Below are 72,089 nucleotides of genomic sequence, written 5' to 3' on the forward strand. Positions count from 1 at the left end.
GAAAGGTAAGTTTAGATTTTTTTTAATATGATGTTTTATCTGTTGGAGTGGGTTAAATTGCAGTACTCTTTGAGTACATTCTGTTTTCCTGCTCCTTTAAGAAATCATCTGTGGCTCTGCTTCTTGGGTAATGTAGCCTACTTTATTGAAAAAAAAGAGTGACTCTCAGTTTTGTTGCTTATACATGGGCTTCTGGACTGCTTATGTGTTTGTGTATCACACACTCAATTCAAGGGCTCCCTTTGACTTTCTGCACTGGGCAGAGCAATTTCATTCAAATTTTCATTCAAAATTCAGTGTCATCATCAGCCACCCAAATGCAAGGATGTGATTTAGGTATGAGTGATGTCAGTTATGAAGATTTCAAAGTCTCTTTAAAATTTTCAAGAATGCTTTGCATTCCAGTCATACACACTCTAGTCTAAGAAGTCCTGGCCATTCCTGTCATGTCATCTGGTGGATTTTAAATAATAAAATCCCTTATGTTTCTGCCCAAGGATCTGACCCATTTAGGAGCTTCCAGACTATTTTCATCTAGTCCCTTGGCTCATCAGTTCATTCAGTAAATACATATTGAGTACTTGCAATATCCAAGGCACTGTTCTAGGATCTGGGGACACAATGTCCAAGACTGACGAGACGCCATGAAACTGGCAATTTAGTGGGAGTTGCCAGGAGAAGAAGCTCTCCAAAGCCCATGCAAGTGAAAGGTATTGTATTGAAAAGTGATAGGAAGCCATCATTGAAAATGGTAATTCCTCATGGTATTTGGGGCCAGAAACTGCTATTCTGTTAGGTATAAACCCACTCTTTAGTCTTCTCTAAGGCCATGTTGTTTTTGGACTTCTCCTTTTAATGTGTGTCTGCTGCAGTATTTTTCTTCTTTCTGAAGATCAGCATTTTTTTGATTCTTCTATCAAGTGTATACTTGGCAGAAAATATCCCCTCCAGCCTTGACTTGATGTGACCGTGTAGTTCTTGAGCTCAGTGCCATCTGACTCTTAGACGACATTCTTGAGAGAGAATCAGATGGGTTGCTGTTGAGTCAGTGGACCCCTCCCTCCTGTGCTAGCTGTTTGTTATTGGTGCCACGTGCTGCATCTGTGAAGTCGAATCACACACCACAGACATGGCTGCCAGAGACCAAGGCGGGAGGATGTTTGCAGGGAAGGCGGCCTGAGAAACACTCCCAAGTGCACCTACAACTGGAGGACTGTTCATCTGCAGCTCCAAATGCATTGTACAGGCACAGGCTCACTCTTCCCCTTTTTGTCACTGTTGTTTAGATTGTGGTATATTGTGGAAAACAGATATGCTGAGCTTCTGGCCCTGTGGTTTCCAGGATTGAGGAGACATAAGGAGGGAAGTTGGCCTTTCCTTCTCTCTTGTATTTTATTATATTTCATTTTAAGGGGGCATTTCTAAAAAATATTAACTTTCTCATATTACAAAAGTAATATGTATTCATTGTGGGAAACCTGGGAAACAGAAAAAATAATGAAGAAGAAAAGAATACTCTCTCACATTCTCACTTCTCACAGATAACTGCTATTAATATTGTATGCCCAGGCCGGGCACTGTGGCTCATGCCTGTAATCCCAGCACTTCGGGAGGCCGAGGCAGGTGGATCATGAGATCACGAGTTCAAGATCAGCTTGGCCAATGTGGTGAAACCCCATTTCTACTAAAAAAAAATACAAAAAATAAACAATTTGCTGAGCGTGGTGGCACACACTTCTAGTCCCAGCTGTTTGGGAGGCTGAGGCAGGAGAATCACTTGAATCCGGGAGGCGGAGGTTGCAGTGAGCCAAGATCATGTCACTGCACCCCAGCCTGGGCGACAGAGTGAGCCTCTGTCTTGGAAAATAAAATAATGTATGCCCACACTTGTTTGCACAACAAAAATGGAACCTTACTCAATATTCTCAAAATAAAAGTATCTTCACTTTAATACCTATATGCTCTGTGCCCATTATGTGAGTTCACCCAATAAAGAAATGTAAGAAGCAGAAAATGAAAATTTTCTCAGAAATTTCCCCTCTTCAGAGAGAGTCATTGATTACAGTTTGGCATAAATCCTTCCAGATTTTTAAGATAGGTGTGTGTGAGTATATACTTTTCCATACAAATATCAGTACTCTTTCATGTCTTTTACAGCTTCAGCATAGTATTGTATTGAATGAATGTATTGTAATGCAATTAAAATTCTCTTTCAGTGGACATTCAGGGAGTTTCCAGTTTTTTCTTTATAATTATAAATCAATTTTGCATAGCTGTCCAAATATTTCCTTAAGATATACTGCTATGTGTGGGCCAAAAGTTGCCATTTCTAGCCAAGTAGGAGGGAGACCATATTGAGTAATTAAGTATCCAAGATATATATAAAAATAAAACAAAACAACCAACAAAAATCAAGACCCTCAATATCTGGAAGTTCTGAGGGAGAATTAGAATAAAAAATGGGCACAGTAGTAGCTCATGCCTGTAATCCCAGCACTTTGGGAGGCTGAGGTGGGAGGATCACTTGCAGCCAGTTCAAGACCAGTCTGGGCAACACAGTGAGATCCTGTCTCTACAAAATATTTAAAGATCTCTACAGAACGTTTAACAAATTAGCTGGGTGTGGTGGTGTGCACCTATGGCCTCAGCTTCCTGGGAGGCTAAGGCAGGAGGATCATTTGAGCCCAGGAGTTTGGGGCTGCAGTGAGCTACAAACATGTCACTGTACTGCAGCCTGGGTGACACAGTGAGATCCTGTCTTGGATAAAAAAAATGTAAGAGTGCCAGAAAATGATAAAAAGAAAATTAAAAAAATGTAACCCCAAACTTTTTTTTTTAAAGGAGGATCTGAAAATGTGGAGGTGAGACGCTAATGGCAGAGTGGCCTCGGCTTTCACCAGGTTTTGAAAACATCTGTGAAGGAGGCACCAAATTCACTGTCCTGCAGCTTTGACTTCCCAATCCTCGTTGCCGTGCTGCCAGCCTGTATGCTGGTAGAAGTGTGTTCCTGGGAACATCCTGGCATCTTGTGTTAGGACTACACTGGTGCATGGGACAGATCACGCTCAAGAAGGTCGATGTACTTTGAAAAACAGATGGGCTCTGCTTTGTGAAAACTCCAAGCATATAAAGTCTAACTTGAATAAAAGGTACATGTTTGGAAGGAAAGTGTTTGTTATAAAAGGATTGTTCACCGTTGGGGTGTATAAATGGAAGTGTTCTTTTAGCCAGGCAGATCCTTAACCTGTCTAAAAGAGTATTTGATTTTAAAGTCCCTTGAACTAGGTCTGTTGCATATATTTTCAAATATACCACTTTGGCTGGGAGTAATATTTAGCCACAAATATTCTCTCAGCAAGAAAAATGGAGGATAAAATGTTATATATGTTGGTGTCTTTTTCCTATCTAGTTTCTATTTCTTACTTGAATCATCTTAAAACAACTAAGAAAGTTATAATCAGAACTAGGTCCAAATTTGTTGTCCTAGTTTGTTTTTGTGACTTGTCTAAAAGCTGAGCAAAATCTGCTCAACAAGGGTCTTGGAAACATTGTTACTTGTGTTTTCCATCCATCACTTCTGTTCATCTGCATATACCTGAACAGAATTATTCCTAGTGCATTGAATCTATATACCCTCTCTTAGTCTCTGTTCATTATAGTAAGCTCCAGAAAAAAAAATATAAAAGAAATATTAAAGAAAGAAAAGAAGGGCAAAGAAAAAAGTTCTGCTGATTAAGAAATCCCTTTTAGCCAGCAGGGCGCCAGAAGAATCCAGGGACATCAGTAGTTCCTGAACTGCTAAAGTATTTCCTAGTCTTGTGAATTCTAAACATCTCTGAAGTCCAATATAGATCCCAAATATACTGATAGGATTAGAAATAGCATTTCCAATAAAAAATGCATAACACAGTAGGACATGAAATGAGGTATTTCTCTTTGAAACCGTGAAAGTGCACCATATTTGTCTGGAAATGTGTATGTGAAATTTAAACAACCCTTGAAGACATCCATCTAATTTTTTTTGAGTTTGCTCCTCAATTGAAGTTCCACTCTCTGGAAGTTTGTGCTGTGGGCTCCCAACTTCACTCTCTGCCTCTCCTTTGTTTCCCTCCATTTCCTTCCCTTTATGACCCTTTTCAGTTGCGCCCCCTTGATTTATGGTCATTTGTGTGATTGCACTGCTTTGCTTTATGGCAGTTTATGTCATCCTGGTCTTGTCATAAATGACTACCATAAAGTGAGGTAAAATATCATAAAGCATTAGTGAGTCCCTGCTACTCAAGGTTCTTCAGAATAAACCCTGACAGGAACCAGCTATAGAAAAATAGATCTGGCCATTTGAAAGGTGCAGCATTTGTAATAATAATCATAATAATGATAGTTAAAAATAAGTTACTAAAGTTTGCTGAACTCTTTCTATGTGCCAGTCACTGGGTTAAGTTTATTTCATACATTATGACATAGAATCCTTGTTACTGCCCTCAATGGCAAAAACTAGGATTATCACCATTGTATAGATGAGGAAACCGAGGCAGGGAGAAGTTCAGCATGGCCAGTACTCAGTACAGTCCACAGTCTTACTGTGTCTTAAGAGCTCATGCTTTTAACTATTGTTGGTCTAGATGCTGCAGCTTGTGCTGCGTGCACATAAGGGGTTGAGTGGATTGAAATGTGGGTTTAGCATTTGGCAGACAGTTTTCATGACTGAGGAGCTCTTGTCACCTTCAGGCCTTTTGTGCTCTCCTCCCCCTCCCAGTTCACAGACCCTTCTGACATACCCTGCTACCCTGGCAGCACTGCCTGCCTTTGTTACCTCACCATGCCCTCTAGACCGCAAGTTATCTGCAAAGTTGTCTTTCCTGATTCACCCAGCTCACTTCTGACCTTGTCCTTTGGAATCTCAGCTGTGCTAGCACATTTTTGAGCCAGAAGCCTGAGAGTCACCTTTGATTCCTTCTCTTTCTAACTAGCAAGTCCTGCCTATGCCACCTCTAAGAGGCATCTTACACCCATCTGCATTTCATTTTACCTTCCAGAAGGTGGGTACTGTAAGCCACTGCCATCTCTCTCCTGCACTGCTAGAGATCAGGCTCTGCAAATGCTCCCAGCCACCTGTCCTCTGGGCTCTATGCAGGAGCAGAAGCACTTATAAGCATGAGCTGGGACTGTCATTGACAGCCCTCATTTATCCCTATGGTTTGCTTCCTTTTGTGCTTTCTCTGACTCCTGCCTCCCTCATGACATTTTGTCATGCTGTTGTCTCCAGCTCACTGGCCTCCCCCGAACCAGGTGAATTATTTTCTAACTTAGAAACTTCACACCATAAACTTTGCTCTCTGCCTGGAACTCCCAGCCCTTAACTTTCCTGTACCCATTCTTGTCTTTACACAGTCAATTTGCTTATCATTGTTCCTGCCTCAAGCTTTCCCCCTCTTTCTTCAATTCTCTACTACTGCAACTCTTTCCTTCCTAGATCTGCCCATATATACTGAGGAGTGATTTGTTTATGTATTGATGATCTGTTTCCCTGTCTAGATTGTAAGCTCCATGGGGACAGGAACACACCTATCACGTCCATAGCCACATTCCTAGCATTCGTCACAGGGCTCAGCACAACAGCATGGGACATATTTGTCGAGTGGGTTTAGATGGGATTGCAGGTTATATCTCCACGTCTAAACTGGATTGTGAGGGCTGAAAGGACAGCCATGCATCATCTGTTTCTGTAAAATATGTTATACCAACAGCATTCACATTGTAGGAACAAAGTGGATGTTAATGTGATACATAGCTGTTGACTGAATTACAGTAGCCCTCACAAAACCTTGGCTCCTAGGATTAAGACAGTGCATTGCATTGGGTTGGGCATTGGAGACTGGCCATGGGGTGTATAAAAAGGGGAAATGGATCTTAAGACAAGTTAGGACAACAGTTTCTATGATCCAATAAATTCATTGAAAGAAATATGTGAGCATATTGGTTAAAAAAGAAAAAGAGAAGAAAAAAAGGAACCAGGAGGAAAAATGGAATCAGTGTATTTCTCTCTCTTTTTTTTTTTTTTTTTTGCCCCCTCATCTCCTGTCTTTTCCAGAAATCTTTCTAGGTTTCCTCTGTCACATCCGTATGAAGTGTAAATTATAGTTTCCAATATAAATGGCCATTTTCAGCAAATTTTAGCAAGGAACAAAATTTCATTTGAGACTGAAATTTGGCATCCCTTTGCCTCTTCATGCTGGGAACTATTTTTTGTCTTTACAAAATGCAATGAGAAATAAATCTTTTTGCTTTTATTTCTAAATGGTACTACACCAAGCCGAAAATGCACTGGGAAAATAGGAATGCCTCCAAGCTCGGGCCAGCCTTTGCAATCCTAATTTATAGTGTGTGCTGTTATACAAGGGAGAAATCAGATCAGGGTCCTATAAAAATGTGAGGCTATTTTTAATTGTATGTACTCACTTCCAATCCCATTCCTCTCCCTGCAAATTTCGTTTTACCCTGGCACTCCTAACTAACTACATTGCCACCCACAAAGAAGCCTGGTACACTCAACAGCTAACACTTGATTTGACACCATTTAGGAGGCTGGCAACTCCAAAAGCATATGGAAGATTCCAGATGGATTCCCAGGGACATTTGGCTCCAGGTTTCTTATGTTGGGGAACACGGTTGGCACATGGAGCAGGCCAGTTCTTTATTGCATCCTGTCTGAGGCAAGATGTTGGTTGTCCCTAGACCCCTGACATTACATGCCAGTTGATGCCTCCCAGTCACTGTGACAAGTAAAATACACCTCCCCCAGTTCTGAATGTTACCTTTGGGGGACCCGATTCACTTTGGCTGAGAACCACCAGGAGGATTTAAAACTTTTTGCACAAAAATTAACAGGGCATGGTTGGGCATGCCTGTAATCCCAGCTACTCGGGAGGCTGAGGCAGGATAATTGCTTGAACCTGGGAGGCAGAGGTTGCAGTGAGCCAAGATCGTGCCACTGCATTCCAGCCTGGGTGACAGAGCAAGAGTCTGTCTTCAATAAATGAGTGGGGTTCCAAGATGGCCGAATAGGAACAGCTCTAGTCTACAGCTCCCAGCGTGAGTGACGTGGAAGATGGGTGATTTCTGCATTTCCAACTATGGTACCGGGTTCATCTCACTGAGGCTTGCCAGACAGTGACTGCAGGACAGTGTGTGCAGCCCACAGAGTGTGAGCCAAACAAAGCAGGGCGAGGCATTGCCTTACCTGGGAAGCACAAGGGGTTGGGGAATTCCCTTTCCTAGCCAAGGGAAACCATGACAGACCTGGAAAATCAGGTCACTCCCACCCTTATACTGCACTTTTCCAACAGTCGTAGCAAATGGCATACCAGGAGATTATATCCTGCGCCTGGCTTGGAGGGTCCTATGCCCATGGAGCCTCACTCACTGCTAGCATGGCAGTCTGAGATCTAACTGCAAGGCGGCAGCAAGGCTGGGGGAGGGGTACCCGCCATTGCTGAGGCTTGAGTAGGTAAACAAAGCAGCAGGGAAGCTCGAGCTGGGTGGAGCCCACGGCAGCTCAAGGAGGCCTGCCTGCCTCTGTAGACTCCACCCCTGGGGGCAGGGCATAGCTGAACAAAAGGCAGCAGAAACTTCTGCAGACTTAAACGTCCCTGTCTGACAGCTTTGAAGAGAGTAGTGGTTCTCCCAGCATGGAGTTTGAGATCTGAGAATGGACAGACTGCCTCCTCAAGTGGGTCCCTGACCCCCGAGTAGCCTAACTGGGAGACACCTCCCAGTAGGGGCTGACTAACACCTCATACGGCCGGGTGCCCCTCTGAGACCAAGCTTCCGGAGGAATGATCAGGCAGCAGCATTTGCTGTTCTGCAATATTTGCTGTTCTGCAGCCTCTGCTGATGATATCCAGGCAAACAGTGTCTGAGTGGATCTCCAGCAAACTCCAACAGACCTGCAGCTGAGAGACCTGACTGTTAGAAGGAAAACTAACAAACAGAAAGGACATCCACACCAAAACCCCATCTGTACGTCACCATCATCAAAGACCAAAGGTAGATAAAACCACAAAGATGGGGAGAGACCGAGCAGAAAAGCTGAAAATTCTAAAAATCAGAGCGCCTCTTCTCCTCCAAAGGAATGCAGCTCCTCGCCAGCAATGGAACAAAGCTGGACAGAGAATGACTTTGACGAGTTGAGAGAAGAAGGCTTCAGATGATCGGTAATAACAAACTTCTCTGAGCTAAAGGAGGATGTTCGAACACATTGCAAAGAAGCTAAAAACCTTGAAAAAAGATTACATGAATGGCTAACTAGAATAAACAGCTTAGAGAGGACCTTAAATGACCTGATGGAGCTGAAAACCATGGCATGAGAACTATGTGATGTATGCAAAAGCTTCAGTAGCCAATTTGATCAACTGGAAGAAAGGGTATCAGTGGTTGAAGATCAAATGAATGAAATGAAGTGAGAAGAGAAGTTTAGAGAAAAAAGAGTAAAAAGAAACCAACAAAGCCTCCAAGAAATATGGGACTGTGTGAAAAGACCAAATCTGTGTCTGATTGGTGTACCAGAAAGTGACGGGGAGAATGGAACCAAGTTGGAAAACACTCTGCCGGATATTATCCAAGAGAACTTCCCCAACCTAGCAAGGCAGGCCAACATTCAAATTCAGGAAATACAGAGAACGCCACAAAGATACTGCTCGAGAAGAGACACATAATTGTCAGATTCACCAAAGTTGAAATGAAGGAAAAAATGTTAAGGGCAGCCAGAGAGAAAGGTCGGGTTACCCACAAAGGGAATCCCATCAGACTAACAGCGGATCTCTCCGCAGAAACTCTACAAGCCAGAAGAGAGTGGGGGCCAATATTCAACATTCTTTTTTTTTTTTTTTTTTTTTTGAGACGGAATCTTGCTCTGTCGCCTAGGCTGGAGTGCAGTGGCACGATCTTGGCTCACCGCAAGCTCTGCCTCGCACGTTCATGCCATTCTCCTGCCTCAGCCTCCTGAGTAGCTGGGACTATAGGCGCCTGCCCCCACACCCAGCTAATTTTTTGTATTTTTAGTAGAGATGGGATTTCACCATGCTAGCCAGGATGGTCTCGATCTCCTGACCTCATGATCTGCCCACCTTGGCCTTCCAAAGTGCTGAGATTACAGGCATGAGCCACCACGCCTGGCCTCAACATTCTTAAAGAGAAGAATTTTCAACCCAGAATTTCATACCCAACCGAACTAAGCTTCATAAGTGGAGGAGAAATAAAATCCTTTACAGACAAGCAAATGCTGAGAGATTTTGTCACCACCAGGCCTGCCTTACAAGGGCTCCTGAAGGAAGCACTAAACATGGAAAGGAACAACTGGTACCAGCCACTGCAAAAACATGCCAAATTGTAAAGACCATTGATGCTAGGAATAAACTGCATCAACTAATGAGCAAAATAACCAGCTAACATCATAATGACAGGATCAGATTCACACATGAAAGTATTAACCTTAAATGTAAATGGGCTAAATGCTCCCATTAAAAGACATAGACTGGCAAATTGGATAAAGAGTCAAGACCGATCAATGTGCTATATTCAGGAGACCTATCTCACATGCAGAGACACACATAGGCTCAAAATAAAGGGATGGAGGAAGATCTACCAAGCAAATGGAAAACAGAAAAAAGCAGGGGTTGCAATCCTGGTCTTTGATAAAACAGACTTTAAACCAACAAAGATCAGAAGAGACAAAGAAAGCCATTACGTAATGGTAAAAGGATCAATACAACAAGAAGAGCTAACTGTCCTAAATATATATGCACCCAATACAGGAGCACCCAGATTCATAAAGCAAGTCCTTAGAGACCTACAAAGAGACTTAGACTCCCACACAATAATAATGGGAGACTTTAACACACCACTGTCAACATTAGACAGATCAACGAGACAGAAAGTTAACAAGGATATCCAGGAATTGAACTCAGCTCTGCACCAAGTGGACTTAATAGACATCTACAGAACTGTCCACCCCAAATCAACAGAATACACATTCTTCTCAGTACCACATCACACTTATTCCAAAATTGACCACATAGTTGGAAGTAAAGCACTCCTCAGCAAATGTAAAAGAACAGAAATTATAACAAACTGTCCCTCAGACCACAGTGCATCAAATTAGAACTCAGGATTAAGAAACTCACTCAGAACTGCTCAACTACATGGAAACTGAACCACTGCTCCTGAATGACTGCTGGGTACATAACGAAATGAAAGCGGAAATAAAGATGTTCTTTGAAACCAATAAGAACAAAGACACAACATACGAGAATATCTGGGACACATTTAAAGCGGTGTGTAGAGGGAAATTTATAGCACTAAATGCTCACAAGAGAAAGCAGGAAAGATCTAAAATTGACATCCTAACATCACAATTAAAAGAACTAGAGAAGCAAGAGCAAACACATTCAAAAGCTAGCCGAAGGCAAGAAATAACTAAGATCAGAGCAGAACTGAAGGAGATAGAGACACAAAAAACCCTTAAAAAAATCAGTGAATCCAGGAGCTGGTTTTTCGAAAGATCAACAAAATTGATAGACCGCTAGCAAGACTAATAAAGAGGAAAAGAGAGAAGAATCAAATAGACGCAATAAAAAATGATACAGGGGCTATCACCACCAATCCCACAGAAATACAAACTACCATCAGAGAATACTATGAACACCTCTATGCAAATAAACTAGAAATTCTAGAAGAAATGGATAAATTCCTGGACACATACACCCTCCCAAGACTAAACCAGGAAGAAGTTGAATCCCTGAATAGACCAATAACAGGCTCTGAAATTGAGGCAATAATTAATAGCCTACCAACCAAAAAAAGTCCAGGACCAGACAGATTCACAGCTGCGTTTTACCAGAGGTACAAAGAGGAGCTGGTACCATTCCTTCTGAAACGATGCCAATCAATAGAAAAATAGGGAATCCTCCCTAACTCATTTTATGAGGCCAGCATCATCCTGATACCACAGCCTGGCAGAGACACAACAAAAAAAGAGAATTTTAGACCAATATCCCTGATGAACATCGATGCAAAAATCCTCAATAAAATTCTGGGAAACTGGATCCAGCAGCACATCAAAAAGCTTATCCACCATGATCAAGTGAGCTTCATCCCTGGGATGCAAGACTGGTTCAGCATATACAAATCAATAAATGTAATCCAGCATATAAACAGAACCAAAGACAAGAACCACATGATTATCTCAATAGATGCAGAAGAGGCCTTTGACAAAATTCGACAGCCCTTCATGCTAAAAACTCTCAATAAATTAGGTATTGATGGGACGTACCTCAAAATAATAAGAGCTATTTATGACAAACCCACATCCAGTATCATACTGAATGGGCAAAAACTGGAAGCATTCCCTTTGAAAACTGGCACAAGACAGGCATGCCCTCTCTCACCACTCCTATTCAACATAGTGTTGGAAATTCTGGCCAGGGCAATCAGGCAGGAGAAAGAAATAAAGGGTATTCAATTAGGAAAAGAAGAAGTCTAATTGTCCCTGTTTGCAGAAGACATGATTGTATATTCAGAAAACCCCATTGTCTCAGCCCAAAATTTCCTTAAGCTGATAAGCAACTTCAGTAAAGTCTCAGGATACAAAATCAATGTGCAAAAATCACAAGCATTCCTATACACCAATAACAGACAAACGGAGAGCCAAATCATGAGTGAACTCCCATTCACAATCACTTCAAAGAGAATAAAATACCTAGAAATCCAACTTACAAGGGATGTGAAGGACCTCTTCAAGGGGAACTACAAACCACTGCTCAATGAAATAAAAGAGGACACAAACAAATGGAAGAACATTCCATGCTCATGGGTAGGAAGAATCAATATCGTGAAAATGACCATACTGCCCAAGGTAATTTATAGATTCAATGCCATCCCCATCAAGCTACCAATGACTTTCTTTACGAAATTGGAAAAAAACTATTTTAAAGTTCATGTGGAACCAAAAAAGAGCCCGCATTGCCAAGACAATCCTAAGCCAAAAGAACAAAGCTGGAGGCATCACGCTACCTGACTTCAAACTATACTACAAGGCTACAGTAACCAAAACAGCATGGTACTGGTGCCAAAACAGCATGGTACTGGTACCAAAACAGAGATGTAGACCAATTGAACAGAACAGAGCCCTCAGAAATAATACCACGCATCTACAACCATCTAATCTTTGACAAACCTGACAAAAACAAGAAATGGGAAAGGATTCCCTATTTAATAAATGGTGCTGGGAAAACTGGCTAGCCATATGTAGAAAGTTGAAACTGGATCCCTTCTTTACACCTTATACAAAAATTAATTCAAGATGGATTAAAGACTTAAATGTTAGACCTAAAACCATAAAAACCCTAGAAAAATCCTAGGCAATACCATTCAGGACATAGGCATGGGCAAGGACTTCATGTCTAAAACACCAAAAGCAATGGCAACAAAAGCCAAAATTGACAAATGGGATCTAATTAAACTAAAGAGCTTCTGCACAGCAAAAGAAACTACCATCAGAGTGAACAGGCAACCTACAGAATGGGAGAACATTTTTGCAATCTACCCATCTGACAAAGGGCTAATATCCAGAATCTACAAGGAACTTAAATAAATTTACAAGAAAAAAATCAAACAACCCCATCAACAAGTGGGCGAAGGATATGAACAGACACTTCTCAAAAGAAGACATTTATGCAGCCAAAAAACACATGAAAAAATGCTCATCATCACTGGCCATCAGAGAAATGCAGATCAAAACCACAATGAATTACCATCTCACACCAGTTAGAATGGCGATCACTAAAAAGTCAGGAAACAACAGGTGCTGGAGAGGATGTGGAGAAATAGGAACACTTTTACACTGTTGGTGGGACTGTAAACTAGTTCAACCATTGTGGAAGACAGTGTGGCAATTCCTCAAGGATCTAGAACTAGAAATACCATTTGACCCAGGCATCCCATTACTAGGTATATACCCAAAGGATTATAAATCATGCTGCTATAAAGACACATGCACACGTATGTTTATTGCGGCACTATTCACAATAGCAAAGACTTGAAACCAACCCAAATGTCCATCAATGATAGACTGGATTAAGAAAATGTGGCACATATACACCATGGAATACTATGCAGCTGTAAAAAAGGATGAGTTCATGTCCTTTATAGGGACATGGATGAAGCTGGAAACCATCATTCTGAGCAAACTATCGCAAGGACAGAAAACCAAACACCGCATGTTTTCACTCATAGGTGGGAATTGAACAATGAGAACAGTTGGACCCAGGAAGGGGAATATCACACACCAGGGCCTGTCGTGGGGTGAGGGCGGGGGCGGGGGAGGGGGGGAGGTATAGCCTTAGGAGATATACCTAATGTAAATGACAAGTTAATGGGTGCAGCACACCAACATGGCACATGTATACATATGTAACAAACCTGCACGTTGTGTACATGTATCCTGGAACTTAAAGTATAATAATAATAATAAAATAAAATTATTTTTATTCACATACAAAATGGAGTACTATTCAGCCATCAAAAAGAATGAGATCCCATCATTTGCAAGGACATGGATGGCACTGGAGGTCATTATGTTAAGTGAAATAAGCCAAGTACAGAAAGATACATGTCTCTTGTTCTCACTTACTTGTGGGATCTAAAAATCAAAACAATTTAAGTCATGGAGATAGAGAGTGGAAGGATGGTTACCAGGGGATGGGAAGTGTAGTGGAGGCTGGGGTGGGGAAGGTGGGGATGGTTAGTGGGTATAAAAAATAGAATGAATAAAACCTAGTATTTGATAGCACAAGAGGGTAACTACAGTCAGTAATAATTTAACTGTACATTTAAAAATAACAAAAAGTATAATTGAATTGTTTGCAACACAAAGGATAAATGCTTGAGGTGATGGAAACCCCATTTACCCTGATGTGATTACACATTGCATGCCCATATCAAAACATCTCATGTAACCCATAAATATATACACCTACTATGTACCCACAGAAATTAAAAATTAAAAATAAAAAAAGGTTCAATCCACCCAAAAAATAATAAATAAATAAATACAACTTTTTGCAGGCATCTCAAGATGAAGGTTTCCTATTTGTGATTATGAAAAAAATGTGAAGAACAAATCCCTTGGTGTTCTTAGACCGAAGTCAGAGCAACAGACCTAGTAAGTATTCTCTGAACATTCATTACATGTTAGCAACCTTCAAAGCAGTTTGTGTTCCCTCATATGGTCCTCCATGAGGTAAGTATCAGAGCTATAGTAAGATCTATTTAATAGTGAGACCTAAATGTGTCCCAAGGCCACTCAGGATTGCCCCGGTAACCCTGAAGCTCGAAAACCCCTGAGATCAAGACTGAAGGAGTCTGTATTGTTCCTCCCTGCATGCTTCTTGCTTGCGTGTCCCCTTCTCTTCCCTTTCTGTATCCCTTCTTCCCCATCTTTAATTTCTTCTTTTCCAATGGTTTCCTGCCTCTTTCCAAAATCACTTAATCTGTGGAAATAAACTGAATTTTCTATTTGCTGGTTACAGCATTAAACAATAAAACTAGATGGGTATTCACCAAATTTAGAGGGTATAGTTTGGAATATTTGGTCATCTAGTTTCTGTAGAGTTGATGAAATTCATTTAGTGGTGGTGGCAGGGACCTGAGAGAGATGGATTGTGATAACTCCAGTGTGGCTAAAACAGGTTCAAGAGGAAGCCTGTGTGACTGTCAATCAGAGTAGGGATGGTTCATATCAGAGTGACATGGTCAGAGTAACAAACAGTTGCTTTCAAGGCAAGCTCTGATTCAAAAGCCACAAGGGCCGATGCGGGGAGGCCAGGAGCTGATCTGCAATTGAGCTCCTTCTTGGGCAACTCTATGTGGCATCCTCCAGTGAAGGCATCAGGAATCTCTTTATTTAATAATGTTTAATGTTTCTCCTGTGCAAATGTGTATTAGGGCCTGTTCTGTAATTGTGGGATGGGGTGGAGTGATAAGTAAGAAATGACCCCAAATCTCTAAAATTTCACATCCTGGCAGAGCAGACTGAAGCACAAATAGTATCAAGCCCTTTATAATAGAGCAGGGGTTCTCAGTTTGGGCACTATTAACATTTAGGGTAGAATACTTTTTTTTTTTTTTTTTTTTTTTTTGAGACGGAGTCTTGCTCTGTCACCCAGGCTGGAGTGCAGTGGCGCGATCTCGGCTCACTGCAAGCTCTGCCTTCCGGTTTCACGCCATTCTCCTGCCTCAGCCTCCTGAGTAGCTGGGACTACAGGCGCCTGCCACCACGCCCGGCTGATTTTTTGTATTTTTAGTAGAGACGGGGTTTCACTTTGTTAGCCAGGATGGTTTCGATCTCCTGACCTCGTGATCCACCCGCCTCAGCCTCCCAAAGTGCTGGGATTACAGGCGTGAGCCACCGCGCCTGGCCTAGAATACTTTTTTTGTTGTGGGGACTGTCCTGGGGATTGTACAATATTTAACAGCATCCCTGGCCTCTACTTACTAGATGCCAATAGCATTCCCCCGGTCTTGAAAACCAAAAATGTCTTTGGATGTTGTCAAATATCCTCTGGGAGTAAAACTACTAGGTCATGTGTACCCCAAGTCCACTGGCTCCAAGCCCAGGACAGCACCAGGAGTTGCCCAGGAATTGCAACCTTTGTAGCCTAAATTGCCTTTCAAGTTTATTTAGGACCCAGAGCACTTTAACCTGTGGTGGGGAGGCTAGCCAGAATTTAAGTTCTGACCCTGGGATGAACAGTTTGCCTCTGGCTAGGGCTCATCTAAATGCCCCGTTCATCTATGTTGGGTGAGTTTCTGTCCAATGTTGCTTTCTACTGTGACAGGGCTACACTGAGTTCCAATGCAAAGTCCCATCATCACTGCACTCTCCCTCCTGGAGCACACACATTCTCTCTCAGTGGCATGTGGCCACTGCGGGGGCATATGGGTGGGGTGGTGTAGGCAATTCAAAACTGTCTTTCCTACCATCTTCAGTGCCTCTTTCCTTGATATGATATTAAAATTGGGCACTGCGATTACTCATCTGAGTTTCAGTCCTTACGAAGGTGTTTTCTTATGTGGATAGTTGTTCAATTTAGTTTTCCTTTGGGGAGAGGTGGGATGATTGCTGGAAAGTTCTATTTGGCCTTCCTTCTTCCTTTCTTGAGAGAAGGTGCTCTGAGCTTAAATTATGCTAATATATGAATGCAGAGAGAAGAGAAAGAGCAGGTGCAATGAGGCAGTGAAAGCCTGAAATTAGCCGCAAGAAGGGTAAAAAGTGCAGTAATTCAGTAGAGGCTGAGAGTAACTGAGTCATCACAAAGCCAGGAGCACAGGGGACAGCACAGAGCATGCCGGCTTTGGAGACACAGGACCCAAAGCCATTACAGCATCCACAGGGCTCCTGTTGGATAAGTTGCATCTCCTTTGATCAGGGGTGTGAGGCAACTCCTGTTTCCTTCCTTCCTTTTGTATTCTTACAATAAACTTGAATACCTCAGGTAACACAAGCACATACCTGTGCCTCCTACCAAGAAAATAAATACCTCGATGATGTCAGGTTGTATTATATAATTGTGGGGAAGAAGAGAAGGGAAAAAGGAGAGAAATTAGCTCACTTTTTGGGGAAAATCCTTGCTTTGCTGAGGTGGGTAAAACATTTAAAAGTTAATCTGTTAAAGGAACTGGAATTCTCTGGGCACATGCCAACCCTCAGCTGAGATGTGGTCTGGAATTGTGTGACTAAGTAAAACGGTTCATAGGAAAAGGTTTGCCTCTGTGTCAACAGGCAGATGATTCATAATTCATCAAGATTTAGCCAAGACAATAAGAGAAATATTTGAGCATTGCAAAGGACTCATCTCAGGCATCACCTTCTCAGGGGAAGACTCTTCTAACACCCTTCTTCCCTGCGTAAGACCTAGTGTCATCCCATTCCTCCAGGGCCCCTAATACTCCTGATGCACTTCTCTCTTTGACCATACTGCATTGGATGGTAATCATCTATTTACTCATCTCTCTTCACTGGGCTATGGGATCCCTGGAGGCAGGGACTATGTTTAATACATCTTGATATCCCCAGCCACTAACCAATGGCCTCCATATAGTAGGCACTCAATAAATTGTTGAGTGAGTAAATGAGAAAATTCACTCCTACAGTTTACCTCACGTACTTTTTAAGGAGGGAAAAAGAATCCATTTTAACTCGAGTATAGGTTTTCTTTCCTGAAGAGCATATGGATAAAGGACAGCTACTGATTTCTTCAGAGGGAGAAAAATGATAGAACAGGCCTCCATGCTATATTTCAAACTTATGTCAAGTTTTCTTTTAAAAAAAGTCTGTTCACCAGCAGTCGTATCATTTTTCAAATTTCATGTCGTCCATTTTCTGAGGCTGCCCATCTGTCATTTTAGGCAGAGAGTATCCATCATGATAGAAGCTAAATAATTTTCAAAGCTGTCAAGGAATGGACACAAAAAAGGTCCCCATTTCTTCTGAACAAAGTTGTCCAAGGCTGGCGGTGAGGATATGACTGGGAAAGGACAGATGGCACCCTGGGAGTGCCTCTCAAATTGGTTTCAAATGGAACAAAGAAAAAAAATTCATTTGAGAAACTAGACTTCAGTCCTTCGTGTTATATGTTACACATGTACCTATCAGTACCATAATTAGGTAAGAGTTTATTTAGAGCAAGTGTGTCTGTAAAAATAAAATTCATTTTTTCTAATGATTATGTTTTCCTTTAAACATAGTTATGTATGTAGTTTTTTCTAATTTTAGTCTTAAGAGCGAATCATATTTATTTGCCAAATACAGAAAAGTGTAAGGTGGAAAGTAAAAATCACATATTACTGCATTACACAGAAGTAACCATTAATACTGTTATTTTTGATGCATATTTTTTCAGTCCCATACACATGTTTGTGCACACACACAATGTATATATGCATATTTATATATTTTGAGACAGTTTTTATATATAATATATTATATATAATAAAATATATAACATATAATTATATATAATATATAATAGTATATTATAATATATATTATATGTTATAATATATATTATATAATAACATAATCATATATAATACATATTATAATATATATTATATAATAACATAATCATACATAATATAATATATAATATATATTTTATATATACATATATTTTGAGACAGAGTTTCACTCTTTTTGCCCAGGCTGGAGTGCAATGGCGTGATCTCGGCTCACTGCAACCTCCACCTCCCCAGTTCAAGTGATTCTCCTGCCTCAGCCTCCTGAGTAGCTGGGATTACAGGTGTGTGCCACCACACCTGGCTAATTTTGTATTTTTAATAGAGATGGGGTTTCACTATGTTGATCAGGCTGGTCTCGAACTCCTGGCCTCAAGTGATCCACCCACCTTGGCCTCCCAAAGTGTTGGGATTACAGGCGTGAGCCACCACACCTGGCCTATTTGAGTATATATATATATATGTGTGTGTGTATATATATGTGCATAAACTGTAGTATTATTTACAATTTTGGTATTATATTCTTTATGGAATTTCATATCCTGCTTTTCTCACTAAATTATATCTTAAATTATTTTTTATGCCATTAAGTATTCTGGGAAACATGATTTTTTTTTACTTCAAATGTTCACATTCTTTTTGATTTTTTAAATTTTATTTTTTAATTGGAAAGTAATAATTATACATATTCATAGGGCACATAGTGATTATACATATTCATAGGGCACATAGTGATGTTTTGTTATGTATAATGGATAGTGATCAGATCTGGGTAATTGGCATATCCATCATCTTAAACATTTATCACTTCTTTGCATTGGGGATGTTCAATATCCTCCTTCTAGCTATTTGAAACTATAATATATTATTGTTACCTATGGTCATCCTGTAGTGCTATAGAACACTAGAATGTATTCCTCCCATCTAGCTATACTTTTGTATCATTTAACAATTCTCTCCCTATTCCCTCATCCCCCTACCCTTCACAGCCTCTTGTATCTTCTGTTCTGCTTTTTACTTCTATGAGATCAACTTCCTTTTTTAGCTTTCATACGTGAATGAGAACATGTGGTGTTTAACTTTCCGTTTCTGTCTTATTTCACTTAACATAATGTCCTCCAGTTCTATCAATGTTGCTGCAAATGACAGGATTTCATTCTTTTTTATGAATGAATAGTATTCCATTGTGTATATATACCACATTTTCTTTATCCATTCATCTGTTGTTAGACACAGGTTGATTCCCTATCTTGGCTATTTTGAGCAGTGCTGCCATAAACATTGGAGTGCAGCTATCTCTTTGATTTAATGATTTTCTTTCCTTTGGATAGATTCCCAGTAGTGAGATTGCTGGATCATATGGTAGTTCTATTTGTGATTTTTGAGGAAGCTCCATACTGTTTTCCATAATGGCTGTACTAGTTTACATTCCCACCAGCAGTGTATAGGAGTTCTTTTTTACTCTGAATCTTTGCCAGTATTTGTTATTTTTTTTCTCTTTTTGATAATAGCTATCCTACCAGGGGTGAGATAATACCTCATTGTGGTTTTGGTTTGCATTTCCCTGATAATTAATGATGTTGAGCATTTTAAAATACATTTGTTGTTCATCTGTGTATTTTCTTTTGAGAAATGTCTGTTCAGATCATTTGCTCATTTTTAAATTGGATTGTTTGTTTGTTTTTTGCTGTTGAGATGTTTGGATCTCTTGTAAATTCTGGACATTAATTCCCTGTGAGATGAGAAGTTTGCAAATATTTTCTCCTATTTTATACGTTGTTTTTTCACTATGTTGTTTTCTCTTCCTGTGGAAGCTTTTTAGCTTGATATAATCCCATTTGTTTATTTTTGCTTTTGCTCTCTGTGCTTTTGAGGTCTTAATTCATAAAATATTTTTTCTGACCAATGTCTTGAAGTGTTTCCCCTGTTGTTTTCTTTCAGTAGTTTTATTGTTTTGAACTTTATATTTAGGACTTTGATCCATTTTGAGTCCATTTTTGTATAAAGTGAGAGATGGGGGTCTTGTTTTATTCTTTTGCACTTGGATCTCTGGTTTTCCCAGCACCACTTATTGAAGAGACTGTCCTTTCCCCCAAATGAGTGTTTCGGTACTTTTGTAAAAAATCAGTTGGCTGTAGATACGTGGATTAATTTCTGGGTTCTCTGTTCTGTCCCATTGGCCTATGTATCTATTTTTATGTCAGTACCATGCTATTTTGTAGTATATCTTTAGGTCTGGTAGTGTGATACCTCCAGCTTTGTTCTTTTTGCTCAGGATTCCTTTGGATATTCAGGGTATTTTATGGTTACATCCAAATTTTAGATTTGTTTTTTTCTATTTCAGTGAAGAATATCATTGGTATTTTGATAGAGATTACATTGAATCTATAGATTGCTTTGGGTCATTTTAACAATATTAATTCTTTTGATAAATAAGCATGGAATATTTTTCTGTTTGTTTGTATCATCTATAATTTCTTTCATCAATGTTTTACAGTTTTCATTGTAGAGGTCTTTTACCTCATTGGTATTTAATTTCCTAGGTATTTAATTTTTTAGTAGCTATTTTAAATGGGATTTCTTGATTTCTTTTTCAGCTGGTTGTTTGTGTATAGAAATGCTACTGTTTTTTTTTTATTATACTTTAAGTTTTGGGATACATATGCAGAACATGCAGGTTTGTTACATAGGTATACACCTGCCATGGTGGTTTGCTGCACCGATCAACCCATCATCTACATTTTGTACAATAATTTTATATACTGCAACTTTACTGAATTTGTTTATCAGTTGTAGTAGTTTTTTTGGTGGAGTTTTTAGTTTTTTCAAATATAAGATCATATCTTAAAACAAGAATAATTTGGTTTCTTTTTTCCTAATTTGGATGTCCTTTCTTTTTTTCACTTGCCTAATTGCCCTGGTTATAACTTCCATGCTATGTTGAAAGAATGGTGACAGTGGGCATCTTGTCTTGTTGTAGTTCTTAAAAAAGAAGCTTACAGCAGTTCTCTATTCGAAACATATTAGCTATAGGTTTGTCATGTATCCATTTGTACGTAATTTATTAAACATTTTTATCATTAAGGGATGTTTGAATTTTATCAAAAGATTTTTCTTCATCTATTGAGATGATCATACGGTTTTAGTTCTTTTTTCTACTGATGTGATGTACGATGTTTATTGACTTGTATATGTTGAACCATCCTTGCTTCGTAGGATAAATCCCACTTGATCATGGCGTGTTATCTTTTTGATGTACTGTTAGATTCGGTTTGCTAGTATTTTTTTGAGGGCTTGTTCATCTATGTTTATCAGGAATATTGGACTGTAGTTTGCTTTATTAAGTTTGTGTTCTTGTCTGGTTTTGATATCAGGTTTATGCTGGCCTTGTAGGATGAGTTAGGAAGAGTTTCTTCTGCTTCATTTTATAGAATAGTTTGAGAACTGGTGTTAATTCTTCTTTAAAGTTTCAGTAGAATTCAATGGTTAAGCCATCTGGTCCTGGACTTTTTTGTTGGAATACTTATTATTACTGGTTCAATCTCATTACTTGTTATTGGTGTGTTCAGGTTTTCTATTTCTTCTTGGTTCAGTCTTGGTAGGTTGTATGTGTCCAGGAATTTATCTGTTTCCTCTAAGTTTTCAAATATGTTAGTGTATAGTTATTCATAGTAGTCTCTAGGGATCCTTTATATTTTTGTTGTATCTGTTGTGACATCTTTTTTTGCTTTTGATTTTATTTTGGTATTCTCTTTTTTCTTAGTCTAGCAAATTGTTTATTTATCTTTTTAAAAAACTGACTTCTTGTTTTGTTAATCTTTTGTAAGTTTTTTAGTTTCAGTTTTGTTTATTTTTGTTTTGATATTTATTATTTTTTTATTCTGCTAATTTTAGGTTAGGTTTGTTCTTGCATTTTTAGTTCCTTGAGATGCATCAAGTGGTTTATTTGAAATATTTCTAGTTTTTTATGTAGGCATTTTTTGCTATAAATTTGCCTCTTAATACTGCTTTTGCTGTATCTCACAGGTTTGGGGATATTGTATTCTATTTTTATTTATTTCAAATAATTTTTAAATTTCATTCTTTATTGCGTCCTTCACCCATTGGTCATTCAGGACCATGTTGTTTAATTTCCATGTATTCATATAGTTTTGAATTTTTATCTTGTTATTAGTTCCTAGTTTTATTACATTGTAATCAGATAAAATATTTGATATGATTTTAAGTTTTTAAATTTTTTTTGAGACTTGTTTTTTGTATCCTAACATATGGTCAATCCTGAAGAATGGAGTGTTGTAGTCACCAAATATTATTGTATTGGGATCTATTTCTCCCTTTAGATCTAATAATATTTGCTTTGTATATCTGGGTGCTCCAGTGTTGGGTGCATATATATTTATAATTGTTATATTCTCTTGCTGAATTGATCCCTTTATTATTATTTAATAGCCTTCTATGTTTCTTTTTACAGTTTTTGACATGGAGTCTGTTTTGTCTGATATAAGTATAGCTACCTCTGCTTACTTTTGGTTTCCATTTGGGTGGAATATATTTTTCCATTCCTTTATTTTCAGTCTATGTGTGTCTTTACATGTGAGGTGAGTTTCTTCTAGGCAGCATATAGTTGGGTCATGTCTTTTATCCATTCAGTCAGTCTTTATCTTTTAAATGGGGAATCTAATCTGTTTACATTCAAGATAATTATTGATAGATGAGGGCATAATCTTGTTATTTTATTGATTGTTTTTTAGTTGTTTTGTATATCCTTCATTACTTCATCTCTTGTTGTTTATTTTGGTGGTTGGGTGGTTTTTTATAGAGATAATGTTTAATTTTTTTCCTCTTTGTCTTTTGTGTACTGGTTCTCCCAGTGAGTTTTATAGTTTTGCATGTTTTCATGGTGGTTAGCATCTTTTCACTTTTTAATGTAAGACTCTGTTGAGCATTTCTTGTATGGCTGGTATGGTGGTGAAGAATCCCCTTAGTTTTTGCTTGTCTGTGAAAGATTTTATTTCTCTTTCATTTCTGAAAGATAGCTTTGCTGAGTATAATATTCTTGGCTAGCAATATTTTTCCCCCAGTACTTTGAATATATCATCCTGTTTTCTCCTGGCCTGTAAGGTTTCTGTAGAGAAATGCATTATTAGTCTAATAGGGATTCCTTTATATGTCACCTGATGCTTTTCCATTGTTGTTTTTAGAATTCTCTTTTTGTCTTTGAGTTTTGACAATTTGACTATAATATGGCTCAGGGTAGACCTTTTTAGGTTGATTCTATTTGGGGATCTTTGAGCTTCCTGGACCTGGATATCTATCTATCTCCTAATACTTGGGAAAATGTTAGCTATTATTTCATAAAATTTGTTTTCTATACTCTGTCTCTTCTCTTCTCCTGGAACACCCATAATGTGATATTTGTTACTTATGTCCCATAAATCCTGTAGGCTTTCTTAATTTCTTTTTCTTGTGTCTCCCTGTGTTATTTCAAAAGACCTTTCTTCAAGTTCAGAAATTTACTCCTCTGCTTGATCTAGTCTTTTACTGAAACTCTTGATTATATTTTTAATTTCATTCATTGAATTCTTAGCTCTAGGGTTTCTGTTTGGCTCTTTTTTCATGATAGCAATCTCTGCTGAATTTGTCATTCATATCATGAGTTGTTTCCTAATTTCACTGAATTGTCTGCATTCTCTTATATCTTACCGAGTTTTCTTGATTATTATTTTGAATTCTTTTTCTGGCATTTCACATGTTTCATTATGATTGGGGTCTGTTACTGGAGAATTATTGTGTTCCTTTGCAGGTGTCATTTCCTTGCATTTTTTGTGTTTGATGTGTCATGTTAATTTCCATGTATCCAGGGGAGAAGTCACCTCTTTCAATTTTATGGAGTAGAGTTTGAAGAGAAAGATTTATTCATAATGATGGGTCTTGGAGGGTCAGTTTGGTGGGGTTTGTTGGCTTTGGTTTTATGTGAATGCAGTAGTGCAGACTCCATGTAGTTTCTTCAGCTGTAATCCATGCTAGTGATGTTTGTGAGTGTCTCAGTGACATATGCTGAGAAAATATGTAGTGTGATTGTATGGCTTTGCTGGGGGTGGGATTGCTGGGCTGTTTCTCAGGTCAGGGGCATGTGAGTGCTCAACCTAGGATCTGCCTTGCTAGGGTTGCAGTCATGGGACTGTTACTCTGGCTATGGGCATGGATGCACAGTTGCTTGGCCAACGTGGGAGCATGCCTGTTAGGGGCAGACCATAGGGCTTTTTCTCAGGCTCTGGACACAGTTGCAAGGCTGCCTGGCTTGCCTGTCAGTGTATCTTCCTTCCCAGCGTTGTTTCTCAGGTCTGGGATGCAGGTTCAAGGCTACCTGACCAGCCTGGGGAGTGTCTGTTTGGGGAAGCTCACAGGGATGCTTTTGCAGCTCAGGATGTAGGCGTACAGTTGCATAGCTGACATGGGGTTATGCCTGTCAGGGGCAGCCAACAAGGCTGTTTCTCAGGCCTAAGATGGGGGCACATAGCTTCTTGACTGGCTTAGGGGCATGTTAGCTGCTTGGTGGCTGAGGGATCTCTCCTGCTCAGGAGAAGGCACACAGCAGTTTGGCTGGCTCAAGAGTGGGTTTGCCCTGGGTGGAATGGCCAGGCTGTTCTCTGGCTGGTAGTATAACAGCAGAGGGTTGGTTTCCCTGAGGTGGAGGACCAGACTAACAGCCAATCTTGGGCCCATGCTCCATGTGGCTGGAGTTGTGGTGTCCAGCAACCATTGTAGCATTGGTGGAATGAAGATGGATCCCCACTGCTGGAGAGGCTACTGGACCCCAGAGCAGTGTGCACTCCAGAGGCAGCTCTGGTCTCAAGATGGCACCGTGCTGCAGCAGGTTGGTTCACGGGGGTTGGGTGGGGGTGGGAAGCGTGGAAGTGCACACACATTGTGCTCCTACTCTGGGGCAGTGCAGCTGCATGAATTCCCAGCAGCTCTCCAAGCCAGACTCAGGACTGTGAGATTCCTCTGCAGTAAGAACTGTGGGTGTTTGTGGTGGTGATAGGGGCTGGTGGGGATGTTCTGCTTACCTTATTCCTGGAATGGGAAATCCCTTCTGAATCTGGGCAGATCTGATCCAAGTGGAGAAAATGAGGCTACAGAGGCCGGATTACTCCATGCTGCCCTCCTGGACTTCCAGTCACTACGGATGTGTCTCCAATCCCCCACTGCACTCCAGTACTCTCTCTTCAGCACTCCAGAAAATCTTAGCCATTCATTGCCATTGTCCTTTCTTGGGGGATGAACATTAGGCCTCTCTAGTTAGCCACCTTGCTGATGTCAATCTTTGAAACATGATTTTTTAAAGGTTAGATTGTATTTGATTTTATTGATATACCATTATTTGTGTATGGTTAGACATAATGATTGTTCTGTTTTTTTGCAATGTGGTATTTTATTTATTGCATTTTCTCTGTCTTTTAGCTATTCTGTGTTTATCATCTATATAGTTCTCAAGAATCATAATCTTATCTTTTTATTAGAATGTCAAAGTTAGGTAAATGGGCTTTTTAAGAAATAACTCACAAAGATTCAACCTACAAGAAGCTTTTTGATTGTCTCTTAAATCAATGCAAGTTATTATATATGTTCACTTTTATAATATAGATTAAATTCTGTCAATTAAATGAGTATGCTTGTATCTTTCCTATTTGCTGATTTGTTGTGAGTTGATGCACAAGTCTTCATTTTGGATTAAAAGAGGCTGCAGATGTGTACAGAATGGGTATGAAAGTTTCCTTACAAGAGAGAATAAAAGGATGGTTTAACTCTTGCTAGAAAAACCCCAGCTTTGGCATTTGCTCAGTAACCTTGGACACTTTTTTTTGACTTATAAGAGCCTCAACTTTCTCTTCTATAAATTTGTGGGAGATAATATTATGTAAGATTTTGGAGATCAGATGATAGGATTACATGGACAAAGAATATCAATTGTGTATCATGGAGTACAATATACTAGGAGTACCCATACACAATAGACATTGTTGTTATTATTTATTCTAGATTCTATCTTAAAGCAGGTTAAATGTTAGATGTCTCTTCTGGAAATGAGGCAGGAGAAGTGACAGAGGCCTTGAGTTATTTGACCAAACAGTTAAAAATGTAATTCTTTTTAAGTAATCCTATACCTGGCTTTTCTTTTTAATTTTGCATAGCTTTATTGAGATGTAATTTACATACCATAAAATTCACCTGTTTACATGTAAAATTAAATGATTTTTAGTAAATTTATAGAGATGTGCAGTTATCACCACAATTCAATTTGTGAGCCATTCCATCACACCGAAAAAGTTCTCTCAGACCCATTTGCAGTTACTCTGTGTTCCTACTTTCAAATCTAGGCAACCAGTAATCTATTTTCTGTCTCTAAAGTTTTGCCTTTTCCATACGTTTCATATAGACGGAATCATATAATATGTAATCATTTGCATCTAGTTTTTTTCACTTAACGTAGTGTTTTTGAGATTCATCTATGTCCTACCATGTATCAGTACTTTTTCCTTTTGATTACCAAGTAGTATTCCACTGTGTGGACATATATATTTAGTTTACTCATTCATCTATTGATGGACATTTGTATTGTTCCCAATTTTTGGCTATTATGAGTAATGTTGCTATACATATGTATGAATTGGTCTTTGTGTGGATATAAATTTTCAATTCTCTAGGATATATACCTAGGAATGGAATTACTGGATTGTATGGTAATTTATATTTAACTTTATTTATTTATTTAAAAATTTATTTAAGAACTTTAAAAAAAGTTTTAGAAATTAACAGGTAGTTTTAAAATTGTACCTATTTATGGGATGCATAGTGATGTTGCAATACATATAATGTATCATGATCAGATCAGGGTAATTAGCATATCTATGATAAACATTTATCATTTCTTTATATTGAGGACATTCATTATCCTCTTTCTAGCTATTTGAAACTATATAGCATTGTTAACTACAGACATCCTACAGTGTTAAAGAATTGTAGAAGTTATTCCTCCTATCTAGCTGTAATTTTGTAATCTTTAACAATTCTCTTCCTACCTCCTCATCCGCCTACTCTTCCCAGCTTCTAGTATCATCCATTCTACTTTTTACTTCTATGAGATCAACTGTTTTTAGCTTCCACACATGAATAAAAACATGCGGTGTTTAACTTTCTGGCTTATTTCACTTAACATAATGTCCTCCAGTTCCATTCATGTTGCCTCAAGTGATAAGATTTCATTATTTTTTATGAATGAATAGTATTCCGTTGTGTATATATACACCACATATTCTTTATCCATTCATCTGTTGTTGAATACTTAGGTTGATTCTGTATCTTGACTATTGTGGGAATGCCAATGTCTCTTCAATATAATGATTTTCCTGCCTTTTGATAAATGCCCAGTAGTGTGATTGCTCGATCATATGGTAGTCTTATTTGTAGTTTTTTTGAGGTATCTCCCTACTGTTCTCCATAGTGGTTGTACTAGTTTACATTCCCACCAACAGTGTATAAGAATTGCCTTTTCTCTGAATCCTTGCTAGCATTCGTTATTTTTTGTCTTTCCGATAATAGCTATCATAGCTGGGGTGAGATGATATCTTATTGTGGTTTTGATTTGCATTTCTCTGATGATTAGTGACGCTGAGCATTTTTTCATTGGTCATTTCTGCATTTAACTTTAAAACAATTTTCAAACTCCCTTTCAAACTGTTTTCCAAAGTGTCTGTACCATTTTATATTTCTACCAGCAATTGTCTTGCTTTTTTTGAGTATATTCTCATTTAGTATAAATCCCAGGTGAGGCACTTAACATAATGTCCTCCAGGAGGACAAGTCTTTGTGTGCTTACAGGCTCATGCCTGTAATCCGAGCACTTTGGAAGGCCAAGGCTGGCAGATCACCTGAGGTCAGGAGTTTGAGACCAGCCTGGCCAACATGGCAAAACCCCGTATCTACTAAAAATACAAAAATTAGCTGGGCGTGGTGGCACGTGCCTATAATCCTAGCTACTTGGGAGGCTGAGGCAGGGGAATCACTTGAACCCAGGAGGCAGAGGTTGCAGTGAGCCGAGATTGTGCCGTTGCACTCCAGCCTGGGTTACAGAGTGAGATTCCATAAAAAAAAAAAAAAAAAAAAATCCCCAAATGTACTCACACATTTTTCAGCAAACCGGGATCTTTTGTTTACACAAACAAACAATGAGAATATCTAAAAGTTAGGACACCATGTACATAAGAATAAGCACTTTTAAGAAACTACTATGGGTAAGGCTCATGACATTGTAAATACATTTTCTGTGAATACATAACAACCATATGAAGCAATTACTATTATCACTTTTCACAGACTAACCAACAAGAACCACAAGGATTAATGAGGTTTCAAAGCAGTCCAGTGACTTGTGGGTAGCAGCATCAGGATTTGAACCCAGGTCCATCTGATTCCAAAGCCAGTGCTGCACTGACTGCCAAAGCAAGAAACAAATTCATGCTGTCTACATGATTATCCAGACTGAGATATAGTCTTTACTAAAGAGTGTTTAAAAATGGCTGTTAATGGCCCCAGGGATAGGCTTTCTTTCTCTTAGCCACAGCCTGTTGTCTTCACCCAAAGCAGACGGAAGGATAAGGATCAACATTTCATGGTAAATCTGCTGAGAGTCTGGAACTGAAATGAAGGTTGCATGGGGCCTCTGTGAGAGAAGGCGTCTGGAACTGTTCGGTGTGCTTCTGCTACATTGGCCTGCGGCCTATGCCCAACTCTGCCTTTTTCTAGCTGTGTGACTTTGAGCACATTGGTCAACCTCTCTGAACTTGTAGATGAAGGTGAATAACAGTTGCACATCTTGGGTGGTGGTGAGGATTTGAAGTACTTGAAATCATTAACAGGGAAGTTTCACCACTGTGCAGCACCAAGTGCTGACAATAGGACTCTTCCTTCCTGTCTTAGTCCACTGGGGCTGCTCTACCCATAATGCTATAGATTGGATGGCTTATCAACAACAGAAATTTATGTGTCAGTTCTTGAGACTGGGAAGTCCATGATCAAGCCTGCAACATATTCGGTGTCTGATGAGGAACCACTTTTTGGCTCATAGACAGCCATCTTGCTGTGTGTCGTCACATGGTGAAATGAGCTCCCTGGGGTCTCTTTGACAAGGGCATTAATCCCGTTCATGAGGGCTCCATCTTCATGGCCTAATACCTTCCAAAGGCCCCACATCCTAGTATCATCACCTTGGGGATTAAGATTTCAACATAGGCATTTTGTGGAATCACAACCACTATGGGACTATAGGACTATAAGACTTCCACACTGTCACCTTTTCTCTTTTGAGAGGCTTATGAGTGTCCTGAGCTGTTGACAAAGAGGACTAGCCATTTAGGAGCAGTCCTGATGGGGATCAGAAAATTCTTTGGACATGTGTGGGAGACTCTTCTGCAGGACAATACAAGGGTGAGGTGGCTGGCAAGGGACAGCCCCTACCTGCCTGAGAAGCGAATAGCCAGGGAAAGGAGACAAGGGCTCACCTGGCACAAGGCTTCTTGCTGTGGGCAAGGCATGGCGCTTTGAACTCTCTCAGGGCTAGCTGCCCCTTCCAGGTGGCCCTGCCTACAGCTGAGTTCCAGATACTGTTCCAACCTCCTCTGAGCTCCATTGAGTCACTGGGCACTCCCAGCCCAGGTGACTTTCATCTCATCTCCCCAGGAGCAGGCTAGTCAGCCTCTCCCTCTATCCCAGTGGTTCTCAACCTTGGCTGCATATTGGAATCATTTGGCAGAACATAAAAAGATAATGATGCCCAAACCCTGCTCCCGGAGATCCTGATTTAATTGGCCTGGGGTGTGTCCTAGGCGTTGGAATTTGTTAAAGCTACCCAGGTGATTCTAACATGCAGCTGGGCATGAGAGTCATTGCTTGTTCTCACTGCAAGTCAGTATCATGTCATTTTCTATCTCCAGGATGAGCTGGAGCTAGCTGACCTATACTGGTTTGTGAGAGCCCATTATTGAAATTTCAGGAACTTTATAAACCAGTTATTAAGAATGGTCATTATTAAAAAAAAATTATATAAACTTTCAATTAAATAAATTTTATTAACAGCAAAGATAATAAAGTCTCAAAACTAAGTACTTCCTAATTATTTTGCATTTTACTGTTACCTACACTTTAGGTTATTTACATCTATTGCATCTCTGTTACATAGTGTGACAATACTATATAATCATGTACTATGGTGAATCATTTCCCACCTCCACGTTCAGTGACATCATGTTAGTAGCTTGAAATAGTTCATGGTGGGAGTATTTACACCACAGACATTGGGAAACGATACATGTCAAGGCTTTATTTATTGTTTTGCTGATTGTCTAGGCTTGAGAAAATGACAGAAGTCCTGTTAATAATGCAGATTAAACTTGAATACGTTTCATGTCTATAGCTGTTGTGAAGAGCATAAAAAACTGAGGTCATATTCTTTGAGTATTTGAAAGCTATGACATGATTCAGCAATAAAGCAGCTCATATCATCAGTGAATAAGTATAATTTCCATATTTTTGTATTTTCACTTTAATTTTACTCTTTACTGTAAACAAAAATATTAACCAATAATCGTGTCTTGACTGTACTAATTTATCAGTTGTAACCATAGGTTGACTGTGGGTACAAGGGCTGAGAAGGAAATCAATGAAAGTATTATGTGAGAATCAATTAACTCTATGGAATTTATAATAAGGAAATACTGAATATCTTATTATTTGCAAATTGTGTGCAACATAGCCTTTATATCAGTAAAATTTGTAGCAAACATCTATGTGTATATATACATCCTTTTTTTTTTTTTTCCTAGAGAGCCAGTTGTTAAACTTACACTAGCATGCTACCACCTACCTCCACACCTTTCTTCAAAAGGTCTTTATCCCCTGACTCACTCTCTTTTCTCCATATTCCTGATAAGGCTGTTCTTCCAGAAGCCAGAGGAAAGCCCTTTGTTATAGTCTTTACAGGTTAGCCTTCCACACCTCTTGGAGAAGAATGGGAGGGATCTGGAGGGGCAAACAGAAGATATATGACATAATTAGCTGTTTTTGTTTAAATTATTAATAGATTTCAGCTGTGCCTGGAAGCCACTCAATCCTCCAGTCACTTTGTGGCTAGATATTATTTCTAAACACATATGAAACCTGCTGCAACAACAACAACATCTATAAAATACATGTCTGCTCTTCTTTCTACTGATTGTCTACATGGATAGTAAGAAATGCATCCACAGAGGCACTGCCCAGGTCTTAAAACATGAGAGAAAAGGATAACAGCTATGAACACCATGTTAAGGCTTAGGTTTCTTGGCATGTCCTGTGATAGTGTCCTTGTCATCTATTTCTGCATGACAAACCACTTAAAGACTTAATGACTCAAAACAGTGACAAACATTTATCCTGTGCATAAGTCTGTAATTTGAATAGGGCTCCATAGAGAAGACTTGAATCCACTCCACGTAGCATTGGTTGTGGGGATTCACTTAGGGCTGGAGGATCTAAATCCTCTATGCTCACTCCCATGGCTAGTGAATTGATGTTGGCAATCAGCTAGGAGTCCAGGGGACTTTGGCTCCTCTTTACGTGGCCTGGGCTTCCTTACAACATGATGGTTGGATTCCAGGGGCAAATGTTCTAAACTAGCTGAAAGCCATGTTGCTGTGTATGACTTAGCTTTAGAAGGCACATAACATTACTTATGCTGTATTCTATTATTTGATGCAGACAAAAAGCCCCATCCAGGTTCAAGCGACTCCATATCTTAATGGGGGAGTGAGAAGTTCTGGAAGAGCATGTAGGACAGGAAATACTATTGTGACCCTTTTTATAAATTATAATCTGTGACAGCTGGAAAGGAAGAGAACGCCTCCCAAAGCACTGCATGTCCCTGGTGTCATGTGTTTTGTGCAAGAAATCAGCAGGACATATTCCACGACTAGTCCAGAATGACAAGTGGTAAGAATTGAGAAATGGGGGTCAACTGAGGTGAAGAGGGAAATATGTTGTTTTCACTAGCAGAAATGTCTAAAGAGTTAAGGATACTTCAGGTCATTTTTCAATAGACTGTAGGTATGTGAAACAGTGGAAGTGTTCCATTATGAAAAGCTTAATCGAGATAGCCAATGGAAGTATTGAAAGGTCATTACCTTAATATATTTGCAGAAGAAGCGCTCCAAATCATTGTGAAACTCCATGGCCACATACTCTACAATTACCTGGAGTAGAGAGACAGTCAGGGTGCCCCATGCCATCTTCCCCAGAACGGAAAAAGACAAGTTGCTCACATAAGAATCCAAATGAAGTGTGTCAGAAACAAACATAGTACTCACATTAGGCAGGGATGAAGTTCTAGCTGCAGAACGATTAAATACTTTTTTTTTTTTTTTCTTAAATAGGAAGAGACCTTTTTAAACCTTTTTAAAGGTTGCATAGATGCAGAGACTCTGAGATAAAGGGATTCTTTTCCAACCAAAGTATAGGTAGTTTTCTTTGGTTAGTTAAAGAAGCTTAAATGGACATGAGTTAGACCCCTAGAAGGGATTGTTTATTTTATGAAAAGCATCCAGAATATACAATCAGTTATGTGTGGTTCACACAGTTCTGTTAGATAAAAAGGGACCAAGGTAAGATTGTGTGTCTTTTTACAGATACTATTTTGACATAATTTCTGACTTAAAGAAAAGTTGCAAAAATGCAGAAATAATATTTACCCAGATTGCCCAGATGTTACATGTTTACAATATTTGCTTTTTTCCCCTTCCTTCCTCCCTCCCTCCCTCACTCCTTTCCTTCCTTCCTTCCTTCCTTCCTTTTCTTTTGTCTTTTTTTTTTCTTTTTTTTGAGACGGAGTCTCACTCTGTTGCCCAGGCTGGAGTGCAGTGGCAAGATCTCCGCTTACTGCAACCTCCATCTCCCAGGTTCAAGCAATTCTCTTGCCTCAGCCTACCAAGTAGCTAGGATTACAGGCGCATGCCACCACAGTTGGCTAATTTTTGTATTTTTAGTAGAGACAGGGTTTCACCATGTTGGCCAGGCTGGTCTCAAACTCCTGACCTCAAGTGATCTGCCTGCCTCGGACTCCCACTTTGTCTCTTTCTTTCCTTTCTCCTTTCCTTCCCCTTCCCCTTCCATTTCCCCTTCCCTTCCCTCCTTTCCTTTTTCCTTTCGAGACAGGCTCTTGCTCTGTTTCCCAGGCTGGAGTGCAGTGACATGATGATGACTCACTGCAACCTGGACCTCCTGGGCTCAAGCAGTCCTCCCCACTCAGTCCTAGTAGCTGAGACCATGGGCGCACACCATCACACAGGGCTAATTTTTAAATTTTTGGTAGACAAGGTATCACTATGTTGCCCAGGCTGGTCTCAAACTCCTGGTCTCAAGTGATCTTCCCCCCTTGGCTTCCCAAAGTGCTGAGATTACAGGCATGAGCCACCAGGCCTGGCCTCTTTCTGTTTAATCTATCTCTATCTGTATCTCTGTCTCTGTCTCTACCTCTCTCTCTGTCTCTACCTCTGCCTCTTTCTCTATATCATAAACATATAGTCTACATCTATATGTCTAGGAAGAGAAATATACATACAGATAGATACGTGTTTGCATCAGATATAAGTGATGATTTTTCCGAACCATTTAAGAGTAAGTTGCAGACAGGATGTCACTTTATCCCTAAATATAATGTTTATTTACTAAAAACAAATTCTCAAAATTTCTTACATAATGAAAACACAAGTAACATAACTAGAAAATTAAAATTAATATAATGTTACTAATATACAGACTTCACTCAAATTTTCCTAATTTTCCCAATAATGTTCTTTATAGTAAAATAAAATCTAAGACCATGTGTTTCTTTATAGTAAAATGAAATCTAAGATCAAACATAAAACTGATGTCTTGATAAGCTCAGTTCTGTTACTGTACCTGAAAAATGGGTCGATAGACATATAAACTCTTAGTTATATTTGCAAAGACACAGAGAACCCATTTTAAAATGGCCTTCCCTGGGCATGTCAGGCTGAAACCTACAACTCTTTCTGTGGGGCCAGGCAGAGAAGAATTTCTTGTTTGGATTTCCGGAAGACTGGTACTACACTTGGTGTACAGGCAATACTTGTTAAATGTTTATTTAACACTGAATAAGTATTAACATTATAACATTAAGCATTGTATGTTTAATGTAATTAATATAATGTAATTAGTTATGTAATATAATTAATGTAACCTAATGTAATATAATTATATGTAAATAGTATAACATTAAACAACCAAACCTAGAAAAAAACTCAGATTTAAAAGTAGTTTCTGTATCACCTAAGAATAAAAGTATTTTAAACCTAACTCATCCGAGGCTTGAATTTTCTAATTGAAAATCAGAGGCTTAGGAGGATGTTAAAAAAATCTTTATATTACGTGTGTATCATTGGGTGAATTGTGGTGTTATTTATAATAGTTGTCACAATCACCTTTGAAATTCTAGCAACTCTGACACGTTGATGAGAATAAACAGATTTTTCTCCTTATCAAAACTAGTCCTTTTACTAGAATCTAAAGCTGTCCTTCGGATTCAAACTGAGGACACTGTGACTACTGAGGCAAGGATGTGAATGCCAGTGGTGTGTGTAGAAGGTGAGCCCAGGAAGCACTGGTAGGAGAGTCAAGATGTGAGACAGGAAAAGGCAGAAACAAATAAAGAGTGAATTATCTAATAAGTCATGACTGTGGAAAACTGGGGCTCACCCCCACTGGGCGACTCATAGCAAGAGTGAAGAACAGAGTTCTATGGAGTTATTCCAACAGAGAGTCCAGGAAGCTAGTGTATTTATCCACCCAATCCCACCGGTTGTTGGTGAAAGCCTGCTCGCAACAATACTAAGGCCCCAGCATATCCAGTCTGCCTCATGTGAGGGGCTAACGGTCTCTGGCAGCCTGCAAAATCCCTCTTGCAAGGGCTTCCGGAGGCTTGTAGCTGGAACCTGCCATGTCAGGCTGCACGGGCATGATGCTTGCCTAGGGATAGAGATGGAACACCTTCACCTTCTGCATTTTCCATTCCTGCCATTTGGAACCAGGTTTAATGGAATTAGAGAAGCATTTGAAAAGTTAGATATTTGTTGTTTAAGAAAATATGATCAATGAAGAATCAAACTTCTTCTTCTTCTTTTTTTTTTTTTTTTAATGAAATGAACAGGTAAAAGTCCTTCTATGGCTTAGCCATCCCAGGCTCCAGTAGAAATGGGTATGAAGATAATTGCATTATAGCTAACGAGTAGTGGAAAGAGTGAAGCTAACACCAATTGCTTGAGGGAACAAGTAAATTAAATGCTGATGACATTGACCAGGCAGCAAACTACATTCATTGATTATTTTAATTTTCTCCTTCTACACTCAGTTAAACATCCATAGCAGTGGATTTCAAGGTAACTAAAAGGTTGTTTAGCATACTTTTAAAAGAGTCAGGAATAGCAGAACAAAAAGGCCCCTATCAAACAAACAAAAAAATAACTCGTCTGATGCGTGTCCTCTATATGTGGGTGTACATGAGTGATTATTTGCCTCTATGTATCTGCTCCTCAGAAGGGATGCATATGTGTTTCAACAGAAAGGAAGAAAAAGAGAAAATTGACAGGTAGAACATTTGAATAAAAAAGGGAGGAATGGCCTTATCCTGGGTAATTCTATCATTGTACAGCATTTTAAAACTGTGATATTATGTGGTAGAAGGAAATAAAAACTTGAGGGGAGGATAATTAAATGAAAGGGAGAAGGTGAATTTCTGTAGTTCTGGCTTCTTAGATGTCCACTGCCTTTATCTGAAAAAGGAACTCAACCTGCTTGAAAATTTAGGCTTTACAAACAAAATAAAAGAAAAACAGTTTAAAGATATTTCTACTTTTAAAAAAATTTTATTTATTTATTTATTTATTTATTTATTTATTTATTTTTGAGATAGAGTCTTACTCTGTTGCCCAGGATGGAGTGCAGTGGCATGATCTTGCTCACTGCAACCTCTGCCTCCTGGGTTCAAGTGATTCTCCTGCCTCAGCCTCCCTAGTAGCTGGGATTACTGGCGCGCCACCACCACGCCTGGCTAACTTTTGTCTTTATAGTAGAGACAGGGTTTCACCATGTTGGACAAGCTGGTCCCTAACTCCTGACAGGTGATCCTTCCGCCTCAGCCTCCCAAAGTGCTGGGATTTACACGCGTGAGCCACCGTGCCAGGCCAAAAGATATTTCTAAAATGACTAACTAGTTGTTGAGTTTTGATGGGGATTATACCAAATCAGAAATAGTAATCAAAATTAAAGAATTAATAAGGAAATAATTTGAGTTATAGTGAAGGGTCTTTTTAAGAGAATATAAATCCAACCAGATGATATTTAAATATGCCTTTCTGTTTTCACCGTTTAATGGCTTGTCTGGATTAAGTTGTTGAAGGACTAGGGCTGTGTTAGAATTTGAATGTGTCCTCACCAAAAGCATGTGTTAGAAACTTAATCTCCAATGCAATAGGGTTGGGAGGGGGTGCCTAATAGGAGGTGATTAGGACAGGAGGGTTCTGCCCTCATGAATGGATTAACGTCATTGTCATGGGAATAGGTTTTTTATCTTCAAAGTTGTTTCATTATAAAAAAGCGAATTCAGTGCTCGCCTACTCCCTGCCATCCCGCTCTCACCTTCTTGCCTTCTGCCATGGGATGACTCAGTAAGCAGGCCCTTGCCAGAGGCTGTTGCCTCGGTATTGGACTTTCCAGCCTTAAGAGCTGTGAGAAATAAAAAAATAAGTTTATTTTCTTATAAGTAACCCAGTCTCTGTTATTCTGTTAAAGTAGTGTGAAACAGATGAAGACAGGCTGCTTTGTGAAAAGTGGTTATGTGAACACAAAAGTTTATTCTTCCTGGAGCACTGTTAAGAAGAGTTAGTTGGGCCATCATTCTGGTTCTTGAACTTTAAAAAGCAGGGTAGATGTCCAACTGAACCTCTGACACTAAAGGATTCATATTAGAAAAACGTTAATGCCAAGAGTTGTGCTAAAAAAAATGATAATGCAGTTGTACTGGTATTAAGCACTTTCAATCCTCTATAAAAAGTGCAAACAGGCCAGGCACAGTGGCTCACATCTGTAATCCCAGCGCTTTGGGAGGCTGAGGTGGGCAGATCATGAGGTCAGGAGTTCAAGAGCAGCCTGACCAACATAGTGAAACCCTGTCTCTACTAAAAATAAAAAAATGATCTGGGCATGGTGGCACACACCTGTAATCCCAGCTACTCAGGAGGCTGAGGCAGGCAAATCGCTTGAACCCAGGAGGCGGAGGTTGCAGTGAGCCAAGATCATGCCACTGCACTCCAGACTGAGTGACAGAGGGAGACTCCATCTCAAAAAAAAAAAAAAAAAAAAAAAGTGCGAGCAGATTCTAAGAGGTCATCCTGCTTCTCTTTTTTCATTTCTTAAGTCTTCTGAACATATCAGTGAGGTGGAGGCAGCACATTTTAAAGTATGGGGCTTTCTCTGTTCCCCATGAGAAAGATAAACCTTGATTGACTTTCCCTTACTTTTATCAAACTTAAGCCAGATACATCTCAAAGTTCCATTTTGTCTTCTACTTCAGCACATGTCCTGTGCAGGAAAAATCACTGGAATTGAGGAATTCTGGAGATACATCATTAGTGCTAGCACATGCTGATGACTTCTAGCTGGAACAGGGAAGAGGCTGGAAGGCATATGTCTCCAGTGCATCCCAAAGTCCAGGGAACCTTTGCAGATAAAGATGCTGACTTCTCTGCTCTAACCATGCCTGGTCCCACAGAACCCAGCATCAGCACTTATGGGTACTGTATGTAAGGCTTCAAGTCTAGATGTTTTATCTCTGTCCTTGATTCCTTGATTTTTATTCATGTATTTTTTTCAGTTTTATTGAGGTATAATTGGTTTATTAGTCTGCTTTCACACGGCTATAAACAAATCCCAGAAACTGGGTAACTTATAAGAAAAGAGGTTGAATTGATTCACAGTTCCACACGGCTGGGGAGGCCTCAGGAAACATGGCGGACAGTGAAGGGGAAGCAAGGACCTTCTTCACGTGGCGGCGGGAGAGAGAGAATGAGTGAAGGAGGAACTTGCCCAACACTTATAAAACCATCAGATCTTGTGAGAACTCACTATCATGAGAACAGCATAGGGGAAACCACCTCCATGATCCCATCACCTCCCACCAGGTTTTTCCCTCAACACCTGGAGATTAGGGGGATTACAATTCAACATGAGATTTGGGTGGGGACACAAAGCCTAACCATATTAATTGATGAATACAAATTGTATAAATCAAGGTGTTCAACATGTTTTGATATACATATATATTGTGAGACACTGGCTACAATCAAGCTAATTAACACATCTATCACCTCACATAGTTACCCTTGATTTTTAATTTTTTATTATTTCGTGCACTATTAGGACAAAAACAAGGTATTGACTTGGGTTGCCATGTAAGTTCCTTACACACACATACATATGCACACAAACATACACACACACACAGTCACACACTCCCATCATCCAATATCACTGCTATTCCATTCTCACTTAAAAGGGCATGCAGCTTATTTATTTATTTATTTATTTATTTGTTTGTTTATTTTTTTGAGATGGAGTCTCACTCTGTTGCCCAGGCTGGAGTGCAGTGGCATGATTTTGGCTCACTGCAACCTCTGCCTCCTGGGCTCAAGAGATTCTTGTGCCTCAGCCTTCTGAGTAGCTGGGACTACAGGCATGTGCCCCCATGCCTGGCTAATTTTTTGTACTTTAGTAGAGACAGGGTTTCACCATGTTGCCCAGGCTTGTCTTGAACTCCTGAGCTCAGGCAATCTGCCCACCTAGGCCTCCCAAAGCACTAGGATTACAGGTGTGAGCCACCACACCCAGCCCGTTTAAAAGTTTTTTACCATCAAAAATAGTGAGGAAAATATCCCACTTAAAAAGGCATGTAGCAAAAGTATCACTCTAATACAATAGAAATAACTAATAGGAGAAACTGAGCATCTGGTGGGAGGAAGGTGGGACTTCCCTGTGCTTTTGGATCAATTTTTCTGTAAACCTAAAACTGTTGTGAAAAAATAAAGACTACTAATTTAGAAAAAGTATGTCAAATGGCACAGCCACTATATGAAACCGTTGGGCAGCTCCCCAAAACCTTGAACATAGAATTACCACAAGACTCAGCAATTCCACTCCTTGGTGTATACCACAAAACTGAAAACAGACACTTAAACAAATACTTGTACACAAATATTCATAGCAGCATTACCTACAATTGCCAAATGGTGGAAACAACCCAGATGTCCATCGACAGATAAATAGATAAACAAAATATGTGATATGTGAATATGTTGAATGCCCCTAAATTATACACTTTAAAATGGTAATTTTCTGTTATATATATTTTATCTCAAAAAAGAACCAATAGAGGAGCATCCTACAAAATAGCTGACCAGTCCTCAAGATGAATAAGATTATCCAAAATAAGGAAAGACTGAGGAACTGTCACAGTCAAGAAGATCCTAAGGAGACGTGACTCCTAGATTTAATGTGGTGTCATCAATGGAACCCTAGAACACAAAAAGGACATTAGGTAAAAAATAAGGAAGTCTAAGTAAATTATAGATTTCAGTTTGTAACAATGTATTAATATTATTTCATTAAATGTAACGTGGCACACTAAGATGTTAGTAAGAGGAAATACTGGATGGAGGGTATATGGGAATTTTCTAAGGTATCTTACAATTTTTCTGTAAATCTAAACTACTCTATAATTAATAAAGTTGATTTAAAGAAAGGAGCGGCTACATGTGCCTTTTCTGCTCTGTCTTTCCCCCCTCTTTCCTCCATGTATGTAACTCGGAGCTTGCAGGAGGAGCCTTGAGGACAAGGATGTGCATCAAGGATAGTGAGTGGGAGGCAGCTTCCTGCCCTGCTTCCTGCCCTGTCCCGCTGTGTTCACACTTCTCATTACATGAGAATAAGTACATAAAAGAAAAATTTAAAAAGGACCATTCTTTTAAATCAAATACATTTTGTTTAATTAAAAATTCACTGTTACCATATGTATTAGTTTCTTAGGTTTTTCATCATAAAGGACCACAAATGGGTTGACTTAAAACAATAGCATTTTATTGTCTCACAGTTCTGGAGGTCAGAAGTCCAAAATCAAGGTGTAGAGCCATGTGCCCACTGAAATTCTGGATGGAATCTTTTCTTGCCTCTTCCCAGCTCCTGGTGGTGATGCTTTACCTCTGGCATTCTTTGGCTTGCAGCCACATCACTCCAGTCTGCCTCCATCTTCACACAGTGTTCTCCCTGTGTGTCTTGGTTTTCAGGTGGCATTTCCCTCCTCTTACAAGGACACCATCATGTTGGATTAGATCTTCCCCCATCTCCCCACCCTGCCCGTGACATCATCTTGACTACATCTGCAAAGGCCTTATTTTCAAATAAGACCACATTCATCAATATCAGTGGCTAGAACTTCAACATATCTTTTTGGGAAACATAATTCAACCTGTAACACTGCATTTTTCTCATTCTATAATGGACATATGAAAACATTTTTAGAGACTAGCATGGGTCTGTGGACAGGCATTTGGGATGAATGACATGTGTGATTTAAAAAATCTTCACAACTTTGTGAAGTTCATGCCCAAGACTTACTATCCCATTTTGCAGGTGATGAAATTGAGACATAGGAAATGTTAAGTCAGTTTTTCCTGGGTTGCACAGTTAGGAAATGATGGATTCAGAATTTAAACCTAGACTGTCTTCAAAGTTCTTGCTCTTTCTATCAAATTGTTCTCAGGCTGAATGAGCTTTTAATGAATCAGATCAGGAAATACAGAATGAGATTCTGATTGGAGGCTTCTCTTGAAACATTCTTAGCCTCCTTTATATTCATTTAGGCTTTTCCTTCCTCGCTTTTCCTGCCACCGTCCTCATTGAACTGAAGGCTTGCCTCATACCCACGCTTGCAAGCCGCTCGCTGCTTCTACCGTCGTGGCTTTCAAATTTGATTTACTGAAATCTACTTGTCTAAATGATAAAATCGAGAAAGCTTTTACCAAGTAAGTTTATCACAGAAATGTAACTATTACGTGTATTGTGCAAAATGGTTCTTTTTTTTTAAATCCAGGCAAATACATTGGAGTCATTAATTTGAATACTAAGTACAAGGTTCTGTTTAAAAATCCACAAGATGAAAAACAAATCATAATTCTGGCAAGGCAAAGACATTCTTCAAAGCCATCGTTTGTAAAATCCATTGAAGATACTATGATAGTAGCTCGTTGATGGCTGATTTAGAGTCTAGCGCATGTGCCATTACCTTTCTTGGGAGATATATTTCATGCATCCTCACGTTCCAAGCAGTTGCTGACTTCAAAATGGATTGGGTTACAAAAGTTCATCTGAACTATATTCTTTGATATTCAGAATGTTTTGCACATCCTTATAAAGCACCTATTATGTGACTATCTTGCGCTTGGCTGTGTAGATAAAACAATTAAAAAAAAAAAACAAATAGGGTCCTTGTTTTTCAAGAGTTTAAATGGGATGAATGTGGTGCATTGAATTACAGGTCTCAGCTCTTCGCTCCTCTTTGGACATCCCTGCCCTGAGCCCCCTGACTTTCATTTCCTTGTATACAGACTGACCATACTTCCCCTTTCCTTGGCTATGGGGTTGACTGTGACTTGCTTTTGGCCAATGAGGTGTTAGCAGATACTGCAAGCTAGATTTTGCCAAGTGCCTCAGCAGTTGAGCTTGCCCTGTGCCATGGCTGTGAAGAGTGCTTCTTCCGGGTGTTTATGCCCTTTACCCTGAGCCTGGAATTCACATATGTGCCCCCCACACCCCAGCTGCTCCAAGGACTTGCAGCATTATAGCTGCCCCAGCCAACCCACAGAACCGTAAGAGAGAATATATATCCTTGTCATTCTAAGTCACTGAGTTTTGCCATTGCATAGCATGTTTATGGCAATAGTTAAATGATAGAGGTGGGGAGAACTCCCGCACTACACAAATGGTTCCAAAAAATAAACCTGTAATCACTGGGGCACGGTGCAGACATAGAGTGTGTTGAGACACAGAGCAGTATATGCAATGGGGCTTCTGAGACATCAAGAACATCTCCCCAAGCAAGTGGCTTTCAAGCTAAGACCCAAAGGGTGAGCAGAAATTGGTTGGGTGAAGAGACGGGGGAAAGGAATCCCAAGTAGAGGGATTGGCACCTGCAAAGGCCCCGACTGAGGTTGGGATAAATTTGGTGTTGAGATGAAGCAGCAGCTGGCGAGGGGACCAGATAATATAGGGCTTTGTAGAAGGAAGATTTTGAAATTTATTCTAAGAGCATTTTATTGTAGAATCCTAGTACAGTCAACCTTCCGTATACACGGGGTTCCAAGACATACTCAAATCCCGCTGTCCATTGTGTGGAACCTGTTTATAGGAAAAGTTGACCCTCCATAGAAGCGGGTTTTGCTTGTTTGGTTGAAAAAAATATGTGTATAGTGGACCTACACAGTTTAAACCAATGTTGTTCAAAGATCAACTGTACATGAGACTCCTGTGGCTGGCTTAGCAAACCAAATTTCCCCTCAGGGATGTTCATCCATGAGGTTATTCTGTTTTTCTCTGATTACTGCTCCTGCGTATGTTCAGGTGAATCTTCTCTCCCCTTTGGGTAGGGATGTAGCGCATCCCTTCATGATGTCTTGGACAGATTGCATAACTTTTCATTCCCTTTTAGCTGCTAAAATCCTATCTGGTTTAAAATTTTAATCATTTGTTCACGGTGAACATTCCCTTCAGTTATGGACAGGCAGGCTTGTGGCTACAGAATGTAAAGCTGGGGACCAATTTATGATCTATGTACTTACTTCTCTCACTCTCTTAACCCCTTGGAGTGGAGTGGGCCACAGGTTGTGTGGTGGATGCTATAGGGCACCTCCTGGGTCCCCTTCTGGACAAAGGACTTGCTGAGAGTGACGCAGGCAGATGTTCCTCCATGGTCATCCCACTTTCAGGGGTCCTGCAGCTGAAGAGAGACACCCAACCTATTTCCTGGGGCGGTCTGCATCCGTTGACCAATTGATCCTCTAACCCCAATTCCAGATAGCTCTGAAGGTCACCACAGCTTCAGAACTCCCTGCATAGTTGGCTGAGGCTTGCACTGTCATGGCATCGTAGCTCAGCTTCTCCCTCTGCTCATTCTCACTCCCTCACTTCCCTTCCACTGGCATGGTTCCTCTCTTAGTCTTCTTGAGCTGCTATAATAAAATGCCACAGGCTGGGTGGCTTGAAAAACAGAAATTTGTTTTCCTATAATCCTGGAGGCTAGAAGTCCAAGATCAAGGTGCCAGTAAGCGTGGTTTTTGGTGGGGCCTCCCTTCCTGGTTTGCACATGGCTACCTTCCAGCTGTGTCCTTACATGGTGTATTAGTCAAGGTTCTCTACAGGGACAAGACTAATAGGACAGACGTATATATGAAAGTGAGTTTATTATGGACTATTAACTCACACGATCACAAGGTGAAGTCCCATAATAGGCCATCTGCAAGATGAGGAGCAACGAAGCCAGTCCAAGTCTCAAAGCCTCAAAAGTAGGGAGGCTGATGGTGCAGCCTTCATTCTGTGGCCTACATCACTGGTGTACATCCAAGAGTCCCACAGCTGAAGAACTTGAAGTCCGACGTTTGAGGGCAGGAAGCATCCAGCATGGGAGAAAGACGGTGGCCAGAAGACTTGGCCAGTCTTGTCCTCCCACTTTCCTCTGCCTGCTTTTTCCCAGCTGTGCTGGCAGCTGATTAGATGTTGCCCACCCAGATTGAGGGTGGGTCTGCCTCTCCCAGTCCACTGACTCAAATGTTAATCTCCTTTGGCAAGATCCTCACAGACATACCCAGGAACAATACTTTGCATCCTTCGATCCAATCGAGTTGACACTCAACATTAACCATCACACATGGGTTTCCTGTAGCAGGGGAGAAGAGAGAGGGAGCTCTGGTGTTTCTTCCTTTTCTTACAGGGACACCAGTTTTATTGGCTCAGGGCCTCAGCCTCATAGTTAAGGTCATTTAACCTTAACTGCCTTCTTAAAGGCTCTGTCTCCAAATACTGCCATATTGGCGGTTAGGGTTTAAACACAGAAATTTTGATGGGGACACTAGTCAGTCCATAGCTGTTTCCCAAGATACTCATCTCTGTCTCAGTCTGTTTCTCAGGAACCCAACCTACCGTGAGCTGCTTGTGCCTCTTTTCTGGCTCCATGTCCTCAGATTGCTTTATGGAAGAAATGCTAAAAATAAAAGGGATAATTTTTAAAAAATAAACTGTTATTAAAAAATAATTTTAGATTTACAGAAAAGTTGCAAAAATGGTACAGAGTTTCTATAACCCTCACCCAGTTCCTGTAAGGCTTTCTTCTCACATTAACAGGATATATTTGTCGAAATTAAGAAACCAACATTGGTACATTACTGTCAACTAAACTGCAGGCTGTATTTGGGTTTCACCAGTTTTTCTTTAATGTCTCACTTCTGTTCCGGGAATTAGCCCAGATACCACTTTTCATATAACCATGTCTCTTTAATCTCCCCTGGTCTGTGATAATATCAGTCTTTCCTTGTTTTTTTATGACCCTGGCAATTTTGAAGAGTGTCAGTTGGATATTTTGCAGAACGTCACTCCAGTTTGGGGTTATCTTCTTTTGTGCAATTAGAGTGAGATTTTGGGTTTTGGGGAGGAAAAGGGCAGAGGTGAAGTGCCTTCTCATCATGTCCTCTTGGGCCACATGATGTCCATGTGACATCACTGGGATGTTAGCCTTGATCTCTTGGTTGAGGTGATGTTTGCAGGTTGCTCCACGGGAGCATTTCTCTTTTTCCCTTTTCATACTCTGCTTGTTGGATGTAGACAAACATCTTTTGCTAAATGTGCTTGTCTTCTCTCTGGACATTGCATCTCTGCTAACACTGCCTGGCCCTTGTGCCTCTCAAGGCAGATGTCCAGATGCTGGCTCTCTTGGAGTATCTGACCCAGCAACAGTGGGTGACATGAAGTACTGGCTCTGGTTCAACCCATTTAGCTTCTATCCCGGAGGAAACTGAGGCCAAAGGAAGTTAAAGACCCAGCGAATCAGGGTCAGCTTATTGACTTGGTGTCAGGTCTTCTGTCCTCAGTCTAGCATTATTTCTTAACCTGATATGACTATGGACATAGGGACAGAGAAGTAGATGTCCAAGGTGAGAGCTGGCTCATGAGGTGCTGGACAGAGCATGTGGTGGCTTTGCTCTCATGTCTCTGTCAGCCTCAGCCTCTTGCTCATCAGCCAGGTTTGAGTTATACTTTCACCTCCAGAGGCAGGAGTTGGGGTCAGCCCACCTTGCTCACAGGCATGGCAGTGGAAGAGGATGGTTTCCAAAGGGAAATCAAGGTACTATCCTAGGAGGAGCAACTGATGCCCAACATGACAGAACAACATATGGCCACTACAGATGTGAAATCCAAGTGGTGACAGCAGGAAGTTGGGGGTTTCTGTGACTCCTGGGCCACTTTGCTGGGGATCTTTAATGCATAAAGGACACATTGTATGTACACGAGTTAGGCTTTGTATATGTCATCTGAGCCTATTCTTTCTTCTTTGCATTAGATAAGTAAAAGAAAATAACACAATACAATAATAATACTGCATCCTTGTATATTATGGAAGCACTTTGCATATTATAGAAGTCCTTTTACACACACAGTCTCAGTTGATTCTTGCAATGATTCTGTAAAATAAGCGTGACAGATGTGAATGTCCCCCCATTTTACAAGTGAAGCAAGTGAAGCTCAGAAATATTCAGTCAATTGCTTGATTCCATGAGTGCCTTGCTTACTTCCCAGTCTGCCTTCCAGTACATGCGTCTGAATTCTCTCCCTGTGTAACTCTCCTTCTGTGTGCCTTCTCATGCCAGGGGCAGGCTAGAAATGCTGAGCCATTAAGGCCCCTAGAAACAGTTTCTGGACCAATGATGAATGTGAATTGGAGGTTAAATGCTCCAGCTTCCTTGCTCCTGGAGCAAAGAAGGAGAATAATATTTCTGAGGCGTGTGCTCTCGCCTGTGTCTCTCAGCTCCTCATCTGTTCTCAGTGTCCGCATGCTTGATCAGGCACCCTTTCAGGTGTCTTTCCCTCCCTGTCTTAATTCCTTGTCCCACTACCAGCACTTCCTGGGAGCAGCTCCCAAATAAATGACTTGCACTCAGATCTTTGTCTTAGGGCTTGTTTTTGGGAGAACCCAACTTAAGACAGCCACAGCATCACATAGTGGTTGTATATTTCCACTGTTAAGTGACAGAAACCCCAACTTAAGCTGGCTCCAGCAGAAAAAGAATTTACTGGTTCATGTAATTGAACAGTCCAGTCTAATAGCTCTAGCTTCAGGCACGATTGAATCTATTTCTTTAAATGATGTTACCATGCGCTTGATTTCTCTCTTTCCACCTCTCTGCTCTGATTTCCTCTGTGTTGAGTTCTTCTCAGGCAGGCTATCTTTCCAGCAGCTCACATGATCCCCAACTCAAGTGGAAAAGAAAGCATCTCCCTCCAGGAAACTCCAGGTAATCCTGAGATTGCATCTGTTTGGCTCTGACTGCATCAGGTGCTTACCTTTGAACCAATCACTGTGCTCAGTGAGGTATAAATGGCCAGATTTGGGCCATAAAGACCACCCAGGAAGCTGGTGGTCCGGTTGGCTGCACTCAGTTGCAAGGAGTAAAACTGGATGGCAGTCATTCTTGAGGGAAGATGTTGGTTTTTTTTACAGAAAAGGGAGAATCAACATGTTCAGATTGTCACCCACACCATATTACTCTTTGTACTTTCCTCTGAGGAAAAAAAAGTGCTATCTTCTGAGAAAAAAATAATATATTATTTCCATTTAATTTCAACAAAAATATAAGTCATACATGCCTCACTATTACTGGATATGCTTAGATATAGAAAAGAAGTAAAAACCCTAAGAACCATAAAATAATTGTTTTATAGTGCTTAAATCATCCCATATTAAATTTTAATTCTGGTTGGGTTTTTTTTTGTTGTTGTTTTGTTTTGTTTTTTGAGACAGGATCTTCCTCTGTCACCCAGGCTGGAGTGCAGTGGAACAATCTCAGCTCACTGCAGCCTTGACTTCCTGGGCTCAAGCAATCCTCTCACCTCAGCCTTCCAAGTAGTTGGGACTACAGGCTCACACAACTATGCCAGGCTGATTTTTTTTGTGTTTTTGGTAGAGATGGGGTTTTGTTATGTTGCCCAGGCTTGTCTCCAACTCCTGAGCTCAGGTGATCTGCCCACCTCAGCCTCCCAAAGTACTGGGATTACAGGCATGAGGCACCACTCCAGGCCAAATTTTTATTGTTTTGTAATAGGATTATAGGATATGACAGGGAAGCATACCATCAAAGATTCAAAGGACAGAAAAACCACATCTAAGAGGACAGTATTTACTTGTTGAAGGACAGGGAAAGCTGGAGTGGGTGGTGATGGCTGGAGGGGAGGCCCTTTCAGGCAGTTGATTCAATGAGTATGGTTGAGTTTTCATATGGCAGAAACTTAAGCAAAAGTGGTCACATTTCATTTCTTCCCTTAAAACAATAATGTACTACTTACCACAATTTTATTGGCATACCGCAGATAAGTGAAATATAATAGCTTAACATAGCAGTGCACAAACTGTTTCAGTAAAGGGACAGAGAATACATATTTTAAGCCTCAAGAGCCAAGAGGGAAAATAGAGAATATTAAGTGGGCACTTATGCAACAAGAAAGAAGACAAATGTTCATACATTTTTCAATGACAAAATTCAAAATATAATAATCAAGTTCAAGTTTTTGTAATACAGGTCTACTAACGGGAAAAAAAACCAGAATTCTCAATTTTGAGAAAACCAGGCACAGTGGCAAGGTCCTGTAATCCCAGCTACTCAGGAGGCTGAGGCAGGAGCATTGACTGAGGCCAGGAGTTAGAGGCTGTAGTGTGCTATAATTGCACCTATGAATAGCCATTGCATTCCATCCCAAGCAACATAATGAGAGCTCATCTCTAAAAAAAAAATAATTCTTATTTTGAGAGAGATAAATAATTTTTCTTAATTGAGGCTCGAAGTTAGTATTCTCTATCATCAAATCAATTGCGAACATTCACCTATAAAAACCACCGTTAGCTTGAGGGCCATAAAAAATACAGTGGGCTGAATTTTACCCACAGGCTATAGTTTGCTGACCTTTGGTTTAATCAGAAAGAGAATTGACTGACTCATAGAGTTAAAAAAATAGAGGTGAACAGTTTTCAAATGAGCTAATTCAGAACTCCAGTTTCATTTGTTTGAGATGACCTTTGTTCGGCCTTCTTTCCTAGGATGGCTTTATCCTGAGACTGGGTTCCTTCAAGGATGCCTTAGGAACTAGACTGTATATTTCATTATTCACATCCAGGAAGGGAGAAAGAGGCACTTCTCTGAGCAGAGGTCCTGAGCTTCACTCTGATAGGAGCAAAGTTGAGCCAAGCACTGTGCCAAGGTGCTAGGACCAATCAGGGAAGTGACTTGGGTACAGATTTCATAGGTGTTATGCAGTGGAAGGGGCATAGAGTGGAGGAGGAAGAGAGGGAACGTCCACTGTAAGTAAACTCTGAAGCATAACGCAGAAAAGAGGGAGTAGATGGGCAATTTTTACAAAGTGAATGTGCTCCACCCTTATCTTGATGTCTCTGTGGGAGATCTTGCTACTCTGGAATATCTGTTATCAGGCGCATTTTTCTCAAAACAAGTGGTAGGAATTGTCAAACACCACCTTAGTGGTATTTTACAGAGGCCCTGTCCTCAGCACCTATGGTCTTATTACTTATATTAATTTCCCATGAACAAGTCTTAACATTGTCCTGAGTGATAGTCTGCCAGTCCTGCAACCTCTAGCTCTTAACCAAAATCCTGTATTATCCTCTCATTCCCTTCCTTCTCAAAAGGGATCCTTGAAAAGACATATTCAACATCCTTGACAGAATGATTGAGCCATGAATCATTTTACATCTTTTAGGGTATAAGCCTTATTTTCTTCTATCTATGCCCATGCTAGTGCCTTTATGAAATGGAAAGCACATGGAGGGGTTCTGCTTTTTCTCTTGTCTCCAGTAGTTTCTTACAGACCAGTAGTACTGCGTATGGTAATTTGGAAGAACTATAAAAGAAGTATAAGCAACAATTCTACAGCTATCACCATGAGAATATGTAGAACACAGGTCAGAAAACTATGGCCCTCAGGCCAAATCCAGCCCACTGTGCTTTTGTAAATAAAGTTTTATTGGCACACAGCCACGCCCATCCATGATGTATTGTGTATGAATGCTTTCATGCTGCAATTGCTACAATGGCAGAATTTGGTAACAGAAACCTGACAACACAACAAGTGAGGGTTTATATGTTTCTCTTATCACAAGAAGCCTGGAGTTGTGTATTCCAGGCATAGTACAAAGGTTTCCTGATTCCATCAAGGACCCTGGGTTCCTTTCACCATCCTTGGTGTATGGCTTCTGTCTTCAGGCTTTTGGCAACATGGTGGCTCCACCTCTAGACACTGTGCCTACATTCCAGGGAGGCAGATAGGGAAAGGACAGTGAGCAGAAGTTATATGTCACCTGATTTGGCTCATTTTTATAAGAAAATACTTTTTTAGGGCTTCCCAGAAATCCCCACCCAGCAGATTTCCAATTACATTTCATTGGGCAAAACTATGTCACATGGCTGGAACTAGCTATACTGGAGCCTGGGGAACTGATGTTTTTGGGTTTCCACATTGTTCTTTTGTTCATTGTTCATTGTTTCGTTTTTGTTTTGAGACGGGGTCTTGCTCTGTTGCCCAGGCTGGAGCACAGAGGCATGATCACGGCTCACTGTAGCCTCGAACTCTTGGGCTCAAGGAACCCTCTCACCTCAGCCTCCAGAGTAGCTGGGACCACAGGCATGCACCACCACACTCAGCTAATTTTTTGGTGTTTTGTAGAGACGAGGTCTCACTATGTTGCCCAGGCTGGTCTCAAACTCCTGAGCTCAAGTGATCCTCCTGCATCAGCCTCCCAAAATGCTGGGATTACAGGCATGAGCCACTGTTCCTGGACCCCACATTGCTCTTTTAAGTTAAATAAGAAGGTGAAAATGGATAATAAGTAGGCAACTACAAACATCTTCCACACCAGGGACTCACAAATCCAAATGCCTACCAGGATGGCAGGAGATCTAAATGAGTGCTTTATGCCATTGGAGACACCAGAAACTGGTAGGAATTATGATGAAGTTGAGAGTACACACCCTATCTACAAGTACTCAACTTCAGAATTTCCTAGAACAATCATCTATGGACCTTGAGCTTTTGACATCCTCTTTGGATGATGCTTCTCACATGAGCTAGTCATTTGAAAAGTGTATTTCAAGGGGTCAGCCATTGATTCATTTATTCTATAGCATTCTACAAATATTCATTTACCACTCACTTTCTTCTGGTGTTCCAGATTGTGGTCTGTGGCTCTCCTTGTGCAGTTATTAAATTCAGAAACCACAAATCAACATGCAAATCAAAATTTGTTTAGGATAAATAGGTAATGTGTTTGCACATTATATATGACTGTTTTAAAATGTAGGTGGAGGCCTTTGTGAGTCATAAAATAGAAATTCATTTAACAAAAGTACCCCTAGTTTCAGAGTAGCTCTCTGTTATATATTTTCTCGCTCACCAGATATTCAAAAGCATAAGTACTATTGTGTGAAAGTCTTACTATTTTTTATATTTAAAAAATTCTCATATGACCAAAAGGTTGGAAAAAAATTTGCTAGGTACTGGGGGCTATGGAAATGGTGAGATGAATATGTCAGAGCCTCAATTCTTAGAAAACTCACAGCACAGTAGGGATACAAAATATGAATTAGGTAGGACTCTTTTGGTTGCAAGTGATAGAAACTCAATTTAAACTGACTTAAGGGAAAACAAAGAATGTACTGAATTATTTGGCTAAAGGTTCAGAATTGGGCTGGGCACGGTGGCTCAAACCTATAATCTCAGCACTTTGGGAGGCCAAGGCAGGTGATCATGAGGTCAGGAGTTCAAGACCAGCCTGGCCAAGATGGTGAAACCCCGTCTCTACTAAAATTACAAAAATTAGCCGGGCGTGGTGGCAGGTGCCTGTAATCCCAGCTACTCAGGAGGCTGAGACAGGAGAATTGCTTGAACCCAGGTGGCAGAGGTTGCAGAGAGCCAAAATCATGCCACTGCACTCCAGCCTGGGTGACAGAGTGAGACTCTGTCTCAAAAAAAAAAGAAAAAAAAAGTTCAGAATTAAGCACATTCTTCGGTCATTCAGGCATGCTTGGATCTAGAGTCTAAACAGTGTCTTCAAGATTTAGTCTCGCTCCATTTCCTGGTTTTTCCTTTCTCAATGTTGGATTCATTTTCATGCTCTCCCTTTCTCCCCAGTATAAACAAAAACCGTCCAGGATTACAGTATTGTAGCTCCAAATACCTTCTAATTCTATTGGGAAGAGATATCAACCTTTCCCATAGCTCCTCTGAATTAACTCTCATTAGATTAATCTTTCAGGTCAATCAGTTGCTGTGGCAAGAGGAATGGAAGATACTAATGGGTCAGATTTTGAATATGTGTCTCATGTATCTGGGAGGAGGTTAGCACCAATCAATCCACATGGATTGATGATGGAGTCTTTGGGGTTTTTTAAGGAGAAATAGGAATGTTATTATGAGAAGAAGGAGGAATAAATTCTGGAAAGGCAAAAAAACAACAGACACTCACTAGAAACAAACCAAAATCAACATCCCCGAGGAAGACAATAATGAATGACACCAGACAGACTCGTTTGTTTCATTCAATGTTTTCTTCAATAAACATTTACCGAAATTTGTTATTTTAGTGGAGGCTGTTGATTGCCAATATCTACTCCCACCTTCCATTCCTTTTTTTATCTTTTTTTTTTTTTTATCAGAACCATTGACTTTGTTCAACTATCCCCCCTTGAAGTGGCTGTGTTTGAGAGAAGGCTGCTTCATTTCCAAACCCAAGGGCAAGTCTTGACTATCTAAGCCAATCCTCTTAGTGCCATTTCCTTTGCTGTTGATTTGTTTAAGGCATAAACATAAGTAGAGTTTGAGGCAATGAAATATGAAGTCACCAGAAAGCTTCCAGGAAGGTTATTCTTGCTCTTAAAAAAAAATACAGTTAGGGGTCCTCAAAGGGAGCTAACTTGTAGACCTACTCTACATGAGATAAATGTTGAAATAGCATGGGTTCTTGGATAATGTTTCTGAGGAAATTAATGACTCTAGACATGACCCCACCTCTAGATTTCTAGTTGTATAAGAAAATTCTTTCTATATTTTGAGTTACATTGGGCTTTTGGATTATTTGCAACAAATGCACTTCCTATAAATGACAGGTCCAGGGCCAGGCATTGAGGATAAGAAATCGTAGGATGTATGCCCTCTGTTCATATGATGCTTCTACTTTAATCGGCTGGAAATTGTTATTTTTTCCCACTTTATTCTACTTCTTTCTCTCTGTGAAGTTAACCAAAGTACCCAAGGGGACTGGATCAAGGAAAACATGAGGGCAAACTCAATATGTTGCTCTCAAAGTGGTCCCTGATCAAATGCTCTGGCCTTGCCAAGAGAATCAGGAGCCCCTGAAGCAAATATGTCTTCTTCCCCAGAAACAAAATTCAAAGTGTGTGGCCCTGCGCTGGTGGGTCAGGAATGCCATCTTCACAGACAAAGGAAAATATATTCTCCTTTATTCCCATTTTTAAAACCCCAATTACGGGCACAATGAGGATCCATGGAACCCCATGAACACTAACAAAAATGAAGCACTTAGCTCATGCAATCTTGTCTTTTTATTTTCAATATCACTTACAATGTAAGCTTTTTACAAAATCAAATCCTTTCTCACCAACGATATGATTTTCCCTGAAAAGGCTTTGAAGTATCCCGCCGTTATCACTTCTGTACACAAACATTAGCAGAAGCCCTGCTAGGCAGGAGGACAAAAATAATTGTTCAGTCTCCATTTTAATTTAACCTTTTGTAAATTCCTATTTTACAAAAGTTCCCCTTGACTTACTGGCATCATATTGAGATAATTTATGAGGTAGTCCATTCTTGTTAAGACAGCAAATCTCCATGAATCTTTTCCCCCATGAAAGACTGTCCTGGACCCTTCACCCCTTTTAATTTAGGCATCTTGCTCTCTTTCTTTACCATTTGCATGGGTCCCTTTGTCACCTTAACATTATTGTCTAATGGTTTCTGTACAATTAAGGCATTATGGAGGTGAACATTAATATGTCTCAGAAAATTTACGAAGGCCATATATCTTGATGTTTGCAAAAGGATGTGCCAGAGATTGGCTAGGAATGCCGGTGCTCAGCTCTTCCAGCTGATATAAGGAACGGAGTTCATTATCTGTCATATTGGTAGTAGCACAGAAACAAGACCTTTGGCAGGAAGGTGTGAAAAGGGAATAAGTAGCCAGCTTGTGTAAATCAGGAGGGGAAATACAGGTTTAAGCTATTTTAGATCTGGTTTAATAGAAGAGTGGCTAAAAAAGGTGGCATCAGTATTCACATTGCCCTGTGCGATGGTTAATATTGAGTGTCAGCTTGATTGGATTGAAGGATGCAAAGTATCGTTCCTGGGTGTGTCTGTGAAGGTGTTGCCAAAGGAGATTAACATTTGAGTCAGTGGACTGGGAGAGGCAGACCCACCCTCAATCTGGGTGGGCACCATCTAATCAGCTGCCAGCATGGCTAGGATAAAAGCAGGCAGAGGAACATGGAAGGGCTAGACTGGCTGAGGCTTCTGACCTCCATCTTCCTCCTATGCTGGATGCTTCCTGCCCTCGACATCAGACTCCAAGTTCTTCAGCTTTTGGTCTCTCAGATCTACACCAGTGGTTTGCCAGGCACTCTCAGGCCTTTGGCCACAGATTGAAGGCTGTACTGTCAGCTTCTCTACTTTGGAGGTTTTGGGACTTGGACTGGCTTGCTGGCTCCTCTGCTTGCAGGCAGCCTATTGTGGGACTTGACCTTGTGATTGTGTGGGTCAATACTCCCTAACATGCTCCCTTTCATATGTACAGCTGTCCTATTAGTCCTGTCCTTTTAGAGAACCCTGACTAATACATACCATTTTTAGATTCTCACTTAAATACCCGCTAGCCACCTGCCCTTGTTTTATAGCCTCTCTCTTCTTCAGTTTCTTCATTTGTAAGGTGGAGGTACATTTATAACACAACCTTAAGTCCATACCATGGCCTACCAGGTTCCCGCGATCTGGTCCCACCTTGGTCTCAGGCCTCCAGTGCCTTCCTGGCTTTCCTGGAACCCTGGGCTTCCACCATGTTGGTCTCCTTTCCAACTCTGCAGTGTAATGACAGCTGCTTCCCACCTCAAGGCCTTTGGCCATGACGTTACTTCCTCTTCCATGAAATACTTCTCTCCAGATGCTCAAGGGTGGGCTCCTTCTCTTCATTTACGAACCAGGTTAAATTGGACTTTCTCACATAGTTTCCCAGAGGCAGACTTGAGTAGTTTATTTAGAAGGTGATCCCGGGAATCAGAGGAATAGAGAAGGAAGGAAAGTTAAGTCAAGGTGATATTGATGAGAAATTTATCACTGCAGACAACTGGAACTCAATTCTGCAGGGAGTTTCTGGGAGACAGTGTGAAACCTCCTCCGAGTTGTGCTTTAAGGGGCTGGGAAGCCGTGATGGTTTTCCACCAATTCTCATCCTCTGCATGTGGAGGGGCACTCCTGGAGGGGCTCATTATTTGGCACTTCCAGCCTCTGCTCGTACAGATTGAGCATGAATCTCGCTGCATTACAGAAGGCTCTATGGCAGAGAGATGCAGGTGCTAGGGGTAGGAAGCTCTCGAAACGCAAGGGAACTGCCCAGCAGGGTGCCACTTGGGCGCCATGGGTGTGACAAGGGAATATGTGCGGGGAGCTGACTGTCCTCTAGAGTCCTCCATTGAGCTCTGTTCCTTCATCCTGTCCATGGCCTTGAAAGCACTTAGTACAGTTGTGAATCATACCCTTCTTGGTTTGTGTATTTTTTTAAATTTATTTTGTTGTTGCTGTTTTTGTTTGTTTGTTTGTTTTTTGAGACAGGGTCTCACTCTGTTCCCCAGGCTGGAGTGCAATGGTGCAATCATAGGTCACTGCAGCCTCAACCTCCTAGGCTCAGGTGATCCTCCCACATCAGCCTCCCAAGTAGCTAGGACTACAGGCATACCCCACTATACCTGGCTGATTTTTTATATTTTTTGTAGAGACAAGGTCTCGTTATGTTGTGCAGGCTGGTCTGGGACTCCCAGGCTCAAGCAATTCTTCTGCCTCAGCCTCCCAAAGTGCTGGGATTACAGGCATGAGCCACTCTGTATTTATGTATTTGCTAAATTAATACATACCTATTTGTAAGGTCTAAGGGAACAGAGCGATGTTTGAATGTTCTTGAGTGTTTCTTTGAGTGTTCTTGAGTGTTTCTTTAGTGATCAGCAAAAAGGTGATAATCAAAGTATTTAAGCACCTGAAGGGCAGGGTTGTCAATCATCCAAAAGTTCACCCATCCTGCTTTGTGGTAAGTTTCTGGAAGTAAAATTGCTGTGTCTAAGGCACAATGCTTTTAAAGCAGGGCATGCCTTTGTTAGTTACATTTTCGAGAATCTTCATAAACCCAAACAGTACAGGTTTAAAGTGCAGGCATGGCATCAAATTAAATTCTGAGGATCTCAAATATGAGGGCCTTGGTAATGAACATGAAAATTTTTTTTTTGAAGCTGCATAAGCAAGATGATTTTGAAAGTTTAAAAACGAGTGTGTGTATGTGTTTTGTGTTCCACTAAAAGCCCATTTAAAACCTACTTGAGTGCTTTTTCATTTGGTTTATAAGTATTCAGAACATCAGAATAAAGCCTCAGGTTTAGGGAAGCCTCTATCCTTTCCAGCTAGGCTGCATGACTAAAAAAAATCAAAAAAGGAAATTTTACTTTGACAAATATAATACCTACATTGGGAAGATGCAGACAAGTTTTTCCCTAAAAGGTTAACTAGAGACAATAATTACTTTCTCCAGAGATCACCAAAGTGACATGCTGCTGTCTTGATTTCATTGCTGTTTTGTGATGTGCGTTTCTTGCCACTTATAAATGAAACAAATGAGGTTAGATGGCAAAGATTATGAAAGGAATTAGCAATAATGAGCCTGGGAACAAAAAAAACATTATTATAGAAAATTGAGTTGACCTCACTTTCATAATTATTCACCTTAATTGTTTTTTTTGTAGTCTAATTTGAATGAAATTAAATAATACTAATATTCCTCCTGCCACTGACTAGGAATTTCATGTAAAGATTAATAACTTTTAAAACTAAAGATTTGGCTGCCATCTTAGAGGTCACTGTTGCTGTTCCAGGGAGCTTCCTGTCCTCTACATGATCCTGAACCGCCTATGCCAAAACCACAATTTTCTCCTCAAAGATCTAGGGTCACATGACTCTGTGGCACAGGAATTGCATCTCCCTCCAAACTCCGTGAGATTCACTTCTCTCCTGAGATTCACTTCTCTTACTTTTCCCAATTTCTCCATGAGAATGTTCTCAGTAAATCGTGCTAATGTGTGATGGAAGCAGACATTTTCAGTTAATTGGGTGGGCATAATTTGAATTTGAGATATATAAATTTTTCTTAGGGCACTCCTTGAAGACATCAAACTCATTAAGTTGGGGTTTGAAGGTGAGTCAATATAGAACTTTCTATTTGTTTGTAATTTTGGCCAATAGTAACATGAAGATGCACTGAACATGTATCATGTAATAGACACTGAGTCAAGTAGTTCACTTGTGTCATCTCATTTAATCCTCTCTGTGGCCCTATAAGTACTGTTGTCTTCTTTGTTCTGCAGATACTGCAACTGCAACTCAAATACATTGCAGAGGTCAAAGAAGGGCTGACTCAAGTTTGAACTCTTACACCTACCCCCAAACCTGAGCTCTTAGCCAACAAGATGGAATCAAAGCAAGCCAATCAATAGAAATATTGGTGTTGACATCCGATAGTCTGTGATCCACCTCTGCTCTCTCACTTAATATCTTTGCATGTAACTCTCTCAGTTCGAGTTTACACTTAGAAAACTGAAATAATAACAACACCAAACTTACTGAGTTGCCGTGACTATTAAATGGGGAGCATAGTGAAGTACCTTGAACACTGATGAATTACAGTGATGCTCAATAAATATTGACTTTTCTCCATTACTTATGGACACTTTTCTTTCTAAGGCTTGGAAAGCATTTAGCACAGTATGTGGCACAGAGATACCAGTCAGTAATAATATTAGCTAACATTTACTGGTACCTACAATGTGCTTGGCTCCACATTGCATGCTCTGCAGGTGGCATCTCTCTAATCCTCAGCAGTGTCCTGTGCTGACGGTGCCATGTCTGCCCTCATTTTGGAGAGAGTAGCTGGGTAGTTTCCATCTGGTAAGCAGTGGAGTTGGAGTTCAAGCTCAGAATTCAAACTCTGAGTCAGCGATTTTGCCAGCTGCTGTGGCTCATCGTGTTGTCATTAAACTCAATGAGTCTACCATTGGCTTGTAAATGTCTTTCCATTTCATCACACCTGGAGTGATGACTCTCTCTTTCGAACTTCAGTGGCTTTTACTGTCTATCTAAATCAGTGGATAATAAATCATGGCCTCTAGTTCATTATGGCCTCCCATGCTTTCCTGAAGTGTTTAAATCACTACTGCCTTTGTTTGTTCATTGATTTGGTCACCCAGTCACTCAGCAAACAATTGTGTGTCTATTATATTCCAGGCACTGTGGGAGATTCTGAGGATACAGAGGAGAACTGAAGAGACTTGGTATTCACTAAGGGAAGAACTTCAAGGCGACTTAAACCTTTATTTGGGGGATCCTCTTTAGGAAAAGAACATTAAATTACATACACACAGTTAGATTCAGGGCCAGGGAGGAGGTCTTGCAAGTGAGGGGTTCTGAAACCTAAGCTTCATTAGTTTCGTAGTAAATCCACTACAGGTTTCTACTGTTACGGATCTTAGAATTCTAGATTCTGCTGTAACCCCGATATAACAGGGAGACCCTGCAGCCCTGATCACTATCCACAGATCAAGTCAAAACAAAACAGAGCATAAATGTGACTACAAACCATGAGGGATTATGAAAATCCTTACTGCAGATTTCCCCGAGGGAGCTAATCTAGCAGCCAAAATGACACAGTGTGCCATACCCAAAGATTCCTAAAAGTCATTTTCCCCAAAATGTCGCTGTCTCTCACCCTGAACCTCCCGTTACCCTCACCATCCTGCTGCTCTGTTTTCCACTCTGTCCCCGGCCTAACACTCTTTAAACCCTGGAAACCCTACCTCTGACTACGTGCGCACCCTAAACTGGTGTGGGCTAGTTTCTACTATGAATGTTTTTGTAGACACTGCTAGAATTCACTACAACCTCCTTCACCAGACATGCAGAATTCTGGAGAATTAAATTCTCCACTAATTACCCCTGTTTAAAATTTTTCAATTTTATGTATCATTTCCCAAACTAAAGCATAAGAGATTTGATGGCAGAGACTAATTTATAATTTTTCAATTTTCAGCCCAATTGGGACCCCTCCCTGGCCAAATATTTTGAAATTGAGGTAGTAATTTTAAAATAACAATTATAATGAGGAACAACTGGCAATTCTATTTTAAAAAATTATTAGCCAGGCTCAAAATTTCATACTCAGTTTGGTCATTAAGTTCAGGCTTGGAGCAAAACGAGATTAAAAATAAATAGCAGATGGGAGAACATTATATGACTGTTAATATAAATGTTTAGCATGTTGGACCCAAGCAGTGATTCTCAACCCAGAGGACACATGGCAATGTCTGGACACATTTTTGGTCATCAAAACTAGGGAAGGAGGGTGCTACTGGCACTAGTGGGTTGAGGTCAGGGTTGCTGCTGAACATCCTACAATGCTCAGGGAAGGCCCACGACAGAGAATTAGCTGGCCCCAAACATCAATAATGTTGAGGTTTTTAGATCCTGAACCAGAGAACTCACAGAAACAAGCCTTACACTAAGTAACTAATTAGCCAGTTACATAGACAACTCATCAGTTAACTAACCAACTAATTAATGATATGGATCTCTTTTGACTGAATTGACTCAAGTTTTTTCCCAATTAATAACAAGTCAATTGCTGAGTAAAATAACCGCATTTTATAAAGTTGGCCTCTTTGTTTAGTTTGTTTATGCATGAAGCGTGCATGCCTGTGTGTGTATGTGTGCATGTGTACAGTGATAGTGTATGGCAAAGTAATCACTTCTTTTCCTTATCCTGAAATGTCCTGCATGTTTATATATCAGGCATAAGGTTGGACCGACTGTAAATGGATGATCTGGCTTAATCTCACTACAACACTGTAAGTGGGATTAACCCCACTCAAAGATGATAACCTGTGGTTTAAAGATCAGTAACTTGTCAAAGATAACATGAGCCCTGGTAGGTGAGAGAGACATATCTCAGTCTAGGCTGTCTCAGCCCCAAAGCCCATCCTCTTAGCTAGGATCTCTGAACTATCACTTATTCCACACCCTCTTCCATGATTTTTGCATATCCATGAGATACCTGCATTATTATTTTTCTGATTTTTAAAAATTTAAGTAAATTTAACCTTACTCTCAACAGTAACGAACAGCCTGGAATCATGGGTTCAGCACCCTAGCATACATTATATTTCTAATAAATTTTGAGGAATCACTGCTTTAACACCACAATGTTAAGCCACCCATTGCCTATTTCAAAATGGGTTTTTAATGATCAAGCACTATGTAAGTGGAAATTATTGTAATAATTGATTAGTTAATCCACGTGAGGGCCACAAAGTACTCTCTAGAAGTAGTTATGAGTGGCCAAATTAAGGTAAGATCAGCAAAATAAAGAGTGATGATAAAGAAAAAAGATTAAAGGAAAATGCTTCTAAGGAGCTCCTGTGATTAAATGCAATCAAAGGAGAACTAATGGGTTAACTCATTTCTGCCGAGCACAGTTACATAGTGCTCAATTTGATAAAGGACCCTGCAGTAGCTTTCAAATGGAGAAATGGGAATTAGCGGCATTCCCTCTCCAATTACTAATTTTACAGAAACGCAAACAGCTCAGCAAAGGGAACACATTGTCTGTTCCAAGGCTTTCCGTGAACAAATACATTTGATATTTGAGACAACACCCTGTATGAAATAGGCCCTGATTTTCAATATACCCTTGAATTCTTTTATTTTGTTGTCAATAGGTTTAATAATTGATTGTGGGAAAAACACAATAGGGTAAGAAAAATACCAGGGTTATCTCAAGAGTTCTGGAGGAATGATTTGTGTCAAATTAGATGGGTAGTTTTTTTTTTTTTTTTTTTCCCAATTATATACAGTGCCGTTCGCAAGCTAAATTCTCACTGATTTAACCTCTCTCTTCTCTGTTCCATTTAGCTGGAATAAACCCCTGTGGCCAATCTTCTATGAATGAAACTGTCTGTCTTTCCTAGGAATGAGTCAATCTGTGTATTTGTGGATTTCAAATATAAGTGTGACTACTATGGTAGAAGGAAATAGCTGTCAGAATAAAGAGAAAAGGAGATGGATTTTCCGCCTTGTCATGATTAACACACTTTCTCAGTCATTCTTGGCCAACATTTGCAAATAGTGACTGTTGTGGCTAATTGGAGTATTCCTTGCAATTTTCTCATGTCAGCTTATACGAGCCAACATAAAGAAATACCTTTGTGGACTAGATGCAGTCATCTCACGCTTTACAGTCTCCGTCGTTTTGATCCCCCCAATAGCCCTGTGAAGTAGGAAAGAGATGTGTCTTGGATTCCCACAGTGTCTTGGATAGCTTTGTTACAGTACCTACTGCATTATACCGAAATTCATTATTTATTATGTGCTTTCCCAACAGCACTGTGACCTTTTGCAAAGTGACCTTCCTTAGGGCTTTAAACATAGTAGGTATTCGATAAACCTTCACTAAGTAAGTGTGTTGTTCTCTCTCTGAACTCTGTTTCTAGAGCAGTGGTTTTCAACAGCGGTGGTGGTGTCCTCGGGATGTCTGGCAATGTCTGAAGACCTTTGGCTGAGGTGGGGGTAGGGTACTGGTGGCATCCAGTGGATGGAGGCCAGGGATGTTGCTAAACATTCTACAATACACAAGACAGTCCTTTATGCAAATAATTATCCCACCCCAAATCCAAATGTTAATAGTGCCGAAAGAGAAAGCCTGCTCTAGAGGTATCTAATACACACCCAAAATGGGAGATGAATTTCCTGTGACACTCATAAAACATTAGGGTCTCACCCACTGGCATCAGCCCTTTTAAAGCTCTGGGAGGGGCCATATGATTTTGCCCAATTTGCAAATGTAGGTGGCTACAGGAAGCTTTTGGACATGTCTGAGGGGATGCCCTAGAATTTATTTGGTTTGTCTCACGTGGAACACACACATGTGGTTTTAGGTGACTTTGTGTACAGTAAAGTTACTGCTCACTTTACTGGTGTAGGAATGACTTCCAGAATATTCTTAATGCTCACTTTGCCATCTCTCCCAGCAGATGGTGATACAAAGGTGAAGGCCAGAGGCTCTGTAGGGCTACGTGTGTTTTCTAGGCACTTAACACTCAATGTAAGTGGGTAGTGGAGGAGACACAAAGTTAAAAATATAAGGAGCCAGGCTGGGCACGGTGGCTCACACCTGTAATCCCAGCACTTTGGGAAGACTGAGGTGGGTGGATCACCTGAGGTCAGGAGTTCGAGACCAGCCTGGCCAATATGGTGAAACCCTATCTCTACATACAAAAATTAGCTGGGTGTGGTGGTGGGCACCTGTAATCTGAGTTACTCAGGAGGCTGGTGCAGGTGAATCGCTTGAACCCGGAAGGGGGAGGTTGCAGTGAGCTGAGATCATGCCACTGCACTCCAGCCTGCGTGACAGAGGGAGACTCAGTTTCAAAACAAATAAATAAATAATAAATAAAATATATGGAGCCAGAAGCTAGTTTGTGGGAAGTTTTTCCATTCACCAAATGTGTAAACTGAAGCAATGGATGGATTTCCCATTGATGCCATGGCAAAATAGAATTTCTTTCCTGTGAGAACACTTGGACACATGCAAGGCAACAGCAGACACCGGGGCCTACCGGAGCGTGAGGAGTGGGAGAAGGGAGAGGATTGGGAAAAATTACTAACGGGTACAAGGCTTAATGCCTGAGTGATGAAATCATCTGTACAATAAACCCCTGTGACATGAGTTTACCTACATTACAAAGCTGCACATGTACCCCTGAGCTTAAAAGTAAAAAAAAGGATTTCTTTCCTGTCTGAAATACAGTTGATAGTACAGTGTATACAATTATGAAAGCACCACATATTTTTCTGCTTTTTAAAAAATAAGCCAAAGAAAATGTACCAGAATTCCTGAATCGTAGGGCATGAACCTGTGGCAGCAGTAGGAAGGCAAGTACATCTGTCTATGAAGTTATATGTTCTACGTATACCAATTATCAGTAATATGAAACGAATTTTAAGCATGTTAGAGGAAGGTCTGAATTTCATTACTATTTCTTATGAAAAATATAAAAAAAAGTATCATAAGAAAAGATTATCAAATTGTAGATGGGCTAAAATGTGGAAAAGAGATCTATTATGGAGTTATATCAGGCAGTTAACTAATACAAACTGTTGTGTTTTTTTTTTAATCTTGTGATGCTAGTGGTATTTTCAGTTTTTAGTACTTGCAATTTGTTGAGATTTTATTTTAACTCTAAATACATGTACACTTCTGTACTGAATTTTACATTCTTGTGTTATTGTGCTTAATTAGAGGTTCCAAATTGTATAAGCTCCAGGAGCTGCAGACCAGTATCCTCTGGATGACTCACACAGTTTGATCACTGGAGTAGACCTTTCCTGCAAGCTCCTTTGAGTGTTAGACTCATGTTAAATCACCTTGACATCAGCTCTGGGATACCTCAGAGACATCTCCAAACTCAGTATGTCCAAAGTCAGTCTCGTCATAAACTCCCCCTGCCTCATCCAGGAGATAATAAAGTTTAAAAAAGATTGTAAGTGTGGGTCTCTAATCTGATAGGCCTGGTGCCAATATAAGAAGAGATAGAGGCTGGGCGCGGTGGCTCACGCCTGTAATCCCAGTACTTTGGGAGGCCGAGGTGGGCGGATCACGAAGTCAGGAGATCGAGACCATCCTGGCTAACACGGTGAAACCCCGTCTCTACTAAAAATACAAAAAAAATTAGCCAGGCATGGTGGCGGGCACCTGTAGTCCCAGCTACTCGGAAAGCTGAGGCAGGAGAGTGGTGTGAACCCGGGAGGCGGAGCTTGCAGTGAGTCAAGATCGTGCCACTGCACTCCAGCCTGGGGACAGAGTGAGACTCTGTCTCAAAAAAAAAAAAAAAAAAAGAAGACATAGAGACACCAAAGATCCCTCTCTCTCTCTCTCCCCTGTGAAGACAGAGCAAGAAGGTGACCATCTGGAAGGGAACCCTCACCTGAAACAGACTCCTTTTGGAGCCTTGATCATCAGCTCTCCAGCCTTCAGAAAATACATTTCTGTTGTGTAACCTTCACAATGATTGTTATTTTTTTTTATGGCCGCCTGAGAAGACTAAGGAGGTTGACCCAAAGATACCAGATCCTAATATATGGGACCTGTAAATGTTGTCTTATTTGGAAAAAGAGTCTTTGCAGATGTGATTAAGAATCATGAGATGGGGAGATAACCCTGGATTACCCAGGTGTGCCCTAAATGCCATCACAAGTGTCTTTATGAGAGAGTGATAGAGGGAATTTCTCACACACACACACACACACACACACGAGAAGGCAATGTGGAGATGGAGGCCGAGATTTGTTATCTGGTCACAAACTCTGGAACTGCAGCAGGTAGGGAATATATGCTTACCTGGGGCCTCTGGAGGGAGTGCGACCCTGCCAACACCTTCAGGTCAGCCTTTTCCTCCAGAACTATGGGAGAATAAATTTATTTTAGTTTAAGACACGAAGTGTGTGGGAAATTGTTACAGCAGCCACGGGTGACGAATACAGAAAGAATTTGTATCTTTTTCATTGCATGTATTTCTCTCTGATTCTTCTCACTCTTACGATGGTAAGAAATTAATGGTCTAGATTAGGATTGGTTATTGAGGAAAGGGATTGAGAGAAGCTGTGGGCTTATCTTCCTGTGGGGTTTTGGGTCTAAACTCTTGAATAAAGAGTACATTTGCTTAGAGGATTCTGATGCTGGTAATCACTACTTGAGAACCTAATAAAATTTAGGGTAGGTGGATTCAGGGCCCTGGGTATCTTTAATGTCTCCCATATCAATAAGATCTCCTGCATATAGAGAGTCAGTTATTGAACAACTCCAAATTTTAGGATCATAGGTGACAAATCAGATAGAATGTTCAGTCTTCATTACGGTGAATGGGGTTGGGGAAGTGATGTTTGGGTGGAGAACCAAATAAGATGAGAAAGCAAACTTAGAGGAAGTGAGTTTCAGGCAGAGGAGACTGTAGCCACAAAGGCCCTGAGTCTGGAACTATTTTGGCTTATTTAAGGAATATCAAGAAGTCCAAAATAGTTGCAATTCAATGACGATGTTATATTATTCGGTGCAGATAGGTTTATGATTATAGTGTCTTCTTTGGAAAATGTGTCTTTTACTATTACATTGTATTCCTCCTTATTCTTTTATTACTTTAATTCTAAATTCTATCTTGTTCGATATTAACATTGATTTCCTGTTTTGTATATCTTTGCCCTTATCTTTATTTCCCAATTTTTGCAAAAAATTAGTTTGTTAAAATTGTGTTTTTTGGTAAATAACAGAATAACAAATATCTAAGGTAAATTACGTTTCATTTCTCCTATTTGAGAGGCGTAAAATTGTGAATTTTATTTAGAAATATTTTCATCAAAATTTCTAATGTGAACATGTCTTGGTGCTAAGCAGACACTTCCATTATCTGAACATAACTTGCATATACAAAATAACTCATTTCCTGATGAGTTTCAGTAATTGAGGTATTATTGCACATGTCATTCAACATCTTGAAATTTTAGTATCTCTACATGCATGAGCTTTTAAACATGAAGTCATGGCTCTATTGGGCCACAAAGAATACACTTAAAATTTACAGTGTCAGCAAAAATTACTAATTTATTTATTTATTTATTTATTTTTGAGATGGAGTCTCGCTCTGTCGCCCAGGCTGGAGTGCAAAAAATTACTAATTTATTTAACTAATAACAATGTTGTTTTTTATTTATGTCTGTAGTCACACCATCAGTATGGCATATGTTTGAATTGTTCCAATAGTGCAGATGGAGTTACTGTGATTTAGCAAGACTTTCTCAACTGCACTTATGACCAATATGATGCTCTTGGGAGGGGCCCAGATGTGGTCTAGATGGTCTGTGTCTGTAGGAAGGAAGCATCGAGTTTCAGCCCATAAGGGAATTGAACCCCTCACCGTGGCCTTATTAGCACCATGTTCTAGCCAACTGTGCTTGCTAATTGGTCACACATGGCAAAAATTTTGGAGACAAGGAAAAGATGTCAGAACATAGGATCTTTGGTTTTAACATGTTTGTTTTGGTCTGATAAAAAAAATCCTTAGATTTGGGGTCACATTTAGCTTGGTTTGAGTATTAGCTCCCTCTCGTGATGACTGAGTGACCTTGGTTTTCTCTTTGAACAATGAGGATAATGAGGCCAATTTTGGAAGTTTTTTTTTTTTTTAATGTCAGTGTAAGTAAAATAATTTACGTGGGAATACCTAGTATATAATGCAGCACAAAGTAGTTATTCAATACATGTTCTTTTATAGTTTGGTTTAAATCATTGTGAGGTAAATTGATGATGCAGAAAACCACAACACTTCTCCCTCACTTAGATTATACTCCCTCTCTTTCCACCTTCTGTCACCTTCAGTGATACAACTAACATGCTAAGGCACCATTCAGTTGCAAAGTGGTTATATTTATGCAATAAAAATAAATGCAAGGCAGAGGACAGCTGCATTACTCAGGTGTTTTTAGTCTGTTTGGTCCTGGCTTGAGCACACTGAGATGAGGTGAATTCAGCACTCCGACCCTCCCAGGCAGCGGAAGCCTCGAGAGAAGGCAGCAGAGGATCCAAGAGAGCAAGTCTTCAAGACTGACCACTGGGTTTTAAGTCCTCACTCTGTAGCTGTGCAGCCTTGAGGCAAGCATTTAACCTCTCAAACCCTTGGTTTTCTCATCTGTAAAATGGGGATCATTACTGTTACTACCCCAGAAGATTTTGTGAGATGAAGTGAGATAAGACCGGTGAATAATTGAACCAGACATATGGGAAGTGTTCAAAGTGCTCAGGGGAAGGTCACGTGTCCCATCTGCATACCATGCACTTTATGACCAGGGCTGCCTTTTTTAACTTCTCTGAGTCTCTCTTTCTCTCTCTCTCTGTCTGTCTGTGTGTGTGTGTGTTTTATAAGCCTGCCCCAACAAGCTTATTTACTCAGAATGTAAAACAAATTTACTGTAGTATATCGACTGAATACACATCAGGTATCAATTTTGTTTGTTGCAGGAATGAGTATACTGTGTGAGTCTCTTAAAAGGTTGATACTCTGGTTTCAGCCTAACTTCAGCCTTGATCTGAGTCCAAGGTTTCTTTTTTTTTTAGTGCTTTTTTTTTTTTTCTTTTTTTCTTTTTTCTATTATTATTATACTTTAAGTTTTAGGGTACATGTGCACAATGTGCAGGTTAGTTACATATGTATACATGTGCCATGCTGGTGTGCTGCGCCCATTAACTCGTCATTTAGCATTAGGTATATCTCCTAAAGCTATCCCTCCCGCCTCCCCCCACCCCACAACAGTCCCCAGAGTGTGATGTTCCCCTTCCTCTGTCCATGTGTTCTCATTGTTCAATTCCCATCTATGAGTGAGAACATGCGGTGTTTGGTTTTTTTGTCCTTGCGATAGTTTACTGAGAATGATGATTTCCAATTTCATCCATGTCCCTACAAAGGACGTGAACTCATCATTTTTTATGGCTGCATAGTATTCCATGGTGTATATGTGCCACATTTTCTTAATCCAGTCTATCATTGTTGGAAATTTGGGTTGGTTCCAAGTCTTTGCTATTGTGAATAGTGCCGCAATAAACATACGTGTGCATGTGTCTTTATAGCAGCATGATTTAGAGTCCTTTGGGTATATACGCAGTAATGGGATGGCTGGGTCAAATGGTATTTCTAGTTCTAGATCCCTGAGGAATCGCCACACTGACTTCCACAATGGTTGAACTAGTTTACAGTCCCACCAACAGTGTAAAAGTGGTCCTATTTCTCCACATCCTCTCCAGCACCTGTTGTTTCCTGACTTTTTAATGATTGCCATTCTAACTGGTGTGAGATGGTATCTCATTGTGGTTTTGATTTGCATTTCTCTGATGGCCAGTGATGATGAGCATTTTTTCATGTGTCTTTTGGCTGCATAAATGTCTTCTTTTGAGAAGTGTCTGTTCATATCCTTTGCCCACTTTTTGATGGGGTTGTTTGTTTTTTTCTTGTAAATTTGGTTGAGTTCATTGTAGATTCTGGATATTAGCCCTTTGTCAGATGAGTAGGTTGCAAAAATGTTCTCCCATTTTGTAGGTTGCCTGTTCACTCTGATCATAGTTTCTTTTGCTGTGCAGAAGCTCTTGAGTTTAATTAGATTCCATTTGTCAGTTTTGGCTTTTGTTGCCATTGCTTTTGGTGTTTTAGACATGAAGTCCTTGCCCATGCCTATGTCCTGAATGGTAATGCCTAGGTTTTCTTCTAGGGTTTTTATGGTTTTAGGTCTAACATGTAAGTCTTTAATCCATCTTGAATTGATTTTTGTATAAGGTGTAAGGAAGGGATCCAGTTTCAGCTTTCCACATATGGCTAGCCAGTTTTCCCAGCACCATTTATTAAATAGGGAATCCTTTTCCCATTGCTTGTTTTTCTCAGGTTTGTCAAAGATCAGATAGTTGTAGGTATGCGGCGTTATTTCTGAGGGTTCTGTTCTGTTCCATTGATCTATATCTCTGTTTTGGTACCAGTACCATGCTGTTTTGGTTACTGTAGCCTTTTAGTATAGTTTGAAGTCAGGTATCGTGTAAAAATCACAAACATTCTTATACACCAATAACAGACAAACAGAGAGCCAAATCATAAGTGAACTCCCATTCACAATTGCTTCAAAGAGAATAAAATACTTAGGAATCCAACTTACAAGGGACATGAAGGACCTCTTCAAGGAGAACTACAAACCACTGCTCAATGAAATAAAAGAGGATACAAACAAATGGAAGAACATTCCGTGCTCATGGGTAGGAAGAATCAATATCGTGAAAATGGCCATACTGCCCAAGGTAATTTATAGATTCAATGCCATCCCCATCAAGCTACCAATGACTTTCTTCACAGAAATGGAAAAAACTACTTTAAAGTTCATATGGAACCAAAAATGAGCCCGCATCGCCAAGTCAATCCTAAGGCAAAGAACAAAGCTGAATCCAAGGTTTCTAAGCCTCTCTTTCTTATCCCCTGGCTCTACCCTTTAATTCCACATCAAATCGTTCTCTCCAGCAGTCTTACCCTGAATCAGCGGTGTTGACCTCACGTGGAATCACAGAACCATTCCCCTCATTTCCTCTCCCTGTTTTTCATATTCAACCTCTGTTGACCCTTCCCAGGTGTTACTCATGTGATGTATTCTGTAGGCTAAGTCATTTCCCCCCGCTGAGTTTCCCATTTATTTCTTCCACTGCCAAAATGTCTTTTTCCCTCTGTATCTTTCACAACCCCTGTATTCCACATCTATCACATTTATATGTGTCCTGAGCCTTGCGATTCTCCATCTGCACTCCTGATCACTTTCTCTTCCTCACCCTAAGCCCTTCATTCTCTGTGTTGAGTCAAAATTCTTGGCCTCAAGGAGCTTTCATCGGCAATGCTAATATTTTAAATATTATGATTACTTTTCTCTCTGCCATAAAAATCTCCCAAAACATCCATGTGATCAGTATAGAACACTGATTCTCAGTCAGGGAGGGGTGATTTTGCCCACTAAGAGACATTTGTAGTTGTAACAACTGGTGGGGGTCCTTCTGTCATCTGGTGGGGAGAGGCCAGGGATGCTGCGGAACAATACTCCAAAGCCCAGACAGCCCCACAACAAAGAAATATTCAAATGCCAATAATGCTGAGGTTGAAAAACTCTGGTATAGATTAGAAAGTGTATTTATCTTAAAAAGCTAAAATAGAACTAAAACACAATGCAGGCATAGGGATAGTTAATAATAAAACAATAATAACTCAAATGTATTTGCCATTTGTCATGTGGCAGGCACCGTGCCAATAGTTTTCCCTTCTTTGCCTTATTTGATCCTCATAATTACCCTATAAGGTAGGAACTATTATGATCCTCCTTGCAAATGATAAAACTGTGGCCCAAATAAGTTAAATTATGTAACTAAGGTCACACAGCTGATTAAGTACTAAGCTGAGATCCAATCCCAGGCAGCCAAATGGGAAGGGCTTCTTTATTTTGAACCACTGTGTTGAGCACTGATGCATCTAGAAACAGATGTGCCATATACTTCAGAGCGAAGATCCTCTAACTGAGGTCTCTTGGATAGGATTCAGGAGGTCTTTGAGCCCCCTGGAAATAAATGCATTATTTCCATCAATGTGCATTTTTTTTTTTTTCTGGGAAGGGGGATATGGTTCAAACAGTCAAATTACCTCAGAAAGATTTGCAACCAGAAATACGTTGGGAATCCATGAACAGCTTGCTCTTGACTTTCAGGAAAGGAGAGGTTTTGTGCCCTGGATTAGGCTGCCTTTCTGCAAAGGTGGGCTCAAAAATTCTGACCAGACTATGAACCATCATTGATTAAACTTGATAAATCATTTGGCAACCTTGAATTTTCAAGGACTGTTAAAGGGCACAAAGCAAATTTAATAAAAATCTTAAGAGATGGAGTGACCTTAGGTGATTTATTTATATAAGATTAGGAAATCTAATGGCTTCAGGTACTAACGGTTTCAAAGTATTGACCTGTCCATGTCACAGGACTGTTTGCCTGGGTGTTGCTGATATTTTCCTCTGTGATTCTTACTGTCCCTGAATTCGTGGCTCACCTAGTCCCTACAAATTTACATATTTGCTTATCTGTGTTAATACCTTCAATCTGGTTACCTCCAGCTTTGATGGTTTAGGAATCACATTGATGCTTCTTTACATATCAGAATTGATTATGTCTAGCATCTAGGACATTTTTTTAACACCCGTTTCGTGTGTATCAACTTTGGTAAACATTCCCTTTGGTTGCAGTTATTTGTTGACTCTATTTTCCCTATTGATAATCTTTTCAGCTGCAAATGATGATATATTTGTTTCCTTTCAAATCCTTAGCCCTCTAATTAGCTTTTCTTTTTTTAATGTTTTGGCTGGGAACTTCAGAACAGTGTTGTAAAGTAACAGTGATGTGCATCCTTGTTTTATTGTTAGCTTTGACAGCAAATCTTCTAAATTTTCACAATTGCTACAAACTGAATATTTATGTCTCTCCAAAGTTCATATGTTGAAATCCTAACCCCCAAGGTGATAGTATTAGGAGGTGGAGACTTTGTAGGTGATTAGGTCATGAGAGCAGAGCTTTCCTGAATGAGAATAGTGCCTTTGAAAAAGAGATCCAGGCTGGGCATGGTGGCTCATGCCTGTAATCCCAGTACTTTGGGAGGCTGAGGTGGGCAGATCATTTGAGCCCAGCAGTTTGAGACCAGCCTGGACAACATGGTGAAGCCCCATTTCTACCAAAAATACAAAAAAAAAAAAAAAATTAGCTGGGTGTGGTGGTGTGTGCCTGTGTTTGCAGCTACTAGAGGGGCTGAGGTGGGAGAATTGCTTGAACCCGGGAGGTGGAGGTTGCAGTGAGCTGAAGTTGCACCACTGCACTTCAGCTTGGGGCAACAGACGAGACCCCGTCTAAAAAGAAAAAAAATAAAATCCAGAGCTTCCTTTCCCCTTTCACCATGTGAGGACATGTGAGAACATGATCATCTACAAAAGAGATGCAAGCCCTCACCAGGCACCAAATCTGTTTGAACCTTGATCTGGGACTTCCCAGCCTCCAGAACTGTGAGAAATAAACATTTGTAGTTTATTAGTCACCCAATCTATGATAGTTCGTTATAGCAGCCTGAACACACTAAGATCACCACTTAAAATGATGTTGGTTATTGGGGTTTTTCCTACTAAAATTTCTTCTTTCCAGTGCTATGTTGCTAATTCCCTGTTATTGTAAAAAATCATTTAAAATTATTAAATTTTATCCATTTTGCATCTACCAAGGACATCAGATGACTTTTACATTTTTATTTCTAAGTTGACTTTGCATTTTTCTGCTTTTATACATGATGCTGTGGTTTCCCAGAGAACAATCATATTTAAGGGACTTTGAAGTAGGAGGCATTCACTGTCACCACCCATGGGCGTCCTACAGCTACATTCAATATGTTCTTGGAAATACATTGGCTACAATGTAATGACTACTCAAAATATTGCTAACATGACCTACTTAGACATAAGGTAGGGGAGAAAGAATATTTAACGTTTTCCATAAATATATATGTCTCCAGATGTACCTATTCACAGGGAGTCAGAACAAAACAGCATTATGAAATGTTCCATGAGGTCTCCAGGGC

The 72,089-nt window shown here is 40.1% G+C and overlaps 1 long non-coding RNA gene across 1 annotated transcript; it reads left to right on the forward strand.

Moving 5' to 3' along the window:
• The first annotated feature begins 4,840 nt into the window (after positions 1–4,840).
• LOC129052151 (uncharacterized) lies at positions 4,841–59,518 on the forward strand. The gene is made up of 3 exons (XR_008516996.1): positions 4,841–5,039; positions 14,122–14,218; positions 58,102–59,518. It is a non-coding gene; the product is annotated as an uncharacterized LOC129052151 (long non-coding RNA).
• The last annotated feature ends 12,571 nt before the right edge of the window (positions 59,519–72,089 follow it).

Source organism: Pongo abelii, chromosome 21 (genome assembly GCF_028885655.2).
Source record: "Pongo abelii isolate AG06213 chromosome 21, NHGRI_mPonAbe1-v2.0_pri, whole genome shotgun sequence".
Lineage (NCBI taxonomy): Eukaryota > Metazoa > Chordata > Mammalia > Primates > Hominidae > Pongo > Pongo abelii.